This window comes from Gossypium hirsutum, chromosome A11, assembly GCF_007990345.1.
Source record: "Gossypium hirsutum isolate 1008001.06 chromosome A11, Gossypium_hirsutum_v2.1, whole genome shotgun sequence".
In the NCBI taxonomy this organism is placed as follows: Eukaryota; Viridiplantae; Streptophyta; class Magnoliopsida; order Malvales; family Malvaceae; genus Gossypium; species Gossypium hirsutum.
This window is the reverse complement of record NC_053434.1, coordinates 123,683,608-123,746,043: the sequence shown is the minus strand read 5'-3', so window position 1 is coordinate 123,746,043 and position 62,436 is coordinate 123,683,608. Positions and strand designations below refer to the sequence as shown.

Sequence of the window (62,436 nt, the reverse complement as noted above, 5' to 3'; positions counted from 1 at the left end):
TTAAAATATTGTACGTTTTTATTCAAATGACCTTTTTTATTAATGTTCTTTATAATCATTTCGGTTTATGCTTGGCGTCTAATTCAACTGAGACGTTTGCACTTCGCGAAGTTCTTTATTAGTTATAAGGCTATTGGTATCAATAACATCATTGTTGAATCTGATTGTCTTTGGGTTATTACTGCAGTTACTAAGACTAACATAGATTTATCGAATTTTGGTTTCTTGATTATGGATTGTCAAGTTGGTTTCATAATTTGTCCTTTTGTTGGACACGTCAAGACGCTAATAAGACGATTCATAATCATCCTAAGATTACCTTATCTTATGCGGATCATACTTAGTGGGATAGCCCTCTCTCGTGTCTCAATTCTAATTTATCTCATGATGCTTTGAATTCTAGTGCTGATGTTAGTAGAAGACAATAGGACCAGGTGTATGGAATAAGCCTGTTGCCTTAGGTTTACTTTTTATCTTATTTTAATTAATGAAACGAGTTTTACACGAACCCAACAATCTAAAATAACTTAAAACTTTAATTTTTTATTATTTTAATTCGTAGTTGAATTTGAATCGCTACACTTCTAATAAAATTTAAGATTTTCACAAAACGAGTTTATAATATTATTATATATTATTTTAAAATTTTTATATAATTAAAAATAAGTAACAATTTTATAATCGATTTATATAATTTTTTGGGTAAACTACCAAAATAGTCACTTTTGTTTACTTCAGAATACATTTCAATCACTTATGTTTAAAGTGTTACGTTTTAGTCACTTATGTTAATGTGTTGTAACATTTTAGCCACTAAGTCGTTAACAGTATAACAGTAAACTGATATGGCACGTTAAATCATCTTTTCAAACAAAAATTTTAAATTAAATTATACAATGGTCCCTATATTTTTTTTGTTTTGAAAATTTTAATTTTTTCCCTTTTATGTTCTTTTAACTTTTTTTTTCTTTTTCTCCCTTTGTTTTTCTCTCTTCTCCATCTCTTTTAATGTAGTTTTTTTATGTTTTTCGTTTGTTAAAACTAATCCCTATACTTTTATTTTTTTGAACAATTTATTTTTTCTTTTTATTCTTCCCCCTTTAGTTTTAACCAATGGAAAACATAGAAAATTTACATTAAAAAAGATGGAGAAGGGAGGAAAATAGCGGAAGAAGCAGAGGAGAATGAAAAAAAAAAGAAGTTAAAATAAGATAAAAGAAAAAAATTGCTCAAAACGAAAAAATATGAGGACCAATTGTATAATTCAACCTAAAATTTTTGTTTGAAACGATGATTTAATGTACCATATTAGCTTACCGTTAACGGCTCAGTAGCCAAAACATAACGTTTCAAACATAAGTAACTAAAATATAATATAAGATAAATAAAAATAACTATTTTAACAGTTTACCCTAATTCTTTTATTCCAGTAATAAGGTATAAAATAATAACTATTTATATCGGACACATAAATGGAAATTTGGTGAGGTTTGAACAGTTTTCTTTGTTGAGGATAAGTTCAAAAGAAACAGCTTTGTTGAAAATAGTATACCAACAACCCTTATTTTATGGAATAAAATATAATTTTTTACGAGAAATTTGACTTAAATGAACCAATTTTAAAATTATAGATATTGTTATTTATATATAAATAATTATTTAATTACAAATTTTAGAAAAAAAACTTAATTAATCTTTCATTAATGACGCAAATAAGAGGATAATACGTTTCAATGCACTCGAACCCATAATTTCTTACATATTATTGTCAATCAAGTTAAAACTCATTCGATTTAATTTCAAAATTTTTTAATTTCCTAGAATATATCTATCTATCTTTTATATATATAATATAAAGCTAATGATTATTAGTAATTTATTAATTAAAAAAAGAACTGCAATTTCTACAACTTGACTTTTAATATATATATATATACACGTACTAAAAGATTTAATCTTTGAACACTAATAGGACTGTTTCAACAACCCAATCCCACTGAAAAGTAGGTATATATATATTCAACAATAATAAATATTATTTTATATATGTAAAATAAAAATTTGATTTGATTAACTCGATTTAAATTTTTTATTATAAAAATTAATAATATTTATTTGTACAACACAAAATAAAAAAATGATGCAAATAAATAATTAATTATATGAATCCGAGATTGTTTAACTTGAATTCTCGATCAATAATCATGGAATGACATGAAACCAAATTTTAAATTGTGTGAATATGAATGAAATCGTCGAATTAAACAATATAGAGGGAAAATAAGTATAAATTTTAAATATCTAGTTAAGTTTAATGTCACGGAAAAAGAGATATTCTAGTTCCTCTTAATTTTGATATTGAGCGAAGGGGTCATTTTAAAAAATTTAGAGTAATTTGGTATAATAATAAAATTAACTCTCAAACTTTACATATTTTATCAATTTAGTTTTGGTTTAGCAATTTAACTTGCAATATTCACACAAAATGTATAAATATTGAGGGCTAAAATTATCATTATACCAATCAAAATTATATATAATTGTCAAAAAAATATTAACGCCATGCTTAATTATCGAATAGTTGCTCACTTCCAAAAATTTTTTAAAAAAATTGCTTTAAAATTTTTTAAATAGACCAATTTACTCAATATCAAAATAAAAAAGGAGCGGAAATGGATTTTGACCTTTATAAATCACTCAACTTTATCTTATCCGAAAAAAAAATCTGTTTTTTTTTTCTCTTATCTAAAAAATTAGATATTTTATTAAAAAATATTTTATTTTTTATTTTCACTTTACATTCAGACCTTTAAAAAAATTAGTTAAAAGTCAGTACTACTAATTCCAAAAGTATTAATCCAAATATTAGCTTCTCCCAAGAAAAGTACAAAAGTCATTTTGCAGGCGGTGTTAGCTCTAACTAAACATAATCTTAGTTTATTAAATAGGGCTATTGTTTCAAGCATACCCAAACTTTCATTCAGATTTTAAATCGGTCCCTTATCTTCAAAATATTCTAATTGACTCTTCGAAATATCAATATTGTCCTCCCGTCATCCTCTTTGTCAATGTAAGCATAAAATATCAATTTGGATCTAATAACGATCATATTCAATAATTAAAACACTTACATCAAATTGTAAATACGTGTATAGTAGCAGAACCAAGGGAGGGTCGACATTGGCCTTGGCCTCACATAAAAAAGGATATAATTGCTTTAAAATCTCTTTAGAAATTTGAATTAACTTTTAACTCTAGACTAACAAATGACTTGATATTCTTATCATATTTGCTCTTTTTGATACAATGTCTACAATTATCCACATAGCCTTTCCCCAATCTTTAAATAGGAGGATAATGTACTTCAACATACTGGAACTCACATTCTCCTAAACTAGCAACAATACAGATGTCAGTTGAGTTAAGACTCAACTTGAAAAAAATACATCTTTATTTTATTATTCATATATATATATGATACTTATTTGGAATGAAATCTAACTTGAAACAAAAATCTACCTAAAAATTTCAATTTGTAGTTTGATAGTAAATTTAGTCGGCGGAATTAGTGAAGATATTTCTGGGATAAACATGGAAAAGTCATTAATGAATTTTCATATTTGGCAAAAAAATTTAAAAATATATTTTTCATTAAAAATATAAAAATAATAAAAATAATTAATGCAACGTTAACCTGCTACTCAAAAAAACATGCATGGAAACGTTTCCTCCTCAAGTCTCACCAACCACAAATCCATCGCTTTCACCCTCTTTTTTTTTTTGTTATTCATTTAATATTTATTTACGTTTTTGCAAGTATTATTTTAATTTTTGAAATTTGTTCGAGGGTAGAGTTATTCGTTTTAAATTAATAGATATTTTTGTTCAAGTTATGATTTTGATATTTAAATATTGATAATGTTAATTACATTTATGTTTATGATCGTACATTAAATCTTAAATCAGAATTAAATATCAACTAGGCTTACTAATTGGACTGGCTTGGACTAGCTATCAAGATTGGGTAAATTCGAGTTTTGAAATTTTTGAATCATTTTAAATTTGAGTCAATTTTGGTTTTATTTTTAGTCAGACTATTTCGAGTCTGGTCAATTTGGACTGAGTCCGTTTTTTAAAAGTTTCTAATCAATATCGATTTCGATTCAGTTTTAGTAAAATCATCTCAAGTCAAGTTGTTTTGGGTATGATCAATCTAGATCAAGTTAATTCAAGTTTTAAAAATTCAAGTCTTTTCAAATTTGAGTTAATTGCAATTTTGATTTGATTTTCAGTATTATTTTGGGTTTTGTCATTTGTAATCTTGTGAATCTGGATTGAGTCGACTTGAGTTTTAAAAACTTCTAATTTGACTTGGTTTCAATTTTGATTCATTTCTAGTTATACCATTTTGAATGCGGCTCATTTTGGATTCGATTCATTCGAATTCGAGGACTCGAAAAACTTTAAGTTCCATATCATTTCATGTTACTTTTTCGATAATTTCGAGCTTAATTCATTTCAAATACGAGTCATATTAAAACTTGTATCATTTGAAATTCAGATCAATTCATATTTAAGTTAAAACGAGTTTAAATTGTTAATTTTTTTCCAATAATTAAATCTAATCAAACTGAATTCAAACTCGATTAACTCGAATTAAAATAAATTTGAATTTTTAATTTAATTTAATTTGTTTTGTTTTTCCTACTCTACCATCTACATACAACGCCCTTATGCTTACCTACCAACTCCACTAGCCCCCTTTTCCCTTTATCTCTTCTCTATTTAAACCATATTTTTCTGTTCTTTTCTCTCCAAGAAGGAAACCAAAGGAAATTTTTAAAAAAAAAAATCCTTTGATTTTTCCTTCGATTTGATCTCATTTTCCTCTCTCGACATCCATAGATTCGTGAATCAAACATAAAAAAAAGCCTTTCATTTCGATCAATAATTCCTGTCATAAAATGGCGGCAATCACTCAAAACGGTTCTTTTGACAGTTTTTGCACCACCACCGCCAACGGTTCCACCGCCTTCGCAGCCGATCCATTGAACTGGGGCATTGTGGCCGAATCATTGAAAGGAAGCCATTTGGACGAAGTGAAACGGATGGTGATGGAGTATCGGAAGCCATTGGTGAAACTCGGCGGAGAGACATTAACGATCTCTCAAGTAGCGGCGATTGCAGCGCACGATTCTGGTGTCAAAGTTGAACTCTCTGACGATGCGAGGGCTGCCGTTAAAGCTAGTGCCGATTGGGTGCTTGATGGGATGAATAAAGGCACTGATAGCTATGGCGTTACTACTGGTTTTGGCGCTACTTCTCATCGGAGAACCAAACAAGGCGCTGCGCTTCAAAAAGAGCTTATTAGGTAAGTTTTAAAAGAAAAATATAAATAAATTTACGTACTTAAAAACCAGCATTGCAACTGGCTTTCGTACTGAGTTGAATCGTCCTATTTGACTCAGTTCTGAACTAGGTGGATTAGTTTTTTGTATAACTTATAATTTGGCGGTGAAGGGGTGAACAACGGTTAACACGGTCAAATTAACAACGGTTAATACGGTCAGATTAATTTTTTTAAGTGCTGAAATTGAATTATAAAATTATAAAATTTTGAGGATTGAAAAATAATTTTATCATAATTTGAATTATAAAATTATAAAATTTTGAGGATTGAAAAATAATTTTATCATAATTAATACAGTATTTTAGAAAGGACCTAACAAAAATTTTACCAAAATGCAATTTAACCTGCATAGCAATTTTTCCATTTTTGGGGCGCCAAGCCCTTAAATTTCCCTTGCTTTTATGATCTCCAGTTGATCTAACAATGTCGATTTTATTGGAACCCACCCATTGTTTGAAAAGTCAAAAAGGGTGGGCACCGAAAGTAGAAAGTAAAATTGGTTGGCAAGTTGGGTTAAAAGTTGGCATGGGATAATTGCAATTTTGGTCCCTAATTGTATAGGGACATTGCAAGTTGATCCTTGAACCTCAACTATAAATAGGCCTAACCATTTCTTACTTTCTTCATCCCACACTTGTCATTCTCTACTTAAGGCAATTGTTCTCTCTCCCTATTTGTAAACTTTCACTTGTATTTTTGGAGTGAAATATATTTGGTAGTGCCCGAGGACGTAGGCAAAATTTGCTGAACCTCGTTAAAATTCTAGTGTTCTTTATTTTTGTTCTGCATATTTTGCAAGTGTCATTGTAGTGATTTATTGTGCTATTAAATTACGATAGAGGGATATTCTGGCTAGGAAAGATCTGGTATGTAAGCGATCCTCGTGATCCACCTCTCTTTCCTGGGAATTGAACTTAGTGTGATTTTTCAGTACAATAATTTTACTCTTTCACACGCTTCCGCGCAACAATTGGTACCAGAGCCAGGTTCGTACTTGGGGAATACGACCGTTTACGGCACTATTCACGTATACGGCACTATTCACGTATACAGTACTATTCAAGTATACGGCACTATTCACGTATACAGTACTGTTCACGTATACAGTAGTTGGGATTGAGGAGAAAAATGGCAGTAGCATCGTCATCAGCAAGGACTACTGTGACAAATGCAAAATTTGAAGTAGAGAAATTTGACGGTACCAATAATTTTGGTATGTGGCAGTGTGAGATCCTGGATGTCTTATGTCAGCAAGAGCTGGATATAGCCCTTGAAGAAAAACCTGACAAGATGGATGACAAGGAGTGGGCCAAGATCAATAGACAGGCGTGTGGTACAATCCGCCTATGTTTGGCCAAAGAGCAGAAGTACTCCGTCATGAGGGAGACATCAGCGAAGAAGCTGTGGGATACATTGGAAGAAAAGTTTCTAACGAAAAGTCTTGAAAATAGGCTTTATATGAAAAAGAAACTTTTTCGGTTCACGTATGCACCCGGTATGTCGATGAATGACCATGTGAACTCATTCAATAAAATTTTAGCAGACTTGCTAAATTTGGATGAGAAATTTGAAGATGAAGACAAGGCATTATTGTTGTTGAATTCCCTTCCTGATGAATATGATCATCTTACCACCACATTGCTTCATGGGAAAGATTCAATCACATTTGATGCAGTCTGTAGTGCGTTGTATAGATCTGAGACTCGAAAGAAAGATAAAAGAGATCACAGAGATACAACTGCAGAAGTCTTAACAGTAAGAGGCCGTTCACACAGCAGCAAACCTGGTAGAAGGGGTAAGTCCAAAGGGAGACCCGCCAAAGATGAATGTGCCTTTTGTCGTGAGAAAGGGCATTGGAAAAAGAATTGTCCTAAGTTACAAAAGGGCAAGTCTATTTCTAATGCATGTGTAGCGGAGCATGATGAGGAGTCAGACTTTAGCTTGGTTGGCATGGCAATGGCATGTCAAACGGATGAGTGGATATTGGATTCGGGATGTACTTACCATATGTGTCCTAATAAGGACTGGTTTTCTAGTCTTGAAGAACTAGAAGGTGGAGTTGTTTTTATGGGCAATGATAGTGCCTGTAAGACAATGGGTGTAGGTACAATCAAATTGAAGAACCATGACGGCTCAATCCAAGTTCTGACAGATGTTCGCTATGTACCCAGTTTGAAGAAAAATCTCATCTCATTAGGGGCCCTAGAATCTAAAGGGCTCACAATCACTTTGAGAGATGGATTACTAAAGGTAGTAGCTGGGGTATTGACGGTGATGAAAGGCACTAGAAGAAATAACTTGTACTATTTAAATGGAAGTACAGTTATTGGATCAACATCAACAGCTTCTGCGAAAGATGCAGATTCAGAGGCTACCAGGTTATGGCATAGGCGATTGGGACATGCTGGTGAAAAAGCTTTGCAGACTTTGGCGAAGCAAGGCTTGTTGAAAGGTGCAAATTCTTGCAAATTGGAATTCTGTGAACATTGTGTTCTGGGCAAGCAGACGAGGGTAAAATTTGGTTCAGCAATTCACAATACGAAAGGAATTCTGGACTATGTTCACAGTGATGTGTGGGGACCTACCAAAGTGGCTTCTTTGGGAGGTATGCACTATTTTGTCATTTTTCTTGATGATTATTCAAGAAAAGTATGGGTGTATCTAATGAAAAGAAAAAATGAAGTTTTGGATGCATTTCTGAAGTGGAAGAAGATGGTGGAGACTCAGACAGGTCGAAAGGTCAAACGACTTCGATCAGATAATGGTACTGAGTACAAAAATGATCCATTTCTACAAGTATGTCAAGATGAGGGCATTGTGCGACACTTCACTGTTCGAGATACACCACAGCAGAATGGGGTGGCAGAACGCATGAATCGGACTATACTGGAGAAAGTTCGATGTATGTTGTCCAATGCTGGATTGGGCAAGGAATTTTGGGCTGAGGCAGTTACATACGCGTGCCATCTAATTAACCGATTGCCATCAGCTGCAATAAATGGAAAAACTCCTATGGAGATGTGGACTGGTAAACCTGCTACTGATTATGATTCTTTACATGTTTTTTGGTTCCACTGCATATTATCATGTAAAAGAATCTAAGTTAGACCCAAGAGCAAAGAAAGCATTATTCATGGGTATAACTGGTGGTGTAAAAGGATACCGTCTCTGGTGTCCTGATACAAGGAAGATTGTTTTCAGTAGAGATGTAACTTTTGATGAATCAACCATGATGAAGAACGAGGATTCACAAAAGGATGACAAAACCAGTAGTACTTTGCAGCAGGTGGAGTTTGAAAAGGTTAATGATGATCCAGCTAATATTGAAAGAACAAATGATGAAGAAGTTTCGACCCAAGAACTTCTACAGCAACAAGATTCAATTGCATATAGGAGGCCAAGAAGAGAGATTCGTAAGCCTGCTCGCTTTGACGATATGGTGGCCTATGCACTTCCAATTGCAGATGATGATGTTCCTTCCACTTACACAGAAGCAATAAGTAACTCTGATGGTGTAAAGTGGAAGCAAGCTATGAATGAAGAAATGCAGTCTCTTCATAAAAATAGGACTTGGGAGTTGGTGAGACTGCCCAAGGGAAAGAAGACAATTGGATGCAAATGGGTATATGCAAAGAAGGAAGGATTTCCTGGTAAAAATGAAATTCGATACAAGGCTAGATTGGTAGCAAAGGGTTACGCTCAGAAAGAAGGAATAGACTACAATGAAGTGTTTTCTCCAGTTGTGAAGCATTCGTCTATTCGGATTTTGCTAGCCTTGGTTGCGCAATATGATCTTGAACTAGTTCAGCTTGATGTGAAGACCGCGTTTTTACACGGTGATTTGGAAGAGGAAATCTATATGACTCAGCCAGATGGATTCAAGGTTGCTGGAAAAGAAAATTGGGTTTGCAAACTGACAAAGTCGCTTTATGGATTGAAGCAATCTCCGAGGCAGTGGTACAAGCGATTTGATCAGTTCATGAAAGGGCAAAGGTACACAAGAAGTAAATTTGATCATTGCGTGTATTTTCAGAAGCTACAAGAAGGAACTTTCATATACTTGCTCTTATATGTTGATGATATGCTAATAGCATCTAAGAGCAAAGTTGAGATTGAAAGATTGAAGACTCAACTCAATCTCGAGTTTGAGATGAAAGATCTAGGAGAAGCTAAAAAGATTCTCGGCATGGAAATATGTAGAGATAGAGCTCATGGCAGAGTTAGCTTGTCTCAGAAGCAGTATTTGAAGAAAGTACTACAGCAGTTTGGCATGAACGAGCAGACCAAACCTGTAAGTACCCCGTTGGCTTCTCATTTCAAGCTTTCTGCACAACTATCTCCTTCGACGAATACGGAACGAGAATACATGTTGCAAGTTCCGTATTCTAATGCAGTGGGTAGCTTGATGTATGCAATGGTGTGTACAAGACCCGACATTTCACAGGCAGTTAGTATAGTGAGCAGGTATATGCATAATCCTGGAAAAGGACATTGGCAAGCTGTGAAATGGATTCTACGGTATATTCAGAAGACCGTGGATGTTGGATTACTGTTCAAGCAGGATAATACACTTGGTAAAGGTGTTATTGGGTACGTTGATTCTGACTATGCCGGTGATTTGGACAAGCGAAGATCAACCACCGGTTATGTGTTTACACTTGCTGGAGGACCAATAAGTTGGAAGTCTACACTACAGTCTACAGTTGCATTGTCAACCACAGAAGCCGAGTACATGGCTGTAACAGAGGCTGTAAAGGAGGCTATTTGGTTACAAGGTATGGCTAAAACCTTGGGGTTGGTTCAGGAGCATATTAACGTGTATTGTGATAGTCAAAGTGCTATTCATTTAGCAAAGAATCAAGTCTATCATGCACGTACAAAACATATCGACGTACGATTCCATTTTGTGCGGGAAATTATTGAAGAGGGGAAAATTTGTCTTCAGAAGATCAAGACTGCAGATAATCCCGCAGATATGATGACCAAGGTGGTAACATCAACCAAGTTCGAACATTGTTTGAACTTGATTAATATCCTGCAAGTTTAACAGTTGAAGAAGGCACTATCAAGTATTGTTGTCAAAGGCAGAAAGAATTGTGTGAAGATAAGATTATCCTAATCAAATCTTCAAGGTGGAGATTATTGGAACCCACCCATTGTTTGAAAAGTCAAAAAGGGTGGGCACCGAAAGTAGAAAGTAAAATTGGTTGGCAAGTTGGGTTAAAAGTTGGCATGGGATAATTGCAATTTTGGTCCCTAATTGTATAGGGACATTGCAAGTTGATCCTTGAACCTCAACTATAAATAGGCCTAACCATTTCTTACTTTCTTCATCCCACACTTGTCATTCTCTACTTAAGGCAATTGTTCTCTCTCCCTATTTGTAAACTTTCACTTGTATTTTTGGAGTGAAATATATTTGGTAGTGCCCGAGGACGTAGGCAAAATTTGCTGAACCTCGTTAAAATTCTAGTGTTCTTTATTTTTGTTCTGCATATTTTGCAAGTGTCATTGTAGTGATTTATTGTGCTATTAAATTACGATAGAGGGATATTCTGGCTAGGAAAGATCTGGTATGTAAGCGATCCTCGTGATCCACCTCTCTTTCCTGGGAATTGAACTTAGTGTGATTTTTCAGTACAATAATTTTACTCTTTCACACGCTTCCGCGCAACAGATTTAACATCTCAGTTCGGTCGGTTTAACCTTTTTTTTTAAATATAATTATTTTATATTATATATTTAATATAAATATTAAAATATACATAAAATTTTGATTATATTAAATATTCTGAGTTAATCAAGTCTGTTTATTTAGTTACAGGCGTGGAAGCTTGTTGGGATCTTCGCCTCTCAAAAATTTTGAAAAATTTTCATTATATCCTTTGTAATTTTTGAAAAATTTCAATTAAGCCTCTCAAAAGTTTTAAGAATTTTAGTTGAGTCTTCAAAAGTTTCAAAATTTTGAAAAATTTTCATCATGCCTTTTAATTTTTTTAAAGTTTTAATTATGCCTCTTAAAATTTTTAAAAAATTCTAATTAAGTCTCTAAAGTTTTAAAAATTCTAATTAGATCTTTTAAGATTTTTGAAAATTCTCATTCATCCATTAACAATTTCAAAATTTTCAATTAAATCACCCCCAAAAAATTAAATTTTGAATTAGATCCGTGAAATTTTTGGAAAATTTAAATCAACCCCAAAATTTAGTAGCATGTTTCACCAATGGGTTCAATTATAAATTTTAAACAATCAATAACCGACCAACAAAAACATCTTAACTGAAACCTAAATTGAGATTTAATTGAAAAAAAAGTTAAATTAACCAAAATTGATTTGATTTTGTGTCGAATTGAGTTATAAATAATTGAACCGAATTTTACCGATTAGTATCGGCTTGGTTCGGTTCTTTTGTTTCTTAATAAATTTAATTAATTGTTAAAATATTTAATTATTTATATTCGTTATTAAGAATTTTCAGTTTTTCACTGTTTAGAAATAAAATCCTAGTTTTTATATTAATACAGAATTAAACATTAATTAGAATTTAATTTGAACAATTACGATTTTTAACTTAAAAATAACAAATTAAGTCAATGAAAAATCGAAGCAAAATATCTTAAATCTATTTGTTGTCTGCCTGTCCAGGTTCTTGAATGCTGGGATTTTTGGCAATGGAACCGAATCATGCAACACGCTTCCTCACTCAGCAACGCGGGCAGCCATGCTCGTTAGAATCAATACTCTGTTACAAGGATATTCTGGTATCCGATTTGAGATTTTAGAAGCCATTACTAAGCTTCTAAACCACAACATTACCCCATGTTTGCCCCTCCGCGGCACTATTACGGCCTCGGGTGATCTCGTTCCGCTTTCCTACATTGCTGGATTACTCACTGGCAGGCCGAATTCCAAGGCTGTTGGACCAGATGGAAAATCCCTCAATGCCGAGGAAGCCTTTCGTGTAGCTGGTATCGATTCTGGATTCTTCATGTTGCAGCCTAAAGAAGGGTTGGCTCTGGTCAATGGTACCGCGGTTGGTTCAGGTTTGGCTTCCATGGTTCTTTTTGAAGCTAATGTACTTGCTGTTTTGTCCGAGATTTTGTCTGCGGTTTTTGCTGAAGTGATGAACGGTAAACCCGAGTTTACGGATCATTTGACACATAAATTGAAGCATCATCCGGGACAAATTGAGGCCGCTGCGATAATGGAACATATACTCGAAGAGAGTTCATATGTTAAAGCAGCTAAGAAATTACATGAAATGGATCCATTGCAAAAACCAAAACAAGATCGGTACGCGTTACGGACTTCTCCACAATGGCTTGGTCCTCAGGTTGAAGTGATCCGATTTGCAACCAAATCAATTGAAAGAGAGATTAACTCTGTCAACGACAACCCTTTGATCGATGTCTCAAGAAATAAGGCCTTACATGGTGGCAATTTCCAAGGTACCCCGATCGGTGTCTCGATGGATAACGTTCGCTTGGCTATTGCTGCTATAGGGAAACTTATGTTTGCTCAATTCTCAGAACTTGTTAACGATTTCTACAACAACGGTCTCCCATCTAACCTCTCCGGTGGTCCAAACCCAAGTCTTGATTATGGTTTCAAGGGAGCCGAAATTGCAATGGCTTCCTATTGTTCTGAGCTCCAATACTTGGCTAATCCAGTCACGAACCATGTTCAAAGTGCCGAGCAGCACAACCAAGATGTCAACTCATTGGGGTTAATCTCATCTCGGAAAACCGCCGAGGCCGTCGATATCTTAAAGCTTATGTCCTCCACATACTTGGTGGCGCTTTGCCAAGCTATCGATTTAAGACATTTAGAAGAAAACTTAAAGAACACGGTAAAGAACATTGTGAGCCAAGTTGCTAAGAAGACCCTCACGACCGGTCCCAACGGCGAGCTTCACCCTTCTCGGTTCTGCGAAAAGGACTTACTCAAAGCCGTGGACCATGAATATGTTTTCTCATACATTGAAGACCCTTGCAGCGCTACGTATCCATTGATGCAAAAGCTAAGGCAAGTCCTCGTTGAGCACGCGTTGAGCAACGGCAACAACGAGAACAACGCTAGCACTTCAATCTTCCAAAAGATCGCAGCTTTCGAAGAAGAATTGAAGACCCTATTGCCGAAAGAGGTCGAGAACTCAAGGGTTTCGGTTGAGAACGGGAACGCAGCAATCCCAAACAAGATCATGGAATGCCGGTCTTACCCGTTATACAAATTCGTGAGGGAAGAGCTTGGGACTGGGTTGCTAACCGGGGAAAAAGTGAAGTCCCCTGGTGAGGAATTTGACAAGGTGTTCATTGCTATTTGCCAAGGGAAGGTAATTGATCCAATGCTTGAATGTCTTAAAGAATGGAACGGTGCCCCACTGCCAATTTGCTAGTTTTTTTCTTTTTCAATTTGGTCCTTGGAAATTTGTTTTGCAATCTGTTTCTTTGTTTGTAATTTGCTAAATAAGTTATAACTATATATATTGTGCTCAAAGTTGGGATTTAAGTATAGTAATTGTTTTTCTAATTGCTACTGCTCAAAGGCCAAATTACAGTTTTGGTGCCTATATACTATGATCAGATATGAGATTTAGTCGGCAAAATCATCTTTCCAATTGCTGCTACTAAAAAGGTCAAATTACAATTTTAGTGCCCGTGCTCTCAAATTTGAAATTTAATATCACTTCTCTCAATATAGTCAATGGCGTACCATGAACATAACGTCAATAATTTTTATTTTCACATATATATTTTTTTTTGGGTCAAGTTATTGTTTAATTTTTAATTTCTTAATAAATTATAAATTATATATTTTATACAAGTAAATATATCTCAATTACGTAAATATATTTATCCCCAAATATATCTTAAGATTAAAAAAATAAAAATTATGTTTCTAATATCAAAATTTTGTATCAATCGATATGAACCAAAACACGTCAAAATAGTTGAAACACAACAATATTTTAACCAAAACGTAATCTAAATTACTTGGTACGGATTGAGGATGGAAATGATGTGTACCATCGTCAATACAATACTGACTACTATGATCTCTTTAATTACTACCGATAAAAGATCTTTTTGGTGCCCATGCTCAAATTTGGGATCATAGTAATCGTTTTCCTAATTGCTGCCACTACAACGTCAAATTACCATTTTGATGCCTATATTTTTCTGTAATTTTTTTAAGATTTAGTCCTTGGAATCATCTCTCGAATTGTTATTGCTGAAAGGTATAATATTGGTTTCGGTCCGTATACTATACTCAAATGCAAGATTTAGTAATTATATTTTAATTTGACATGATTTTATTCATTATACTTAAATGTCTAAATAGCTAACGTTGTTAATTATTCCAAATAATTGCTAGGCAGACAAAAGAACCTCGTTAATATAATGCAAATACTTCAAACACCCAATCATAATGCTTTGAAATTTAGAGTTTAATTTTGAACGTGGATGATAATTTGAGTGTAAATAAGACACTAGTGCTCACAAGCTACTTGAGTTCAACTAAAAAAATTCAAACTCGATTTAGTAATTATCAAGCCAAGCTTGATTGATCGATCCAAATTCGAGCTTAGTAATACTTGACTCGAATGACTCACAAGCCTTATTGAGTTTTTCATATTTTTATATTATTAAATTATGTCATAACACTTAATATATATTATTAACCCTATGCTTAATTATTGAGCCGAGCTTGAGATTGAGTACTCGATTATATCTCGATTCGAGCTCAAACTTAAAAACAGATGTTCGATTGAACTCGAGCCGAGCATCAAGCTCTGAATCTCGAGCTTGGCTCGATTACACCCCTAGTGGTCAGGTTTGAGCACTAGAACTTAAGTTTGAGTTCAAGATAGGTATCAAGTCAGGAGTGACCTGTAAATTCATACAATCCCGACCCCTTGCCATCTCTAGTTAGTCAAGAATGATAGAAAACTATTATAATTGTAAACCTTGGTTTTTCACTTTTGCAGCATTTACCAGATTAATTTCCTAATGATCTAAAGAGCATTAATATGTGCAGGTCAGTGTTAAAGGGACTATTACAAGCTAAACTTGAATTAACACAAAATGCTTTCTTCAAACTACGCTTACTTCCTACGTAAGTTTCATGCACTGTAGTAAACTGGAGTACCTTTAGTTGTCGGTTGTTCGGATGAAGGAACATAATTGACAGATGAAACTTTCGGGTATGGATGAATGGCTGCCAGTTCACAGATGCGACGTACCACGGGCTTTGGTAAGGGACGTACGGCATGCTTCGGATGAGTCTCAACCTGCAATGAACATTTGGATTAAGCTGAAAAAGCAAATGAAAGTAAAAATGGAGAAAAACCCGAAAGCTAACCTCTCTACGATTGTTTTCCTGTGCAGAACTGGATCGTAGTAGATTTCGCCACTTGTCCTGTAGGAAAACATACGTATTTAAAAAAGTATTCGAGTTTTTCAAAAAACAAGAGGAAACTGTAGCAGGAGGTACCCTGAGATCAACAGGTGTCCGATAAGCGGATGATGCAAACAGAAGCTTTTTTATATCGGTCCATCTTCCGACACCGTACTTGGCAATTCCATCAACAAGCTTAATCACCTCCGCAAGGGTCCACATCTTTTGGTGCTTCCTCCGATCACAAGCCGTTTTGGATCGTTTAGTTCTCTTACGCCCATCTTCCGATTCTGATGCGGAGAGCTCATAATCCGATTCAAGCTCCTGAATGGAAAATGAGAAACATGTAGTTAAAATTTTTTAAGCTATCACACTTGTAACCAGTTAGGCAAAGGAACATCTCCTACCGATTTAAGCACAATTTTCTTCGGACGTCCTCTCCAAGGCTGGGATTCAGATGGCACTTGAGGAAACTCTTCTTGCGGTTGGATTTTATGGCTCTTACTCTCTTCCATATTGGAATTTCTAGAAAATTCCTCAATGTACCTCCGAGTCGGTTTTCGTAGTCTCTTCTGTCTGAGAAGAGTGTCACCTTTTGTTACTTTAACAGAGCTTTTTACTTTCTGATTCGACAATATAAGACTTACTAAAGGTTTTTCATCATCATCGGATTTGTCAAGATCTTGCATGTGTTCTATACTTGATCGACCGACATCCATAACGGGACCCTGACACCCGTGTTTTCTCCTAAAGTTATGATGTAAATCGCAACCAACCCTCTTCCCTAGCCCACCATTCTCGCTGTTGGATTCTCGAACAGTTGCTGTAGATGATTCTGATATGCCCCCGACACTATTACTCCTTCCACTAAATCCGGGCGAATGACTTTCCGAACTTGAGTTGCACAAAGTTGATCCTTCACGAGGACCGCAATCCAACTCGGATAACTTTTCGGGAAATTCAATATCTGTAATCCAAAGGAAAAAAAGTGAGCCTCAGGTGTTATAGCACACAACTGGTAGTAAACTACTATAATTACAGACAAGACTCACCCAAAAGAAAATCTTCACAAGCACCAGAGAGATCGTGGGCTGCATCGATATCATCCACTTCATCAACCTCATCGAGCAATCCGTCAAGAACCTACTAAAGCAGTATCATATCAGATGCAAGCATGTGGCCTAATCCAAGTACACATACTGTAAATATGATATTTAACACAAAAGTTCTAAAAATACAAATGAGCAATACATACTTCGAGCTTCAAATCATCTCCTCCTCGACCACGGATAGAATCCAGCCCACCTTATAACGAATCATAAAAAGGTATAAGCAGCATGAAAATATATATAGAGAAATTTCAAATGCAAATGTAATCGAAAGCGTTCGTGCATGTTCGATGAAAGAATCGTAAATTTTGTGGATCAGTTTCTACTATGATCATGTTGTGTAATCATTGGTGCAACAAATAAGCGTCAAATCTTTCAAGAAGGTCCCATCTCCCAGTTGGATACATAATTTTCATGTCTTAAAATGATTATGCTTCCCACATCCAAGCGTGACTCATAGTTTTAAGGACTTTCGAAAAATTACAAACTAATAGGAAAATGATTGACCATAAAGCAAGTTAGAGACTAAAAGCTAAATACTCATATATGATACTTACACCAAGAAATAGCTATGTACTTGAAGAAAGAACCTATGCGTTTGTTTTTAAAGGGATAGACCGACCCATCATTCCACAGGCCAGTATCCGTAGATTACAAGCACTTAAAAGATCACCGGCGAAATAATAAAAACAACTGTTAAAGTACTACCGGCACTGATTTTCCAGCCATAATCGAAGGCACACGAGAAGTCCTCCATTTTCAAGTGCTTCTCTATATTCTCATTCCCAAAACATAGGATTCCATCTACTGAAACATGTTCAATTTTAGGTTCTGCAAGTAAATGCTCAACCTCAGTCACTTCATCGTCCAGGCCAGGAACTACGGGTTGATCAACCTATATCCGGAAAACAAATGCAGGGGAATGAGTGTGGGGGAGCAATGTAGGATTTATAGAATTTATAAGCTTGTTTTATGTTTAAAGAGGATACCACAAGCAAAAGACTCAGAGGGGCAGCTCGAGAGTGTAAAGGTAGGTATACATCAAGGATTAAAGGCAGGTATCAATGAATATATCGATAACTAACAAGATTAAAGAAAGCTTTTCTTACCCTTTGACATTTCACGTCATCGAGCTTCTTCATCGAATGTGATTTCCGATCTGTTTCCATTTCATAACCTTAGCTTGTTCCAAACCTGCAATCATCTGTCCGAAATTTTCCCTGCAATCAAATGGAACAAAATGCATAAAAAATGATCACCTACTCGGAAAATGGCTGGCTTAATACACCCAAGGAAACAAACATCAGTACTTCCATTAACTACACTGGACAACGAATTCAAAATAAAGAAACAAACACCTTTCGGCATGACTGTAAACATAGAAAAATCGCTAAAATCGAACTTCTTTTCCTCACCGTCATCCAAATTCATAACATTTCTAGAAGGCTAACATAAAGCATCAACAAACCAACACTGCAACATAGATACTTGCCATCTTACAACTAATTAACTCAATTCAAAAATAAAAGAATCAAAAGTTGCTCTTCGTGTTCTCCATTTTACTTCACATGCAAGCTACACGACACGGCCTGTTACACTTTCATCAACTCAAGATAATAGCAATTTACAGTACTTCATGCACAATTTGAGAGGATGAAATACATAAAATATGTATAAATTAGTTAGGATTCGATATGATTATATACAGGGGCAAAGCCGGATCCCTAATATGGGAAATTGTTGCTTTAGACCTCCAATCATAAAATCTTAATATATAGTAAGATTATAGTTTGCCTCCCCCCCCCTCAAGCAATAGAATTTTAATCCAATCCTTTTCAAAACCATAAAGAAATAAGTCAATACAAGAGTGAAATTGCATTTTAGCTCTCCTAAAAAATATATAACTTAATTTTGGGCCCCCTAAAATATTTTCCAGCTCCAGCCCTAATTATATATTTAAAAAGTATAAAAACATGAAATCCAAGTTTACAAATATCTACCAGAATTTCAAATTCAGTACTAAATTAGCATCCAATAAATTGGTGGATTCAAGAAATAATCATAGACATTTATAAGTGTTTTATCACACAACTTGCACTATTTTTGAAATCCGAGTTCAAAAAAATTGTTCTTAATTTTTGAAGAGCTCACACATGCAATAATTAAAAGGTCTTTCATTTTAATGCAAAAAAAAATTGAAAAATTAAAATTAAGTCCACGAAAGTTCAACTAGGATCTAACATTAAAAGAAGAGTTACTGTTTTATTCACGTTAGAAGTAAAATTTCGTTAAAAAAAAGCATTAATTTTGCAATTTTATACCCTTTTAGAGAACAAAATAAAAATATATGTATTTTCATAAAATTTTCCTCATTTTCCTAGTTTCCTTTTTCCCAGTTATTTTCTGAGTAACCAAACAGACACTGAAAAGCACAGATCCATCAACTCATAAAAACTAAACATAAAGAAACAAACGTTACATCATTCATTCGTGAATTAAACGCTAAACAATTACCACTCTCCGATCTACTTAATTTCCAGCTCAAATTTTTTTTAAAATAAATCTAACAAAATTCATACAATCATACATATATAATCTAAATTATAAAAAAAAAGTAAGTAAATAAGGATCTTACCTTTGAGAAAGATAGTGAGAGTGTTAAGCAAAAAAAGAAAGAAAAAGGAATCGAATGTTCGAACGATAAAAGCTGAAACCGCCAAAAAGCGACACGAGATGAAGAGCAACAGAGAGAAAATGTGGAGGCTTTTATTATATATAAGACGGAATCGAAACGTATTTTATAATTACGATAAATTTTTATTTACAGAATTCCTTTTTTAAAGATTGTTTTATTTTGTTCGTTAAAAAGTGGTAATAATATATGGCTGTCATGTCCTGGCCACCATGCCTGTAACCTTAGATAAATTAAGTTTATCTTTTCCTGTGATTTAATTTTAAAAATTTTAAAATAATTATTTAATTATTTAAAAAAATTTATTTAAGTCGTTAAGCTGATAAAATCTTTTTTTTTAAGTTCGAATAATAAGCTCTAAGTAATAATTTAATTATTGATACGGTGGATTAGTATCTATCAATGAGTAGAATAATACATCTTAAATTCAAGTTAATCTGACAATCAGTGCCGGAGATTAAAAAAGAAAGCTGTTTGGATTTTTGTTTATATATTCATGATATTCAAAATTGTTTTCATGAAAAAAAACTAAACTGTAGAAGAGAAGAGAAAGGAAAGCTTTCGATTGGTGTAAGCGGTACAAACAAAAAAAGCTATGCAACAACGAAATTAACAGACCGTTGATTTACATGAAAATTCTTTGAATAGTTCATTGACTTTTTTGAAAATTTAAATTAAGTGACCAATACGTAAACTTACTAATAGTTTAGTTACATTGGATGTAATTTATCCAATAATATAAAAGCAATATTTAGTTTTTAAGATTAATAATTTTTTCACTTTGGTCCTTGAATTTTTTTCCACCTTAATCTCGAGACTTCTCATGTATTCCTTTTTGGTCTCTAAACTTAAATTCCAAAGACTAAATCTTTTTATTTGAAGAAAATACAAAATAATCTAACCATGATTCTAGTATCACTATTTTACTAAATTTGAAATTTAATCTCTTTAAGTTGGCATTATTTTACTAAATTTAAAATTTTTTAAAATTTTTGAGAGTTTAATTAAAATTTTCAAAAAAAGTTAAAAGGTATAATGACAATTCTAGAAAAATAAAAATTTCTCTAAATTTTGAGGTGCCAAAGCCCCCTGGGCCCACAATAAAAAGAGAGTTTAATTTTCATTAATTTTTTAAAATTCTTGTTAGATCCAATGTTTAAAAAAAAATCTCATTAAACTCTAAAAAGAATTTAATTTTACTAAGCCCCCACAATACTTAGTATAGGATCCGCCATTAATAGTGTTATTAATATGTATAAATTGATAATGCAGATAATTATTGTTATTAAAGTGACAGTGTATTTATTTTCTTATGTAATATCACAATTAAGATTTTATGAAATTTAGCTAATTATACTTAATCAAAAATAAATTACACTTGAATGTTAAAATTTTTAAAACCCGCAATATTATGAATTTTAAAAAATTCAAATTATGTGAAATTAAAGATGAGGATTAAATCTTTTGCTACAATTTTTTTACAGATGTTTTATTTTGTTCGTTAAAAGGTAGCAATATAACGTGGCTGTCATGTCCGGGCCAGCTTGTCTGTGACACAGGATAAATAAATAAATAAATAAAGGTTTAATTCTGATTTTAGCATCTCTTATATGCTAAAATTTATAATTTAATCCCTTTAAATTTGGCATAATTTGATCTCTTTATTTTTTTAAATGTTATTAGTATATCCAAATTAATAATATGATAGCTGCCATTGTTAAAATGATTATGTGAATTTTTTATTTAATTAAAAATTAAAATTACATGAAAATATGATTAATCATATTTAATCAAAAAATAAATTATGTGTGAACAATATGGTTAATTTTTTTTAATTATGCCATTAGTAAGTTATTCGAATTTAACTTAAAAAAATTCAAACTCAAGCTATTAATTAATCCGAATTTGAGCTCTATAATACTCAATTCAAATTATTGCGAGACTGATCTAGTTTTTTTGTTTGAATATATTTTAAAAAAAGCTCAAGTACGAAAAAATTAGAGTTTGAATATGAATGAACTTAATCGAGTTCAAATATAAAAATTAATAAATGAGCTTATTTGAGCTCGAGCTAAAGCAGCTCGATTAAGTATCAAGTCAAGTTCGAGCTTAAAAATTAATGTCTGATCAAAATCAAGTTGAGCATCAAGCCTTGAATTTTGAGTCGAGCTCAATCTTGCCATTATTTATGTTCATCTCAACTCAATCACACCCCTACTTCCACGTATCATATAAACTATATATTTTTGTTTGTAATGTATATTTGAATTTGGCATTGTTTGATCAATTATGCCACAAGTAACTGCCTGATTATTCTGTCAGTCATGTTAGTTTTTAATAGTATAAATTGATATTTTTTTAATAGAAATGACTAGTTTGCTCTTTGATCTAACGTACAATAACTAATATGCCTATTTTTTTTTATAAAAGAGGCAAAATGCAATATAACTCCTAATACAACATAGCGGTGTAATCGAGCCAAGCCAAGTCAAGTCGAACCAAACTCGAATATTGTGAAGCTCAAGCTCAAGCTTGATTGAAAATCTATTTTAAAGCTTGAGCTCGAGCTTGTTTACAAATTTTTGTACTCAAGCTCAACTCAATAATTAAGCTTACTGTTAATAATATATATTAATGGCAATAACGTAATTTAATAATATAAAAATATGAAAAACTCAATAAGGCTCATGAGCCGTTCGCATGGGTGAAACTAGGAGGGCTGGTAGGGGCCCTGGTCCCCTAAAATTGAAAATTTTCTATTTAGGCCCTTCAAAAATTTTAAATTAATAAAAATAAAATTACACTTTGGCCCCTTAAATATAAATTTTTTATTTAATCCTTTAAAAATTATAAAGATATAGGATATTAAAATAGTGAAATTGTATTTTTATCATCGTAAAAATTACCCATCCTAAACTTTTTTTTTAATTTCGCCTTTAGCCGTTCGAACCAAATATTACTAAGCTCGAATTTAGCTTGACCGATTGTTCAAACTACTTGTGCTCAAGCTCGACTCGATAATTATAAAATCAAATTCAATTTATTCTTAAATCAAACTTAAGTAGCTTGTAAACACCGATATCTCATTTATTCTCCTAAATTACAACGTACCAGCTGCTCGATGATAGTTTTGCCGGTCACCTTTTAAGTAGCTACATGATTATATTTAAATTATTATATATTTAAAAATAATATATCTAAAGTTTATATTATATAAAATTTTAATGGGATGTGACAATAACAGTTACTCATCATAATAATTGACCACCGACATTAACAATTATTAGCAAAAATATCAGTTTCATGCATTGATTTTTTTTTCTTTGAATATATATATTTCTTTAAAAATCGTAAAAGAAAATTTTCATTTACAATTTTGTATCAGACTTATAAAATTATAATCTTTTACTAAAAAAATTGATAACCAGGGGGCAGACAGTTTTGAAATTTTTTATTTCTTCCTTGAAATTTTTTAAAAATTTTAATTAGACCTCTAAATTTTTAAAAATTTTCATTATATCTTTTAATTTTTTAAAATTTTAATTAAACTCTCTTAAAATTTTTAAAATTCACAAATTCTTTTTGAAAATTTTAATTAGCTCCCCCCTAATTTAATCCCAAGATCTGCCATTAGTGATAACTTGACACAATTTCAAATAGCCACATTATTAAAGAGACTATAATTAGGAAAAGTTGTCAATTTGAAGTGCTACTGTGAACCCAAAAAGAAGTTCAATGATCAAGTTGAGAAAATGTACCAAGTTCAAGGGTTAAAATAAAATAAAACCAACTCCTAAAGATTTTTTAAGTAAACAGGGGCATGATAGTCTTTTTAATTTTATTATTAAATTGAACTTTTATATTTTTATACCTATTTTGGTATAATAGTTATATAAATTTAAATTCTATAAAGATTAGTTGATTAAGTCTTTAACTGAATTGGTATCAATATTGTTGTTAATGCAATAGGACAGTAGGTCGAGTACGTTAAAGCACATTATTCTCTTATTTTAAGGGTTACAGAGGGGCTATGAGTAGTTTTCTATATCGTATAAAAAAACAAAGACTAAAAATCGTGATATTACATCTATATGAAAGAAAGCAATTAATTATTTATGAATTATTAATATGTTAAGAATAAACCCAAAGCCCAAAGATTAAGACAACCCAAATAAGCCCAATATATAAGATACATTCATCATGGGTTGAGCTGTTTATTGTTTGATCTGTTTAAAGAGTCTATTTCACTGTTAAAAATTAATAAAAAAATTAAAAATTTTATATACTTTTATAATTAAATTAAATTTTAAAATATTTTTTTATTATTTAAATTGAATTCAAGTCAAGTTGAGACATAAAATTTTATCCAAGTCTGACTTTTGAATAGATTTAATCATAGCCCTTCACGTGGTGTTGATGGAACAAGTCATATTAATCAGTTGGTTGACACTTTTTAGTTTTTTTTGTGCAAATAGGTAAGAGTTCTTGTAAAACACGTTGTGTGATTTAATTGAGTCGTAGAAACTTAAAAAGATGCTAAGTAGAAGACATGCCATTAAGAGAAATTGAGATAATTACACTAGGCATCCTTAAATTATGGACTTTAATTTAAATTGATCTCCTAAATTTTAAGATATTTTAATTATATATTTAAATTATTGATATTATATTAATTAGGTTCTTTCATTATTGAAACCGTTAATTCAACCATTAATTGACACACAAAATTTTATGTGTTATAATTTAAAATGAAAATTTTAAAAAAAAAGTAAAAATATTGTTACATATATTTTAAAATTAAAGAGTAAAAATAAAGTAAAACTGAAAGAGAGAGAGAGTGAATGATAGTTTCTGTAAACGCTTTGGAAACATCAAAATCGAGATTTTTACAATATTCATTTTTCTTTAAATTTTTACTCGTGTGGTCTAAAGTCTCACTTAACGGTTAAATTAACAATTTTAATAATGAATCGCTAGTTTGAAGGTGTAATTAGAATATTTTAAAGTTTAAGGGCCAATTTAGAATGAGGGTCACATCTTGGGGATGTTTGGTGCAATTAACTCAACAAAATTATAGAATATCACTACTTTATTTTATTGCATAATATTAGGTTTAATTAGGACAAAATTGTAGAGATTCATTTTGATCGCACTAGCTTATAAAATTAAAGATCAGTTAAAGTACTTGGAAGGTCTTTGTAATATAAGGACTAGATCAAATGAGTCCCTTTATTATAAAATGGATCAATTTAACCGCTATACTATTAAAAAAATCAAATAAGTCCAAATTTTATCTATTTCAATGTATCCATTTAATAGTATAGGGACTAATTTGATAAGGATCCCGTAATATAAGGGCCTCTCAAGAGCATTCATCTTAAAGATCTAACAACCATAAAATTTTTTGAACAATCTCATTATAGGTTATGATCATATATATTCTTTTTGACACAATGCCTAGAACTACTCATAGGCCATAGCCCTTCCCCAACCCATAAATAGGAAAATAATGTGCTCCAGTGTATTCGAACCCACGTCCTCCTGTGTTGGCAACAATATCCATGCCAATCAAGCTAAGATTTAATCAACATCTAACAATTATAATTAAGATTGGTATTTGAATTTTATATATAGCATCGAACAAGTTTATAGGTCGGACCGAACAAAAATATTTAAAAAAAAATCAAGCAATAAACTAGACCTATAGATAGATTTAATCATAATAAAAAATTAATTATAAATGTGGTACAACAATTTTATTTATAATTTAATCAAGAGGAATCTTGAAAATAAAGAGAATTGATTGAAATGAAAAGAAATTTCATAACCTATATGATCATAAATTATTAGACCATTGATTGAATCAAGTGGTAAAAGTAAAAAGTAAAAGAAAAAAGTCTTGTGTCAATGATTGAGCCAACAAAGGGGAGATTTTATTCCTTTCTTTTTTTCACCATTTGATGCTTGGAATTTTTTTACTGTGCCCATGAATGTAATCAAAAGTACTTCTCTTTTAAGATTTGTTTTTTTTTAAATTGAACTTGTTTTTTTAATTAAATAATTCGTATTTTATGTTTTGTTCTATTTTTTTTTAATTTTGTTCAAAATTTTTTTATGAAAAAGTTAAAATATCTGTCTTGACAGAATATCTAGAACTACTCATAATTCATTCTCAACCCATAAATAGAAAAATAATACGCTTTAGTACACTCAAACTCACGTTCTTTTGCATTGGTGATAATGCCCATACCTATTAAACTAAGACTCAATACATGTTGAGTTAGTATATAGTACACTATAATTAAAAATATTCAAAATAAAAATAATGGGAAAAGAACATAAGATATTTTAATAGAAAAGTAAAAAATAAAAATAAAAGATAAAATTACTATATATACGAAGGGTGAAAATAGAGGTGTATGCGGGTAGAAATCATGTATTTTTATTGGTTGTATTAAAAGTATAGAAAGACAACTTTGTTTATAATAATATGATTGATTTAAGAGGTATTTTCATAATTTTTTTATTGAGTTAATCAGTTGATTCGTGACACCAACTCAATTAAAGACTTAAATAAAATTATAGATGAAAATGGTCAAATTACTAATATAGGCTTATGAAAGAATATACGATTTATTTTGTAGTTTGGTTTCTTTGTACTTTCCTATTGAGTTAGTGTCGTTGCGTCAAGTGACAAAGAATCCAATCACGAATTTTATAATAGTATAGAAGATGCAATTATATATGTTGGTTCTAGCATGAAACCGAAAACCTAATTCATTCAACTTGAATCTAAACTAAATCAAACCCAATTTGCTTATTAAAAAACCAACAACTTAAAATTGTCCAACCCAAACTTGAAAAAAAAATCAAGCTCAAAACGATTTATATTCGAAACAAAGTAATCAAAACCTAAAATGGTCCAAGGCTCTCCCCAACACCACCAATTTTTGGAAAATTTTGTTTTTTTTTCTTGAAATTTGTTGAAAATTTTCATTATATATATTTTTTAATATTCTCATTAATCTCACGAAATCTTTTAGAAAATTAATTAGACCCCTAATTTTTTTTTTGAAAAGAAAAATCATTTAACTCTAAATTTTTCGAAAATTTTAGTTAATTCTCATAAAACTTAATTTCAAAATTCGTCACTATACCAAATTTATAATAACCTAAATTGAAAACTCGAATAATCAAAATTCTCCTAAATCCAAAATTAACCGAATTTCGAGTTAACTTAATCCAAAGTCGAATATAATGATCTAAATGCAATGATGATGAAAACAGTTAAAAGTGGTAAAATGATTTGAAGATGGTGACCCCATGAATTTTAAGATTTAACCTAAGACCCCCAAAGGAAAGACTAAAAATTGAAGCTGGCTTAGCACATGGGCAAGGTCCCATTGAAACTGGATGTTTGACCATTGACTTTTTGCTTCTTTTCATGTAACAAAATACTCACCTAATATTCGGGATAGCAATAAGGCGGGATGGTATCAAAACGGATCAAATATAATTATTTTATTCATTTTAGTCTCCATGTTTATAATGATGTTTTATAGATTTCGGTTATATTCATAATTGCTACTTCATCATTTTATCGATGATTTTTAATATAGTGTTGTAAAAAGCATGTTATATGTGATAATTATATATATTATTTTAATTAACTGGATTGAGTTTCACGAGTCAAATAGAAGATTTTTAAATTTTAATAAATTTATTAAAAACATAAAAAAAAGAAAGTGTGTAACTGGTACTACCAATAATGATACAAACTTGAACATTGACCCGATTAACTCGAATTCAACCTTGGTTTGAATAACTATAAAAATTGAACTACCTAAATCTATTAAACCAAAACTCAAAAATGATCTGTCGATCTTGAAACCGGATCAAGTCTGTTGAAACTGGATCAGAAACTGGTTGATACAATGGTCCGGAACAAGGGAAAGAACGATTGACTCACAAGTCGATACGATCTGGGATTAGAAAATCCTGTTGAGCCAATGGTTGAATCCAAATTTTATTATTTATTAATATATTTTTAAATTTTGTATGAATTTTTAATAAATTATTTAATTAAAATCGAATTGATTGATCGAATTGAAAACTAACTGCCTGACTAGTTCAACCACCATTCTAGTTTTGAAAAAAGGAGTATTTACTATAAAAGAAAAGCGTCTAGAGTGGGTTATTTGTATAATAATTACCTTATTCGTAAAGTTCCATTTAAACTGAAGTTAAGGTACATCTCGATGTAACCATCTTCGAAGTTGGTAAACTTAGGAAGTAAAAAACATTAACGAGATTAAATTTGGCTCGGCGGTTGTCCTCGATGGCATTATGACAATACTCTCCATGGCACGGGGTGCTCAAACGTAAGAATATGATAAACTCGAAAACGAAAAATGAGTTTAGCAAAAAACCCTCGAATCTAAAATTACTTAAATAACTCAAATAGCTCAAAATGTTCTAACCCAAAAAACCCATTCTTGAAACAACATAATACACACCAATACCGATACGTATCAGCACCAACACTACCTTGCTATTAAGTCACTCTCCAATTTTTCTATATAAATAATAAACGCTTAAAACCCTTATCGATTCACCCCTTTACCCTTTTTCATATTTACTGCTTTTGTTTTATCAGTAGGGAAAGCAAAAAAAAAAGGAAAAGGCAACGAAGCAATGGCCGGCAGCAGAGAAACGGCGACGAGACATAATATTAGCGAAGACGACGACGGCAGCGACAAGCACACGTGTGAGCCTTGTAGATCCGTCGGTGCAAAGTGTGGCCATTTGGTTAAGAAACAGCGAACCAAATTCTACATCCTCCGCCGCTGTATAGCAATGCTTCTCTGTTCGCGGGAAAACGGCGGCGAATCTTGATTTTTTTTTTTAAATTGGAAATGCAATATTATTTTTTTTGATGTGCAATTAAATGAAGTATTTTTCATTACTGAATTTAATGGTAGGAGGAGGGAAAAAATTAATTATACACTCTTTTTTGTATGAATTTTTCTTTTTTTATTTAAAATCTCGAGGTAAAAAAAAGTTTTTATTAAAATGTAAAATTTCACTTTTGGCCCTTTAAGTTTTACATAATTTTAATTTAATAAATGATAAAATTACATTTTAACCTTAAAAAATTGTAAGATTTTGATTTAATCTTTTAAAAATTATAAAATATAAATTATTAAATTTGTGAAATTACATTTTAACTCTTATAAGACTATAAAATTTAATTCTAGGTCCGAAATTTTTTTTTTAGATACTCCCCTTAATTGAGTTTTGTATAGCATTTTGCTTGATATTCGAACCTTGTTTCGTCTTTGTTTTTATTGTTTATGACAACATTATAATAAACAATCTCATTATCAAAATTATTTTTAATTTAATCGAAATTAATATTTTAAAATAATAATTGAATTGGGCAAATATACTAAAAAAAACCCTTAAATTATTATATATTATTTAAACAAACTTTTATATTATTTTTGTAGTTAAATAGATCTCTAATATATATATTTTTATCCATGGAAGCCCTTGATCTGCTCTTTTTGATACAATACTTAGAATTACCTATAATCACTTCCTAACTCTTAAATAAGAGGATAATGCGCTACAGTGCACTCAAACTCACATCCTCCTATAGTGACAATAATACCGATGTCAATCAAGTTAAGACTCAATCGGTAAAAAAGAACTATTTTTTATTTTATTTTTACTCATGGAAGCCCTTGATTTTGTTATTAAAGTAAAATATTTTGAATAAAATAATATTTTTTAACATCAATTTCAATATAAATTCATCTATGGGGCGTAGGCCTCCCAAAAGGTAACGGAGGCGTGCAAAAGTTTCCTCGGGCCGGACGAAAATTGGCCCTCGAGTGCAAAGGCAGAAGGGAGCTTGACTGCAAGACCCACCAGTCGAGCAGGGACGAAAGTCGGCCTTAGTGATCCGACGGTGCCGAGTGGAAGGGTCGTCACTCAACGGATAAAAGTTATATCATATTTGCTCTTTTTGCTAAAATGCATAGAACTACCCATAGCCCCTTCATAATCTTTAAATAGGAGGATAATGCGTTTTAACGTACTCGTACTTATATCCTCTTGTACTGGTAACAACATCAACGCGAATCAAATAAAAATTCAATCGACAATAATATTTTTTTAAAAAAATATTTTTTAAAGTTTTTATATACATTTTCGAAAATTTTTAATTAGTTTCTATTTTAGTTTTATGATAGTGTTGAAGTGTATAAAATTTCTAGTCTTCAGACAATATGTAATCAAGTGGAATCATGTTACTTTTGGACTTTCAAACACTCATTTAAAGAAGAAAAAACTTTACTTTTCCAGTTTTAGAAATTAATTAATATTTTTTCAATTATTGTTATGACTAAAACATGAGAAATGATATAAATATGTTTTATATTTTGTAAGCTTCGAAATGATCACATCACATGTCAAATGACTGTTGTTGTCACAATAAATTATGGGTTATTTACACCTAAAGTCACTAAACTATTAGTAAATTTATGTTTTTATCACTCAACTTTAAAAAATTATAAAATGGTCATTAAACTATTTAGAAGTTTTCATTCAAGAACTCAAAGTTTTTATCTAATTGGGTGGTCCACAATAAAGTTTTTATCTAACAGTCAGTGTTGGAGATCGGATAAGAAAGTTGTTTGAATTTTGGTTCATAGATTTGTGATATTCAAAATTGTTTCATGCAAAAAAAACTAACCTGTAGAAGAAAAGGAGAGGGAGAGCTATCGATTGGTACAGATGATACGCACAAAGAAGGCCCTAAAACATCAATTTTAATAATCCAATAACTTAAATAAAAACTTTTAAATAATTTAGTAACTATTATAAATTTTTAAAATTGAGTGACTAAAATATAAATTTACTAAATTAAAATGCAATGTAAAGACTAGATATTGAAAAATCTAAAAAAGAAAAGAAAAGGGAATACAATGATTTGACATTAATTAGCCAAGCTTAAGTCTATAAAATTAATAATTACAATTTGAAAAAGGAAAAGAAGAAACTCTAAATAGAATTAAAATAAGCAAGTCACGTTAAAGTCATTTCAGACCCCTTTTATGGATAAGGTATATAATTTATTAATTTTGGTCTAATTTGAGTTTTGGACCCTCAATTTAGTTGCTGCATCAATTATTTGGTTACACTAAGGTGGTGGAGCCTGAAAATTTTATTTTTGAGGCTTAAAATTAAATTATATACTTTTACGATAATAAAAATATAAATTTATCATTTTAACATCCCGTATTTTTATAATTTTTGTAAGATTAAACCAATTTTTTCTATTTTTAGAGACTATTATCATTATTAATTTAAAATTTTTATAAATTATAAATAATCTAAATTAAAATTTTATTATTTTAAAACCTAATAAATTTGAGTTTCAATAAAATGTTTTAAAATTGTTATACAAATTTATACACAGCTATCAATTTTAGATAAGAAACACCAAAAATCATGAGTAAATTATAAATATTCTTTTATGAAAAATAAAATGTTTTATATAATATAAACAATAAAAGAATACTTTTAAAGATATGGAATAAAAATAGAAGTGAACTAAATAATTTGATATATATATATTAATATCAAAAAACAATTATTTCCCTTTCAAATTTATAATTTTGATCAAACCCTAAATTTTGAGCCCTAGAAATAAATATTTAATAATTTGTAAAAAATAATTTCCATGACATGGCAGTCCTAAAACAATATAAGAAATTATAGAAAAAAATATGTTAATGCAACAATTTTAACATGTTTACGATTTTAAATTGATTTAAAAATAGACAATTGTAAAATTCTCAGTTCCAAAAACAACAAAAACTGTTATTTTGGACTCCGATGCCTAAGCCACAAGCAAAGGCTCCTTTAGTTCAATAATTGTTACCATAATGGATTAAATTAAAATTCTTTTAAAAAAGAAACCCTCAAATGAAAGCAATTTTAACTGTAAAGATCATCTTCATCAGCTCCACCTGCTGTAGTTGCAAAAGGATCAGATGTTGCAGCCCTGGAACCGGTTTCTGCAAACTTGAATTCGCTTCCAAACCCCCTCGATTGCTGCAACGTTTGTGCGAATGCTTGGTACTTTCGGATATCAGCATCACTCACACTCCTCCGAGCAAACTTCATCGATTCCTCGAAATGCGCCGGCTTGATCTCTGCCACTTCGTCATCAACATCTTCTTCCATAGCTTCGGGGTTCTCCCTTCTTCTCCGTTCTCTCTCAATGTCCTGTAAAACAAACATAAAGTTAGGGTCTCGTCGAATTTAGAACCGAGTCAATAGTTAAACCAGTCTAGCCACCAATTTGACTGGTCATTCATTCAGTTTGATTAAATGGATCATTAAAACTTCACAAAAAAAAAATCTAATTCAACTGTCCGGTTCAATGCCCCCTCCGGACTGGCACCCCAACCAGTTCACGATCCAATCAGTCTGGTTAGGTTCAAACAACCTTGGATCTAGCTCATCATTGACTAATGCAGAGGGAACATGGAAAGTCGTTTTACCTTCTCAATGTTTTCTCTGATGGCATATTTACATGCACGTTGGCAAATTTCGGTAATATCAGCACCGCTAAAGCCTTGAGTATATTTGGCAAGAGCACGGAGGTCGACTTCTTTTGCAAGTGGTGACTTCCTCAAGCAAGCCTTAAAGATTTGATGACGAGATTCCTCGTCGGGGAGGGGAATATAGATTAACTGATCGAGACGACCTGGCCGCAAAAGTGCGGGATCTATAATGTCTGGTCGGTTGGTGGCTCCGATGATGAAAACAGTTTTCTTGGCAGACATGCCATCCATCTCGGTAAGAAGTTGGTTCAGAACCCTATCGGCGGCACCACCTGCATCTCCGACACTGCTTCCTCTCTGCAATATATAGCAGGAATCACTGTTACATAAAAAACCTGAACCATGTACACAAAGTCAAACTGACATGCTTTGTTGCTAAAAGTTAATCCGACATACCTGAGTAGCAATTGAGTCAAGTTCATCAAAGAAAAGGACACAAGGAGCAGACTGGCGAGCCTTATCGAAAATTTCACGAACATTGGCCTCACTTTCTCCGAACCACATTGTGAGCAATTCCGGACCCTTGACGCTAATGAAGTTTGCCTGACATTCGTTTGCGATAGCTTTGGCCAGAAGGGTTTTCCCACATCCAGGAGGGCCGTAGAATAGCACTCCCTTCGACGGTGACATCCCAAACTTCTCAAACTTCTCGGGATGCTCCACTGGATATTGAACCGTCTACGTAACAAAGCAACAAATTAATCCCAATTTTTCTGAAGAAATTTAAAAAGATTAAAAGAAAAGAAAATCGAGTAGTAACCAAAACCGGTATTACCTCTTGAAGCTCTCTCTTAACATTCTCAAGACCTCCAATATCTTCCCAACTGATATTGGGCACTTCAACAACCTGATCGAGAGCAAGAAAAATAAAATATTAGAAACCAAACTGACATCAAAAGAACATGATCGGCAATGAATCTGAATATCAAGCATCTTGCTTAAACTCACAGTTTCACGCAGAGCTGATGGATTGCTTGTTCCAAGAGCAGTCGTGAAGTGTTCGTTTGTGACTGCCATAGAGTTTAATATCTCAGCGTCTATTGAATCATCTTCCAGGTCAATCACATCCATCTTTTCTCGGATGCATTGTAATGCTGCCTCAGTACAAAGAGCTGCAAGATCTGCACCAACATAGCCGTGGGTTTCCTTCGAAATTTTTTCTAAATCAACCTGCATTAAATCAGGAAATACATTAGATTCGGTACTTGTTTAGAGAGAAAATATAATAAGTTTTGGTTTTTGACATTACATCTTCAGCCAGCTTCATGTTCTTTGTGTGGATACGAAGCACCTCAAGGCGACCAACTTCATCGGGGACACCAATATCAATCTCCCGATCAAATCTTCCGAACCTTCTAAGAGCTGGATCGATGCTATTAGGACGGTTTGTGGCCCCAATAACAATAACATGAGCCCGGGATTTAAGCCCATCCATTAGTGTCAAAAGCTGAGAAACAATCCTCCTCTCGACTTCACCATTCGTTTTTTCTCGCTTGGGAGCAATCGAATCGATTTCATCTATAAATATAATGGACGGAGCATTCTTCTCTGCTTCTTCAAATGCTTTTCGGAGATTACTTTCACTCTCTCCGGCCAACTTTGACATGATTTCCGGACCGTTGATGCAGAAAAAGAAAGCACCGGTTTCATTTGCAACAGCACGGGCGATCAAAGTCTTTCCTGATCCAGGAGGTCCGTAAAGCAGAATTCCTTTAGGTGGCTTCACACCAATTGATTTAAAGAGTTGTGGATGCCTCAACGGAAGCTCCACTAATTCCCGAATTTGAGCCATCTGTTTTCGTACTCCACCAACATCATCATAACCGACCTCGTCTAATCTATTTTCATCTTCCCTCTTTACAGGCTCTCCCTCGCAGAATATCTCGGTGTCAGGTGCAACCACACAGTACTCGGGAGGGTCGGTCTCAATAACCTTGAATTCTACGCTTCTCATTCCACCTCTAGCAAGGAAGAAATCACCCTTCCTCACTGGGCGGTATGCTTCAAGAAAGTAAGCTGTAAATGTGAAGCTTCCATGTCAGTATTTAAGGTCAACATTATCGATAATTGAACATTAAACTGAACCCTCAATTAGGTTATCAAGCATTTAGTATCATCATGAGACAAGTCCATGCATATTATCAAGTCACCAAGGCATGAGTCCATTATAATGATACAAAGACAACGAAAGAAAGAAACAACAAAGGCGGCATATAAAAGCATTTTAAATATTGGTTAAAAGACCTCTTTGATCCCTCTTAATTTCAATATTGAGTAATTTTGGCAACATTTACATAGAATATATAAACATTGAAGGCTAAGTTAAATTGCTCAAAATTTTTATCCTTAGTTTGCTCACTTTCAAAATTGACGAAAATTAAATTGCTTAAAATTTTTTAAGAGGGACCTATTTGTTTAATATAAAAATTGAGAGGGACTACAAAGGTGTTTTTACCTTTTAATATCACAAATGCATGTACAAGAAAGAAAGACAAACTCGATGAATGCTTAAGCCTGTGAGAATAAATGCCTTTAAAATTATAAGTGCACTCTATGAATTGAAAAGTAATGTAATCAACCAATCTATTATCGTCTAATTTATATTATTTAATCAAAATTATGAGAATAAACTCACGTTTAAGGTAGGCGTCAAAAAGATTTCCAGTAACCCCTTCGATAGTGTCATCCACGGGCAAGATGTGCACACGTTTTCCGTACTTAACATCAGAACACTGGTGCACAGAGACAACATCACCGAGCCTAACCCTCAAGTTCGACCTGACAACTTTATTCATCCTGATCTTCGGTTCATCACATGTGTCGTCTGCGAGAGCAATGCAGATAGTATCTTTCCTCTTCTTTCCCTACAGACCAAAAGAACAAATGTAAAAAGACAGTAGAAATTTATAATAAGAATCGGAATTCCAGTAACCATTCATGCCATATAAAAAACAAGCTTCGATTCAACAATGCAGTCTAAACTAATATTACTTGTTCCTCGGTAAAGATATTGACCCTCTTGGCAACAAAATCATGTAAACAGCCTACAATAACGTCCATCACACATTCAAACCTAACAAAAGAGAGACCAGAACTGAATATGATTTGAATCATTCATCGAACAAAACAAACAGCTAAACATAAACAAATCTTCATTAACCAGAAAGGACAATAATAAAAGAATCCAATAAGAAGGGGGCCTTAAATAAAAGCTATAATAATCACGTAAACAGCCTACAATAACTCCCATCACATCCAACCAACAGGGGCGGCCTTGGTTTTTTTTTTTTGGTTTGGGGGGGGGAGCTCCCTAGAATGGAAATTTATGGTTTGGGTCCCTTCAAAAGTTGTAACTTTACATGTTAATAGATAGTAAAATTGCATAATGGCCCCTTCAAAATAATAAAATTTTGATTTAGTCCAAAATTGATTACCAAACTCAAAACAGCATAGAAAGAGCCAATGAGACTCATCATTCATCCAATGATGCCCCAAATCTAAACACAACGAACAGCTAACGTAAACAAATCATCATTAATAAAGAATCCAACAATAAGGGCATAAAAAAGCCATATTCCAAAGAAGAAACCTTGATGAGGATAGTGTCACCGCGAAACAACTGGAGCTTTTCCATGGTGTCAGGATGCATGGAAACAACGGAGTTATCATCGTTGATCGCCTCATCAACAACGAGCCGATTGGGAGCCTTCTTTCTTTCCAAGATCGCCGTACTAAAATCCCTCTTAGTCCCTTTCCTGAAACACCCAAAAACAAAAAATCGGCATTAGATTATCAAAATATAAAACGAGCCCATTGATGTAAAAGGGAAAACAAGATCTGGGAACTTACGAATCAGAAGATTCAGCTTGGTTCGACATAGTTTTTGGTCGATTAAATAACCAAAAATAAGAAACAATGAAGAGCTTGCCTTTCGGTGTTGGCTTTGTTTAAAATTGATTGCTGAATGTGTGGGATCTGAAGAATTGAGCGAAGAAAAGGGGCGTTGGGGGGTATTAATATAAGGGGAGAGTTATTATCAATGAAGGGAACCTCCGTTTCTTGTTGGGAAAGAAAATAATTTGGTTTTCTCAAGAAAAAAAGAAATAAAGTTTATTCCCAACCTATAAGTTAAAAAGTGGTCAAATAATGATATTAGTCCCTATATTAGGCATAACTTATTAATTTAGTTCTTATAACTTAATTTGGACACAATTTTAAGTGATGTTTGATAAAATTAAAAATTAAAATTTTCTAAAACAAAATTATAAAAGTGCTGAACTTATATTATATATTTGTTTGTTACGTTAGTGAAAAATAAGTATATAATATAATTATGTATTTTGATAATAAAAAATTCTTTAAATTTTTTAAATTATTTATTTCATAAAATAATATTTTTATATTGTTTTGAATTGTTTTACATAATAATTTGGATGCTTGATTTATTCAAAAAAGTAAAGAGAGAATTTATTTTGAATATAAACTTTTAAAAAAATAAAAGTATAATGATTTATTTGACCTCCAACATTATCCAAAAAAATCATTTATCATCTATTTAATTTTATCTTTTTAACACATAAATTTACATTATTTGTCAAATCATTTCAAAATAAATAGAACAATTAACATTTGTTAACTTTGTTAATATAACATACACATGAATTGCCGCATAATCAAGTAATTAATTTTTAAATTTTAAAAAACTTTAAAAAATTAAAAGTTACTTAAATTTTTTAAAAAAATTTAAAATTATTTTAAATATATAAAAATTAAAAACACTTATATTTTTAATTTTTAAAAAAATTAAGTAATTGTTAACATATCGTAGATGTTAACTTTTTCATTCGTTTTAGAATAATTTCACAAACGATACAAATTCAAAGGCTAAAAAACACAAAAAAATAAATGAATAGGTAAAATATTTTTTTATAAAGTTAAAGGGCAAATAAATGATTATGCAAAAAATAAAATCAAATTTACCTTCCATAGTTGAGTGATAAGTAACCATCCAAACACTTTTTTTTTAAAAAAATCAGCTTAAATCTTGAATTAATTATACTAAACATCCTGAAATTATGACTCCCATTTTAAATTGGTCACTAAATTTTAATACATTTTAATTACATTTTTAAACTATCGATATTATATCAATCAAATTCTTTCATTATCAAAACTGTTTAATTTTTTAATTTAACTATAAAATGACACTTAAATTAATATGTGATATAATTTAAAATGAAAATTTTAAAAAAATAAAATGTTAGTTGCATGACTTTTAAAAGTAAAAATAATAATAATAATAAAACAAAAAAAGACAGCGAAGAATAAAATTTCTACAAAAGCTTTGAAAACTTCAAAACCGAGACAACCATTAAAATTAATCCTTTAATTTACAAAAACGTAAGAAATTAGACCTTTAATTTTAATTTATAAAAATTTGATCCTCACCCCTTGTGAAAATTGAGAACTTGACCAATAAACACAAACTTAAACCCGCTAATTTATAAAACAAACAATGAAAGCTTATCAATACAACTATCAAGTTTCTATAATTTGTAGCAGAACAAGAATGGGGCTTCAATCAAGAGGGTGCTGTTAAAAGTACCATGAAAATCCTTATGTTAGAAAAAACATTGCATTTTGCTTCCTCTACTAAAAAAAAAAAAACAAATCAGTCATTGTACATTAGATCAAAAAATAAACTGTTCATTCATTTCTACCGTTAAAACTAGTCTTGTAAGTTAGCATAAAGTACACATGACGTGTCATTATCTAATTTTTCCGTTAGCCACGGTAGTTTTTAACATTACAACTGAATGAAATTTTTATAGAAAGAACCAATTTGCTCTTTGATCTAATGTACAAGAACTAATTTGTCTAGTTTTTTAGTAGAACGAACAAAATATAATCCGACTCCTAGTACAAAGGCCTCCATGATACTTTTACCAAAGGGTGCTCTAGCCATCAAAAGCATTTCAAGTCATGGATTCATATCGCTACTCGTAAAGACATTGATTTTCAAGTTCTAAACATTCTTTTCTAGAGGGTGTTACTGCGGTATAGCAACGTGCTTCATTCATTCAAGTTCACAGTATGCAGCAGAACATGAATATGGCTTCAATCAAAAGGAGTTGCACCATACATAAAAAACATTTCATTATAAAAGCATAAAAGTCATGAATTCACACAGCTACTTGTAAAGATATTGGTTTCCAAATTCTAAACATTCCTTTCTACAGGGTGTTACGTTGGTTAAACGATGTGCTTCATTCATTCAAGTTCATAATATAAAGCAGGGTGCTTTAGACATTGAAAAACATTTCAGTAAAAAAGCATGAGTCACAAATTCACATAGCTACTCAAAAAGAAATTGGGTTCCAGGTTCTAAACATTCTTTTCTAGACGGTGTTACGTCAGCATACAACGTTTTTCATTCATTCAAGTTCATAATATGCAGCAAAACTTGAATATGACTGCAATCAAAAGGGTGAACTAGACACTGAAAACATTTCATTATAAAAGCATATGCGTCACGTATTCACATACCTACTCGTAAAGACATCATTTTCCAGGTTCTAAACATTCTTTTATATAGGGTGTTACGCCGTTATACAATGTGTTTCATTCATTCAAATTCATAATATGCAGCAGAACATGAATATGGCTTCAATCAAAAGGGGTGCTCTAGACATCGAAAACATTTCATTATAAATGCATGTAAGTCGCAGATTCACTCTCTGCTCGTAAAGACATTGATTTCTCGGTTCTAAACATTCTTTTCTAGAGGGTGTTACGTCTGTATAGCAACATGCTTCATTCATTCAAGTTCATAATATGCAGCTGAACATGAATATGGTTTCGATCAAAAGGATGCTCTAGACATTGGAAACATGCATTATAAAAGCATACAAGTCATGAATTCACACTGCTACTCGTAAAGACATCAGTGTCTAGGTTCTAAACATTCTTTTCTAGAGAGTGTTATGTTGGTATAGCGATGTGCTTGGCTCATTTGTAATAAATCAAACAACAAAACTAACGCAATCCTTCCTTTTTGACAATAGCCTATAAGTACATGCAAAGGCATTTGTTTTTACGAAACTTCGACAGACATAATCAGGGATTAGAGCAATGCTCAAGTAATTACTTTGCTGCAACCTAAAATCGAGTGATGAGTCGGAAGCTTCTTTAATTAACATCCACAGCATAAGCTATTTCCCTATGGCTATTTTACATTATTATGTTGTTTAAATGAGTCTAGGGAAACAAGTAATCCTTCCTTTTCAACAATAGCCTATAAGTACATGCAAAGGCATTCATTTTTTCAAAACTTGAATAGACATCAGGGATTCGAGCAAAGCTTAAACAATTACTTTGCTGCAGCCTAAAATCAAGTGATGAGTCAGAACTTCATTAATCAGCATCCACTACATAAGCTATTTCCCCTCAAAAGGAGCTTACGAAGAGCATAAATTGGCTTAACTTGAAACGGTATTGTAAACAAATACAATTCACATGTTGGTTAAAAAAAATACAGTGCATGAAACCAATGTAAAAAGTAAGTGTATCAGTATTCAGTACAACGCAAATGGTGAAGAAATAGGAACCTCATTACCAAAGAATTAATTGAAACTAGTTCTCATACCTCGAAAATCTGTTAGAGTGAGTCTCCCAACGGTGTGATTATAATCCATGCAAGAACAATAGTTAGCATGATCCAAGGATAAAGCATCGACATCCCGTTAAATCAATCAGTTACCAAAAAATACGAGATTTCTATAAAGAACTACCTAACATACATTTTTTAAGACTGGTTGAGTTCCATCGGATATTCCGTAGTTTGTCTAAGGATGAACTCGGCTCTCCTCTTCTTATCATCCCGCTCCTCATCACGTAAAAAGAATGTCGAGCTCCTCTCACCCTTCTTCTGCAAGTTCAAATCTAGCAACTCACCCAAGACTTTCTTGCCGGTTTTGAATTTGAATTGAACAGCAGGCCTTTTCTCAGGCAGGAACATCTTTTCGCTATCTAATCCATTAGATGGGCCGGTTTCCATTGCTTCAATGGCGGGGGCAAATGCCTCTAGTAAAGAAACATGATCATCCTTGATTGGTTCATTGGAAAGCTTAGCTGGCAAAACAACCTCTGAAACATCTTTCTCCCCAGGTTGCAGTGGGACAGCAAGAAAAGGGTTACGTCTAGGTTCTTGTATATTTTCCGTTTTAGCATCCAAAACCGTGGAAGATGAAGTTTCGGTAGAACCATTACACACCAGTCTCTGTTGCAACCTCAGCAAAGCCCTCTCAGCCTTTCTCCGCTGCCTTGCTTGCTCAATCTTATCAGCACAAGGATCCGATCCCCTCTCATTCCACATAGGTGTATGATTATAAGTGTGGGGATCAGGGAAAGCCGGCAACCAACTCGGGATATGCTTCCCAGAAGGGGTTTCTTTCATATGCTCGAAACTCGGAATCAGTTTCCGGTTCCTAACAACCGGAAACTTAGGCACCGGCTGAGCAAATGGGATTTCCTCTTTTGTATCCACAAACTGAACTATTTCCCTAACCGTACCAGAGCCTACAAGACAATTCCCAACCTCTGAAGCACCTGGAAACCCATGTGAATCCCCCAAATCTTCTAAAGCTCGAGTTATATCAAACACATTGCATTCAGTCCTACCAGCTACATTAGCATGAAAACTAGCATTTTTCCCTAAGTCACAGAGATATCGAATCGAGATATCGGCAAGAGCCTCCAAAGCGGACTCTTTACATCCCTGATAACCAACGCTCTCGCAAATCTGTGCCACCGCAATCTTCGAAACCGACCTCCCGAAATCATCAGCTTTTGGTCTTCCCGAAAATGAGCTACGCCTTTCTTCGCCCTTTTTCGTATCTCTTGTACTCTCCACACCTCCATGGCTCATATTCAAAAACTCATATCAAATTTCAAAGCTTTCTTTTTTTTCTTTCTCCACTCAAAATTCTCACATTATCTCATTTTTTCTTTCTTTCATTCCATTAATCCCAAACTAAATTACTCATTTTCTTCAATTTTCTTAATTCTAAAGTTTCGTTTTCTTACAATCTATAATTTTCTCAAGAAACAAGCAAAATTTAACAGAGTATAACAGCTGATTCCAAGAAACCCTAGAAATGGTCTAAATTTCTACTTTTTTTTTCTACATACAAAAAAAAATAAAGAATCAAAATTGTATACAAAGAACAGAATTTGAAACCTTACCAGTCATCCAAGAATTCCAAAGGGTAAAAAAAACAACAAATTTTCGGCTGAAACCCAAAGAAACAAAGCCAGAATCTGAAGCGCAAGCAACACAAAAACGAAAACCCCAACAATGAATTTAACTTTCCTAGAGGTTTTTAATAGTTTCCAAGAAAAAGGGTCAACGGAAATGGAGGGAAAATTAGGGAAATTTGAGAAATTGAAAATTTATATATAAAACGGATCGAGCGAAATATAAGTTCGAAAGAGGTGAGAGTGAACGGTAGATGCAGTGAAAAAGTACTTTGTGGTTTTATTTATAGAGATTTTACTTAACGGTATATTTTAAGGGTAAACTACAATGGTAGTCATCTAATTATTAGTAAATTTTTTTCTTTATCACCTAACTATAAAAAGTTACAAAATGATCACTCTACTATTCAGTTGTCTTTTTTAGTCGCCCAAACTATCTTGGATATTTGGGTGTTTTCACTTTTATGTTACCTTGCTAGAGATTAAAAAAAAAAAGAGAGACAAAATTGAAGAGTTTGGTGACCAAAAAAGAAATTTATCGATAGTTGGGTGACTATTAATGTAATTAACTCTAAAAAGTAAGAGTTAATATACTATTTAGTACCTAAATTTGGTTTTAATGGTCAATTTGGTACTAAGTATTTGTTTTGGGTCTCAATTTGGTACTTAAGTTTGGCTTTGGTACCTAAGTTTTTTTTTCAATTTGATACTTAGTTTTCTTTTTTTCTCAATCAAGTTCCTAAATTTATTTGCTACTAGAGTTTTTTGTACCCAATTAAGTGCCTATTTTTTTAAACTATAACATACGTGTCAAACATTCATTGGGCTACAGGATGTCGTTTGGTTTGGTACTAGACTAAACATTAAAGCCAAACTTGGGTACCAAGTGGGAAAAAAACTTAGGTACCAAAATGAAAATAAAAACCAAAATAAGGAACCAAATGACATATTAAACCAAAAATAAAAGATCCTATATACCATGCTCTCGAGTACTATTTACTAACTACTCGCTTTCTAATTGCACCTTTAAGCCCAACAAAAAAAGTTAAATTCTGCTATTAGTACATGTACTATATGTTAGTTATGAATTTAGTCCCTATATTTTAATTTTTTTCAATTTTAGTTTTATACTTTTTGAAATTTAAAATTCGATGTTGACCAAATGGTAGTTGTTAAACACAAAGTTAATTTCTATTAATTCCAAAACTTCATCTAGCAAACATGTTATCACATGTTTAATGTTACGTCAACTTTTTATTTCCTCATATTACTAAAAAAAAACACTAATTATTTGATTTAACGATTGTTGTCTAACCGAAATTTCAAATTTTGGTAAGCATAGGAACTTAGAATGATCATATTAGAAAACACATACTAAATCTACAACTTTACTCATAATACATAACTAATAATAGAAATTAACCCGAATGATTTAATCGCTACTATTTTGGGTTACGACTAAATTTTAGATTTCAAAAAGTAAATAGACTAAAAATAATATTTCAAAATGTACATGATCAAAATTTACATGGACTAAATCCACAACTTACACATAATACAATGACTAATAACATAATTTAACTAATCCAAAACTATAAAAAAAAATGGGCAAACTACACTGGTAGTCATCCAACTATTACTAAATTTATTTTTTGGTCACCCAACTATTCGACATTTTTATTTTTTGGTCACTAGCAGTTAAATTACTAACAAAAAGATAACTTGATAACTTTTAAAATTGACATAATCACAACTTTAACCCTAATATTTATACATTATGTCAAACTAGTCTTGATTCTAAAAAAATTAAACTTCAACATTCACAGATTATATAATTTCATTTTTTTTTTGTAGTTTTACTTCTGTTTGTGACATTGAGGAATAAATCTAAAAGAATGAAAAAGATGAAAATTATTATCTTAGTTCTTTCAGTGTTTCCATTTTTTGTATTTTATCAAATTTAGTTGATAAATTTATTTATTTTTAAAGCTTTTCAGGTGAGAGGGTCGCAAAAGAAAAGAAAAGAAAAGGCCAAGTTACACAATGTGTAAATGTTGAGGGTTAAAATTGCTATTCTTCCTATCTTAAAAAGCTGTCACATTATCTTCTGGTTAGCTATTTAACAATTGATGACCAAAAAAGATAAAATTAAATAGTAGGTGATCATTTTGTAACTTTCTATAATTAGGTAGCTGAAAAGAAATTTACTAATAATTGAGTGACTAACGGTGTATTTTACACAGAAATTTACCCATATTTTAAAAGGCTAATATATTATTTGACATCTAAGTTTGGTTTCAATGTTTAATTTTGTACCTAAGTTTTTTTCTCACTTTCGCAATTGGGTTTGACTCCAATGTTAATTTTGGTACCTAAATTTTTTTTTTATTTTGATACTTGAGGTTTATTTTTTTCTAATTTGGTACCTAAGTTTGACTTTAACGTTTAATTTAGTACTGATTTTTTATTTGTCACAATTAAACACCTATACTTTTTTAATACAGAATACACGTAAAATCATCATTGGGCCACATGATGTCGTTTGAATTGAGTATCAAATTGAACTTTAAAGTCAAAATAGGTACTCAATCGAAAAAAAAACTCGGATACCAAATTAATCTTTGAAGCCAAATTTAGATACAGAATGGTACATTAACCCTATTTTAAATTGGTACCTAAATTTCAACTCGAGAGCTCGAGTAAGCTCCCTGGCTTATAATAAACTGGGGACTGAGGAGAAAAAAAAACATGCACGGGGTTCCCCTGGATCCACGTTAGAATGTAGTCGGTGCGGGTCAGATCCGTCTTTCCGCCATTGTTATCGAGCTTTGACAAGCTTAAACCCAAGCATTCCACATCTGCTATTTTTCATCTCATCTCGTCCCTCCTTTTTTTTTTGGTTCTTAGCCAAATCTGTTCTAAATAACGCTCAAGATTACCGTACAAATCCATTTATAAAAAGCAGTGGATAACATGTTTTTGAACACCGGGAAAAAAGATAAAGCAATGGAAGATCCAAGCCACCGAAAGGAGCGGAGAATCATCAATACAATTCGTCTTTTATAATTTCCTATAAATTAATCTAATTTCCACCCCCTAAAATTCAATCTCGATTCTCAACTCTGTTTACTTTCTTAATCATCTCAGCAAAAAGGTAACTACGATTCTTGATTTTTCTCTCGGATTTGAATTTGAATTTGTTCTACATTTTGTCTTTAGATCTGATTTGTTCTTATATTACTAAAGACCAAATTAAAGATCATATTACTAATCAATCCAGAAATTGCTTGATTTAATTTCTTAGGTGATGTTTGTTTTGCTGCATTTTGTTTAAAATCGGTATGATTACGTGGTGTAACGATGATGAAAAGTATTAAATCGAAAAAGTACGAGGATTTAAATTTTTTTCATGTAATTGTGTTGATAGTTTCTTTGAACTATTAATCTGTTTAAGATTATTATGACTTTATGTTGTGTTAATTTTATTGATGTCCATCAAAAATTTTCATTCGAGTGGAATTTTATCGAATCTGATATGAATGCGATGAAGTGCAGATATGGATACTTTCTTATTCACTTCCGAATCCGTCAACGAAGGTCATCCCGACAAGATATGCGACCAGGTTTCTGATGCCATCCTCGATGCTTGCTTAGAACAGGACCCGGAAAGCAAAGTAGCTTGCGAGACTTGCACAAAGACGAACATGGTTCTGGTGTTCGGTGAGATCACGACCAAGGCCAAAGTTAACTACGAGAAAATCATTCGGGATACTTGTAGAGGTATCGGGTTCACATCCGCAGATGTTGGCCTTGATGCTGATAAATGCAATGTTCTAGTTAATATCGAGCAACAGAGCCCCGATATCGCTCAAGGAGTTCACGGTCATCTCACGAAGAAACCCGAGGAAATTGGTGCCGGTGACCAAGGTCACATGTTCGGTTATGCCACTGATGAAACTCCTGAGTTGATGCCTCTAACACATGTGCTTGCAACTAAGCTTGGTGCTAAGCTCACGGAAGTAAGAAAGAACAAGACGTGTCCGTGGTTGAGGCCCGACGGTAAGACCCAAGTGACTGTCGAGTATCAAAATGATGATGGAGCCACGGTCCCTGTTCGTGTTCATACAGTTCTCATTTCGACTCAACACGATGAGACTGTCACCAATGAGAAGATTGCCGCGGACTTGAAAGAGCATGTCATTAAGCCTGTTATTCCGGCAAAGTACCTTGATGACAAAACCATTTTCCACCTCAACCCTTCCGGTAGGTTCGTTATTGGTGGACCTCATGGAGATGCAGGTCTCACTGGCCGGAAAATTATAATTGATACCTATGGTGGTTGGGGCGCTCATGGTGGAGGTGCCTTCTCGGGAAAGGATCCTACGAAGGTAGACCGAAGTGGTGCATACATTGTTAGGCAAGCGGCAAAGAGTGTTGTGGCTTCAGGGCTTGCACGTCGTTGTATCGTGCAAGTATCTTACGCAATTGGTGTTCCCGAACCATTGTCGGTTTTTGTCGACACGTATAAGACTGGCAAGATCTCGGATAAGGAAATTTTGGAACTAATCAAGAAGAATTTCGATTTTAGGCCAGGAATGATCTCAATCAATCTAGACTTGAAGAGAGGAGGCAGGTTTAGGTACCAAAAGACCGCCGCTTATGGTCATTTCGGACGTGATGACCCCGATTTCACTTGGGAGATCGTTAAGCCTCTTAAGCCCAATGCATAAAACATGGTTTAGCTCGATAAGTTTTCGGGAAATAGTTGCTATCGTAGCTGTGATTCCGGTATACTCGACGAGGAATAAAGATACTTTGGATGCATACATACATACGCGTGTTCATAAATACGTACACACATATACGTACATTGTAATAAAGATATTTTGGATGCATACATACGCGTGTTCATAAATACGTACACACATACGTACATTGTAATTTGTTTTCATTTTAGGGCATAATTTGTTTTACCAATGGTTCATGCTTCTTGCAAAGGATTTTATAGTGTGTATTGTTCAATATATATGTATATATATCTTTTAATTCAAATACAATATATATTACGAAGTGTAAGTGTCGGATATAAGAATAAGGTTTCTTTTCAATTTCAGGTATGTTTATTTTCTTTTAAGAGTTTGTAATATATATTTAGAACATCCTAGAAGAATTAAATATTCATTAGATCTGTTCATGGATTGGATTAAGTCGTGATATAAAATATTTTTCTTTGAATTGGATTAAATTTACTATTCATTTGAAATTGGAAAATATAAACCAAAACCGATCTTCTCGACCATAAACTATTATTTTAGAACTAAATTGGATTGATCGGGCGCACCATGAATCAGTCGAGGTGCTAATCTAGAATAAATGATTAGACTGGTTGATGTGAGAACCTTGGATTGATTGAATTAATTTTTTTAACAAATTATTCAATTGAATTAGATAAATTTATTGAACCGATGAAACCAAAAATTATAATTTAACCTATTAAAAGCTTTACCGTAAACATATTACTTGAATCTCATTTTAAAAAGAAAAAAAAAACGACACAGAGTTTGGATTTTATATAAGACATGAAATTATAGCATGCTCCATACTCGAGTTGGTACTCATCGGATTGACTCATCAGACACAAAAAGGAATTCTGTTAGAAAATAAAAAGATTTGGTAAAAGTGTTATAAGAGATAAAATTACATTTGATCTAATTTATTTAAAAAATAAGTAAATTAGTTCTTATTTGTTTGATCAAATAGTAAATTAGTATTTTCTATTAAAAATTTCATTTATTTTTACTGTTAAAAATTGGTGTAGCTGACAGAATAACCAAGAACTACATGCAAGGTGCTCGTATACTTCATGCAAATGTACATAAAATAATTTTTAACAGTTAAAATAAATAAAAATTTTAACAGAATAATCAGTTTATTCTTTGATTAGACATATAAAAATTAATTTATATATCTTTTAAAATATATACAATATTACTTTTAGTACAAAAATTCCCATAGAAATTATTAAGTCGGTATATAGTAATTCTAGATTTATATATGTGTATATTAACTAGCATGAATTTTTCCCTTTTTTTGGAAAATAAAAATACCAAATTTTCATGGCCAAGAGATAGATTTGGTCGGTGAAAAGATGTGAGAGAGTGTGGGATGCGAATTTTTCTTTTTAAAAAATATATATTTATTTATTTTTAGTTATAAAATATTTTTAAATATAAATTATTATTTTTAGTCTTAATATTTTCAACCATTTAATATTTTCTGCATTATATGTTTTGATTATATCTGTTCTTTTTGATACTATGTCTCTCAACTCATAAATAGGAGGATAATGTGTTTCAGTGCACTCAAGATAAGACTCAATTGACACATTCATTAGTTTTTTTAAACAATTTCTAGTCATGATTTCTAGGATGGTCGAAAGTATTAAAATTTTAAAAAATATATATTTTGTATTTTTAAAAATATTTTTAATTAAAATTAATATATATAAATAAATAAATAAAAATACACTCCAAGGCAACCAGCCTATTACCGACAGAATAGTGGCACTATGTATTGTTCAATGTCCCCAATTTGCCCTTTAAATTTCAACATTCAATTTTTTTATTGTTTAATATTCAATAATATATATTTATATATTACTTATTATAACTCGCCACTATGCACATTGTGCATCAAGATGGTACCGATAGATGTATCGTTTTTATTTTAGTATTGATATATATCAGTAACGACATGTTTTGATATACCGTTTTAAGTTTATTAATATTTTATATATATATAAATTTTAATTTTAATTTGTATAATAAATTATATATAATATATACCTACAAATATATCTTAATTATTTCTGTGTAAATATATTTTTATATAAATATAAATTTTAAAATTATTAATTAGGGTAAGCTATAACAGTAATTTCGTATCAATAATCAATCATAATAATTAGGGTAAATTACAGTCAAAGTTATTAAACTATTAGTAAGTTTACGTTTTGGTGACTCAACTTCAAAAAGCTGCAAAATGATTATTGAACTATTCAAAAAGTTACATTTAAATCACTGGGCTGTTAAAAACTTTTTCCATTTAAAATGTTATAATCAAGCCTTCTTTATTTGCGGTATCTGCTCCAATCGAAAGCTTTCATTCCTCTTTTCCTTTACAGTTCAATTTTTTCCTATGAAATAACTTTGAACATTACGAATCTGTGAACCAAAATATAAACAACTTTCTTTTTTGATCTCCGATACTAATTGTCAAATAGATTTGGATTGAAAGTATGTTATTTTACTCGTTAATGGGTACTGATCCATTATTATGATTGTCGAATCATGGCTTGGAGGTTGCTAGTTGGGCTTTTTATAGAAAGAAAAACCTTAATAGCAAGTAACTCAAATAAAAACTTTCAAAGAGTTCAGTAACATTTTATAACTTTTAAAATTTAAGTGATCAAAACGTAAACTTATTAATAATTTAGTGGCATTGGATGTAGTTTACCCTTAACTACACAAAAAATCAATTATTACTATAATGATCTTTTAACATAATACTAATTACTGTAAGGCTTAATTCATAATTTGGTACCTGAGTTTGGAGTTTTTTTTTTCTAATGTGGTATTTTTGTTATTTTCTTGTTCAATACAGTACCCGTTTTTGACAAAAGTTATATATTTTGGTAAAAAAATAACAATATTAAATTTTTAGTATTTAATTCAGATTTTATTGTTGAATTGATGAAAATTTATAATTAATTAATAATATTAACAATTAATTTTCATCATATCAACTCTAAAATATGAATTAAATCACATCCATTGGATTGCATTTGACAAATTAAGTAAATTCGCAATTAATACTAATTTTTTTCTATTAACAAAATCATGAAAAATTAAAACATGTTAATATTAACAATTAATTTTCATCAAATCTACCCTAAAACCCGAATTAAACACTAAAAATATAATATTGTTACTTTTGAGTACCAAAATATATAAATCTTGTTAGATACAAATACCAAATTGGACTAAGAAAATACATATACCACATTAGAAAAAGCGTCAAACTCGAGTACCAAATGGTATATCAAGTCTTATCGTAATGATTTAAAAAATAATATTCAATGATTAGTTTTTTTTTTCTTTAAATATTTTGGTATAGGATAAGACAATATTAAATTCTAATTAAATCTAAAATTGAGTCAAATCAAATATCTAAATGATATTCAATGATTGTTTTTTGATACAGTGTTTAGAATTATCCATAGCTCCTCCTCAACTCTTAAATAAAAAGATAATGCATTTCAGCACACTTAAACTCACGTTCTCTTACACTAACAATAATACCGATACTAACCGAAATAAGACTCAATCGAAATAAATATTGAATTTTTATCCACTCCATCTCGGTTATGATTCTTACTATATTGTTTTCTTGTAATACAAATTGCTTTAGGTGGATCTAAGACCATACATTTGAACAAACAAAAAAGACAAATCAATTTAAATGACTTTGATCCGTACCCAAGCTGGGCCGATGTGGAAAATCTCAAATTTTCATGATGCGATCTTATGTGGGCACAAAGTACATAAAGATTTAATTATATAAAAATAATTAAAATACAAAATAAAATTGCTATATAAATGCACGAATGGCTTTTATGTCATTTCTTAATCATATTAGTGTTGGATTGACTCGTAACCTCAATTTAAATAATGATATATATGATCTAATTTTAGTTTTAATCCCTCTATTATCTTAAAATTTAAGATAAAAGCATTTGGCCAATCATGGTTGAATAGTTTTCTTGTGACTCTAAACGTAATTAAGTCAAGTTGAGCTTGAATTGTAGCAAATGGGAGGCTCAATACTCTATTCGAGCTTGATTGAATATCAATTTTTAAGTTTGAGCTCGACTCAATGCATAATTGAGCTATTCAAATTTGAGCCTTTTTTTTAGTCGAACTCGAATAGCTTGCGAGCATCAATATCTTCTTTTTTAACCCCAAGTCTTGGGACCTTAAAAGCCTAAATTTGAGTCTCATCTTATGTAAACCGTATGTGGAATCACACGTTGATCTTGTCCAAATATATTCATTTATTGTAAAAATTTACTAACTTCACTATATATAAATATATTTAACCAAAGTTTATAAGAAAAAACCGATCTAGAAATTATATATATTTCTATCTGACACTCATATTTAAATCCGAGTAAACCAAAATCAAAATTAAACACAATTCCCCATGCAAGATACATGATGACCTACACTATTTAACAAGCTTCCTATGTTCAAAACACAAAAAGACTCCATAACTCTCATTTCCATTCACAAAATTTTTACTGAAAAAGAAAAATCACAATGTGACCCACTAAGATCTTGTAGTTGAAGGAGGAAAAATAAGGGTAAATTACACTCAAGGTCATTAAACTATTAGTAAATTTATATTTTTGTTACTCAACTTCAAAAAATTACAAAATAATCATTAAACTATTCAAAAGCTTTATTTTAGTTCCAAACAATCATTTGATAAATGGTACGACGGTTGGATCAATACCCATCAATGAGTAAAAGAGCATATTCTAAATCTAAGTTTATATGACAGTTAGTGTCGAGAATCGAAGAAGAAAGTTGTTTGGATTTTGGTTCGTAAATTCGTAATGTTCAAAGCTATTTAATAAAAAGTAACTGAACTATAGAAGAGAAAGAGAAAAAAAAGCTTTCGACTGGTGTAGGAGGTGCAATCAGAGAAGGTTACACAAACAACGATTTTAACAGTCCAATGACTTAAAAAAATTCAATGACCATTTCATAATTTTTTTTTAAAATTAAGTGACTAAAACGTAAACTATAGTTTTGCAAAAAAGAAAAATATACCCGAAATTTGCCGGTGCATTTGTCACAGCCCACCTTAGCATTTATATATACACTTAAAATCAATCAGAATTTTCCTTCAACACATTGAGTTTTCTGTTTTGCTCTGATCTTAAGCTTTTTTTTAATGGCTGCCATTCTCTTAATATTTCTTCTTATGCTATCGTTTCCTTCAATGAATGCCGGTTCGCCGCCATCGCCGGGATACTGGCCTAGCACTAAATTCCGGCCGATGAGCTTTCATTATGCGTTTAAAAGCCTTTGGGGTTTTAGCCATCAAAGTTTAGATCAAAACGCATTAACAATCTGGCTCGATAGAACTTCAGGTGGTTGTTGTTTGCTTGTTTTTGCTTTTTTCAAGTAAATTCAATGCTGCTCCAGCATGAAACTTTCTGGTTAAATTCTAGTTTCAAATCCCTCTATTATACTTAAAATCGAGATTTTTTTACTATATTTTAATTTAGTATAGTTTGATTGATCTATTTTTGTAATCTCTTTTAGTTAGTCCAAATAATTAAATGCAGTCAAAGGGTAGATGGTAACGAGGCCCTTAAGTTTTTTTTTTTAATTTAGTTATGTCCCCAAAAAAATTTAAAATCTCCTATTAAGTCTTTTAAATATTTTAAATTTTTTAATTAAATCCCTTCAAAATTTTTGTCAATTCTTATTAAGTCTTTAAAATTTTTGAAAGTTTTAATTAGACCTACCAAAATTTTTAAACATTCTCATTAAATCCTCCAATATCCTTTGAAAATTTTAGTGGAACTCTTCTCCCAAATCTTAACACCATGATTCACCACTAAATACTGTTAACTATTATCGATTGAAATGTTGACGTCGATTAATCTTAAAATTGCTATAAAGAAATCTATATCAACATGATTAGTGACGGAATGTGTCATTAAGTTTTGGGAGCTTAATCAAAATTTTCAAAAATTTTAGGATTTAATTAATTTTTTTTAAAATGAGATGTTTAATGAGAATTTTCAAAAACATTTAAGGGTCTAATTAATATTTTCAAGACTTTCGGATAGCTTAATTAGAATTTTCAAAAAAAATTACAGACTTAAATAAAATTTTCAAAAATTCTGAATGGCATAATAAAAATTTTTAACTCAGGGCCAAGTCCTTATTCTCATTATAAAAAAAATCAAATTACATCAAATTAAAGTATAAAAATTAAATCCTAAATTTAAACATAATAAAAGGACCAAAACCAGAATTTTACCATCATGATCATCCAAATCTGATATTTTTCTTTGTTTTATTACTGGTTTTTTTTTCAGGAAGCGGGTTCAAGTCGGATCGCCCATTTCGTTCGGGTTATTTTGGTGCGTCTATTAAAGTTCATCCTGGTTACACTGCAGGGGTCATCACAGCTTTCTATGTGAGAATTCAATTCTTCTTTATTGAAAAAAAAATAAAAAATCTTTCATTTTTTTTATTGAATTAGAATTGAATCGAATTATATTTTTATTTTATTTAAGAACTCAATATTTCTTATATTCTCGATTTTAGATCTTGTAAATAGAAAAATAATCACTAAGAGAGCTTCTCTCTTTTTTCCGGTCTAACTTGACTTGATCTAAGAATAATCTGAACCCAACTTGCTACAATATTAACAGGGACAAAGCCTTAGAGAATTTTTCTTTTGAAAATTTTAGTTATACCTATGTGTTGCTGATCTCTAATAGACAAATGATCGAACACATGGCAGCTATCAAACAGTGAAGTTCATCCGGGATTCCATGACGAAGTGGACATTGAATTCCTCGGAACCACATTCGGGAAACCTTATACTTTGCAGACAAATGTGTATATCAGAGGGAGTGGAGATGGCGAAATAATCGGAAGGGAAATGAAATTTCATCTTTGGTTTGATCCTACGCAAGATTTTCATCACTACGCCATTTTTTGGAGTCCTAAGGAAATCATGTAAGTAATTAGAAAGGGATAAACTATCATTTAGTCCTTAAATTTAGTAACTTCTTTTGCACTTTAGTTCTTGAATTTTTTTTCCTACATTAATCCCAAAATCTGACGAATTTTTTTTCCCAATTTGGTCCTTGAACTTACAATCTCTTCTCCTATCCTTAAATCTAGACCTCTTTTATATAAAAAGGACACATTGAAAAGAAAACTCCAATAGTAAAAAAAAAAGCAGTTTAGCCTAGTTGATTCATGTAATCACATCTTTGAAATGATATTCATTCAATCTAGGGCTCAATTCCAATCAGGGGTGAATTTAAGGAAGGTAGGCAAGGGCTTTCGCCCCCTTCAAATGAAAAAAAAATGATTTTTTTAATCCCCTAATAAATGATAGAATTAAAAGTTACTATATAGTAAAATTACACTTTAACCCCCTAAAATGAAAATATTTTTATTTAGTAATTTCAAAAGTAATTATATCATAATTTAATACAAGATAAAATAGCACATTAACCTCACAAAAAAATATAGTTCAATTCGGCCCCTAAAAATGTTTCTGAATTCGTCCCTAATTCCAACATTTGCAATCCTTTTCCCTACCTCGGCCCGAAGTCCCTACTAATTTCTTTTTATTTTTAAAGGCATTCTATCTATTGACTTATATGATATTTTATGAACTAGATTCCTAGTAGATGATGTGCCTATAAGAAGGTACCAAAGGAAAAGTGATGCAACATTCCCTTTAAGGCCAATGTGGTTATATGGTTCAATATGGGATGCTTCATCATGGGCAACTGAAGATGGCAAATATAAAGCTGATTACAATTACCAACCCTTTGTTGCAAAGTTCACCAATTTCAAAGCTGGCGGTTGCTCGGCTTACTCGTCACCTCGGTGCCGCCCGGTCTCTGCCTCGCCTCATCGATCCGGCAGGTTAACCATGCAACAATATAAAGCAATGAAATGGGTTCAAAGGTACCATTTGGTCTATGATTATTGCAAGGACCCCAAAAGGAACCATGCATTAACCCCAGAGTGTTGGAATTAACTTTTGAAATGAACTTAAATGGTAGCTTTGTGGGAAGAAAATATAGAAAAAAAATATAAAAATAAAAGATAAAAAGGAGATTAGAAATGGGAATCATTTGGTTTTTGTGTGTTGTTCTAATTTTCATTTTTCTTAATAAATGTAAAAGTTTTTTTTTGGGGCTTTTAAAAAATTTCTTTGTATTATAATAAAATTATGGTAAATTTATTTGGTAGGTCCGTTTATTTTAAGGACTAGATTAAATTAATCTATGTACTTTATAAGAATCAAATAAGCTTAAATTTTAAATGAGTTAACATTTATTGTTTTTTTTAAAATTGTGAGTTATTATTTAATAGAGTTAATATTTTTAAAATTTTAAAAATTTTGCTAATAAGATTTTGTTTGTAGTAGAATTACAATTAAAAAAAATTCATGTCATTTTTTAAAAATAGTAAATGGTAGCTGATTGTGCTATTAAGATTAAATTGATGGATTTAATAATAGAAGGATTAATTTGATTTGATTCCTAAAATAGAGGGACCTTAAGGTGGTTTTACCTTTTTATTGTTCATTCTTTTTTCACACGTGGCATGTCCATCGTGGGCTCAGGATTTTGTCGACTCTTAGCTTTTTGCCACGTGTATGAAAACATTGTCAAAACAAAATTAAATGAAGTTAAATTAAAACTATCCACTTTGTTAGAAGATTAAGAGAAAAATCACAATGGACTAATTTCACTAAGAATCCTTAAACTATCACACAAATTTTAAATTGTTCTTTTAACTTTAAAATATTTTAATTAAATACTCAATTTATTGGTATTATATTAGTCATCCTAATGTTAATTCTGATATGATGTAAAGTATACTTAAAACACGCAGATTTATGTTTGTTCTTATAATAGTTACACGTGTTTACTGTTTGATTCAATCATGTTTGAGCTAGTGTGTAACACTCAAGCTAGTTGATGGACAGACAGAAGGATTTGATTAATACAATATTAATATTTTGAGGACTCAATTAGAATACCTTGAAGTTTGGAGACCAATTTATAAATGAAACCCATAGTTTGAGGATGCCTGATGAAATTAACCTATTCTAATATTAAATTATTATTTTTATTTCGTCACTCTCCTGTCCTCTCTTTCACTTTCTTGTTTTTTTTTTTTTCAAAATGTTAAACTGGTCGCCGGACCACCATCGCCGTTAGATTTGTTACCAGAATTTTCCGACAAATTAACGGTGACGAAATTCTATAATTTATGGAAAAAGAGACAGATTTAATGGAAATTTAAGCTCCTTAAAAACGATTTTTTTTATTAGTTATTTATGGGGAATTGATTCGATGCACGCCGTTCCATTGCCTTAATCTCTATCTCGATTTGTAAATCTAATCCTCAATTAGTTTCGATCCAAAATGTTCAAGAATTTTAAGAAAGGAGGGCAACGGAAGCCTTCCAAATCATCGGACTCATCAGCGGATGCATCTTCAAAGGGAATCGGTGCACCCGGGCCGGGTCCGACATCAAAATCTGGTGTTGGTGCACCAGTCCAGAACACCGTCGAACCTGTCTTTCCACCGCCGATGACCCACGTGGAACCCTTGCCTTTACTCGGAAAATCCCCCGCCGCGGAGAGACAGAACCTGTTCATGAGGAAATTACAGATTTGTTGCTTCCAATTCGATTTCACGGACACCTTGAAATCAGCCCGAGAAAAAGAAATCAAGCGGCAAACGCTGCTAGAACTCGTCGATTTCATCCAATCCGGTACAGGCAAAGTCGCGGAGGCTTGCCTCGGAGAGATGATCAAGATGGTCGGAGTCAACATCTTCCGATGCCTCCCGCCGGCGTCTCACGAGAGCTCGGGGACGGAAGTCGTGGATCCTGACGAAGAGGAAAACTATTCCGAACCCTCGTGGCAACATTTACAGATCGTTTACGAGCTTCTCTTGAGGTACGTCGTTTCATCTGATACGGACACTAACGTTGCCAAGCGATACATTGATCATACCTTTGTTTTAAAGCTGCTTGATTTGTTTGATACTGAAGATTTCAGGGAAAGAGAGTACATAAAAATGGTTCTTCATAGGATTTATGGTAAATTCATGGTGCATCGTCCTTTAATTAGGAAATCCATAAGCAACATATTCTATAGGTTTATCTATGAAACCGAGAGACATAGCGGTATGGGCGAGCTTTTAGAGATTCTAGGAAGTATTATCAATGGCTTCTCAATGCCTATGAGAGAAGAACATAAATTGTTCCTTATGAGAGCATTGATCCCTTTGCATAAGACTAAGCAGGTCGGTAATTATCATCAGCAATTGTCTTATTGTATAGTTCAGTTTGTTGACAAAGATTATAAGCTGGCTGATATGGTTATTAGAGGGCTGTTGAAGTATTGGCCATTGGTTAATTGTCAAAAGGAAGTTCTCTTCCTCGGGGAACTCGAGGAAGTGCTCGAAGAAACACAGTCCACAGAGTTCCAACGATGTATTGTTCCTCTTTTCCGAAAGATTGCACGTTGCCTTAATAGCCCTCATTTTCAGGTAACTCATTTTATGGCTTTTGTCTTTTGAATATTTCAACATGATTTTGCGAAATTGGCAATGGTTTGGGAACTTGAATGACCTTTAGGAATCGTTGGTATTCAGAATTGTGGAATTGTTTCTAGGATGTGAACATTGTTACTTCTTGTGGTTGTTGAAGCATAACCATTGGCTCATGCTGCAATGTGCTGCATACATTGTGTTTTATCATTTCTGATTTTTTTCGGAAAGTTGAACATTATACAATTTGCATTCGGTTTCACTCTTTCTGCATCCATTAAAAAAATAACCGTAGAGTAGCTCGGCCTCCAATAGAATCAGTTTTCTCCCATGGTGCCGTGTCTATACTCATTTGAATGCATTCCTCGGTCATGGTTTTGTTTTAGCTGATTTTCAATCATAAGAATTACAATACTAAAACTACCATGGAGGCCCCTATACTAAGAGTCAGATTGCATTTTGCCCCCTTTGCTCAAAAAATGGGCAAACTAGTCCCTGTATATTAGATCAAAGGGCAAACTGGTCCTTTTTGTTAAAACTTTCATCAATTTCTACTAATAAAAACTGGCATGGCTAAGGGATAACCAGACAATTACACCTAGCATGCCACTTGTACCACATTTTGACGTACAATGACCAGTTTTTAACAGTAGAAATGTATGAAATTTTTAATAGAAGGATCAATTTTCTCTTTGACTAATTTATTGAGATTAATTTGCCCATTTTTTGAGTAAAAGGGTAAAATGCAATTTGACTCCTAGTACAAAGGCCTTCATAGTATTTTTATAAAATACAATCAATTTCCTTTGCTTCATGTAATATCTTGCATAGTTGATTTTCAGTTGTCTTCTTCATTGTCTGTAGATACTGTTTGATTGTCGTGCAATCGGTTGTTTTTAGAATTTACGAGTAGATATATGGTTCTCAACAAATGATCGTTTTATTTACCATATGGTTCGATTGTGCTTAACTGATTCTTATTGAGCTAAGTTTCACACGCAATGGATTACTTTTATTAAAAAGTGTTTGATTCCAATGGTCACGGTTTATATTTGTTGGACCCGAGCAGGTTGCTATGGAGTTCTTGGTAAAAACTTGGTTTATTTAAAACTTGGTTTCGATCTTAGTAATACGATAACAACTTTCTTCACGGTTCTCCCTTAGACCATTTTGTATTACAGGTTGCAGAAAGAGCCCTCTTCTTCTGGAATAGCGAGCACATTGTGAGCTTAATCGCTGAGAACCGACAGGTAATATTACCAATCATCTTTGAGGCATTGGAGAAGAATATCCAAAGTCATTGGAACACTGAAGTTCATGGATTGACCGTGAACGTACGGAAAATGTTCTCGGAAATGGATGCTGAGTTAGTTAATGAGTGCCAGAAACAGCTTGCAGAGAAACAAGCCAAAGCCAGAGAGGTAGCAGAGCAACGAGAAATGACATGGAAGAAACTCGAAGATGCGGCAAGCAAGTAGTGGGAATGATTATGGGCTAACTGATTAATCTGAGCCAGAGGAAGGCTCGATGGATGTTCTGCTATTCCCTTCTCAATTTTGATGGTATTCTTCTTTTTCTTTTTCTTTTCTTTCCACGTATTTATATTTTGTTCGAATTTAATCATCCAAAACAGAACAGTGACGGATGTAATTAAAAAATGTATCGAATCTTGTTAGTAACATGCTGCTGATTAAATGATTTGTTAGGAACAACTTGTATTTTTTGGTTGTTCTTACAAAGAAGGATCAACTTTTATATTTTAGTTTGTATTTGCTAGAACTTGAAATATTTATTCATTCTTTAAGATAAAATGAGGATCAAATTATTGAAATTCAGGCATGCTGGATGTAAGACCAAATTTTGCCCGGGACCCAATAAAACCAAACCCAAATTAAACCTAGCCCATTACCCAGTTACAAGCCCAAACCCAATTTTGGCCCAACCTAATCCCATTACACTAGCCCAACCCGAACACACAAAAAAAAAAAACTTTAGCCACCTAGTGCCACCCCTATTGTCTGCCACCAGCACACCTGCTCCACTTACACCTGCAAAAGCCAAAAGAAGAAAAAAAATAAAAAGGGGCAGAAAAGAAGCAAGAAAACAAGGAAATAGGCAATAGCAAATTCATTGTATTTCGGTTATAAAGCCTGAAATCCCGAATTTTTTGAAAAAAAAACACGAATATGGAAATAAAAGAGAGGGAAGAGATTGTACTAAAAAAAAAGAAAAAAGAGGGAGGAGATCCAAAAATTATATCACACGCAAATTTTTCAAGGAATCAAATAGAAAAAAACACACCGAAGGTTGATCTCCGATTTTATTCTCTTTATTTTCGTTTTTCGTTTTCTTGCTTCTTTAATGTTTCTTTTATTTTTTATACAAATCTAATTAAACAAAGATACAAAAAAATGCAAATAAAATGAAAGAGGAGGGATTCTCACCAGATCCGGCCCCGTCGCCGCGTCGTCGGAGCCCTCCCCTCCGTTCGGCGTGGTTGAGTCAAAAAGGGGGGATCGATTGTATTTTGAAAAAAAATGTTTGTAAATAGGGGGCATTTTCTTTTGAAAAAAAGAAAAAAAAACAAAGAGAAAAAAAAAGCTTCAAAGTTTTCGACTTTTGTTTTAAGTTCTTGTTCATTTTGCTTTTTTTTTACTCTTATTTTATATTTATATACATATGCGACGAAGGAAAAGAAAGAAAAAGACTCACTGGAGTCGTTTGGCCTTCTCGTTGTCGGAAGAGCTCCTCCCCGATGTTACAACCGTTCTAATGAGAGGACAAAGTTTTTTTTAAAACATTTTTGGGCTAGGAGGGCTTGATCCTCAAATCCATCTGAAAAGGGGTAAAAAATGGGCCTTTTGCATTATCCGGCCACCGTGGATGGCGACGCTGTACCGACGACCGACGGCCTCTACGGTGGTCTGGTGACCGGACCTTGGCCGGATGTTTAGAGGGTGAGAGAGTTGAGAGCTTTCTCTCTATTTTGAAAAATGAATGTAGGATGGTAGGGTGGTGTTTTAACTTTTTTTTCTAATTCTTTAGTATATGTTCTTATTTGATACATTGTAGTCAGTTACATTGGCGAATTAGGTGAAGGTGCGGAAAGAGAGGGATTCGAACCCTCGGTAAACAAGAGTCTACATAGCAGTTCCAATGCTACGCCTTGAACCACTCGGCCATCTTTCCTACATAATTATTATGGCCGATACCCCGAGCGAATAGCGAGTTACTCAAAAAAATGATTTTTTTTATTATAAAAGAGAAATAAAATATGGTTTTAATTAATAATAAAACAAAGTAGCATGGGGGAGTGGGATCAGCTTTTTTGCTTGGGACCATGCACATGTTACCTTTAATTGGGTAATTTGCGCAATTGGTCCCCTCATTTGTGCTAGCCTTCAAGTGGGCCATATTTAAGTTTTTTATATTATTTTAAATTGGCCCTGCAGTCTGTGTGCTATTGCAATTTGCCCCCTTTGCGCGGTATTTTAAGATTTGGGGCATTTTCAATTTTAGACCTCGGACATTTATACGCAATTAATTTTAGCCCAAAATTCTGTTTCAATAATTTGTTTTACTTGTAAGATATCTCTTGGATTTTGTTACTTCTCTCAATTAAGTTTCAGTTATTCTTTTTAGAATAAATATGTTTCTACATATTATTTTGATTTTATACTTTTGTGATTATTATTTTTTTCTTTTCTTTTTTCACGTGCATATTTGTTTATATGAAATACCTTTATATTATTATTACTATTATATGTATATATTTATATAATATTACTAATAGTTTATTTTTTAGATTATTATGTATATACCATGTAAATATTTTAATATTATATTATGTATACATTTTATATATATATATATATATATATCTTTTAATATTGTATTTTTATTGTTTTGTATATGCCCTAATACTATATCGTTTATATATTTTTTATTTCCCATATTATCTTACGTTTATATATTTTTTAACTATATCATGTATATAATACTATTATATATCTATTTATGTAGTATTATTAATAGTTGTTTTTAATATTATGATTATTTTTAACATGTATGTATTATGTATTTAACTTCAATATTATATATCGTATATTTCTAATACTATTACGTTATTACTACTATTATATTATTATTATATTTTTACCCATTACTCTTTAAATACACTTATTTTACCTTTTACTCTTCACTCACTATATATATTGTTTACTTATCTATACGTTCACATACATATATATAATTTCACACATTATTCCAAAATTATTACTTGTATTATTACTATTAATAATATTATTATCTTCACTGTACTATCATTCTTTAGTCTTACATAATGATTGTTTATTTATTACTAGTTCTTTTTAATCTCGAATATTTCTTAGCTTATTCGTTATTGTCTTTTTATTCGTTTTATTCATTTATTTGTTACCTCGAAATAAGATATTTCGCAAATACAGGCAATATTAGGTGTTTGGTAATTCGGGGAATCGTGCCCTATCGTGCTGGGTTGCAATTTCCCGTTTGTTCGAAACAATTGAATATTCATTCGGTGTTCCACTCATGTCTTTTAAAAAATTTCATTAAAACGAAAGAGATGTTCGATATTTAGCAATTCATGGAATCGTGCCCTAACGTGTTGGGTTGCAATTTCTCGTTTGCTCAAAATAATCGAATGTCTCTTTAGAATTTCATTCATGTTTTCTAAAAAAAAACTTATAAAGGAAATGTTCGGTATTTAGCAGTTCGGGGAATAGTACCCTATCGTGTTGGGTTGCAATTTCCTATTTGCTTAAAATAATCGAATATCTCTTCGGAATTTCACTCGTATCTTCCAAGGTGAGGCAATGGTCAATGTTTGGAAATTCGAGGAATCGTGCCCTACTGTGCTGGGTATCGATTTTTCGTTGGACCAAATAGTTGGGCATCCTTTTGTTATTTTCGAATTACAAATTTTCGAACGTCGAAACAAGAAGATTTTTGGCAATGGACTCAGGTTATTCAAATGTTATTAACAAGAACCACATTTTAAAAACATTTTTAATTTTAGACAAAAGGATAGTATTTAATCGATTTGTAACCAATTTTGGGCGTAAGGAGGGTGCTAATCCTTCCTCGTACGTAACCGACTCCCGAGCCTATTTTTTCATATTTTCGTAGACCAAAATCATTGTTTTAGTAAACCAAAATATTTTATTAAAACAACCCAAATTTCTAGGTGATCCGATCACACCTAAACAAGAAAAGATTGGTGGCGACTCCATTTTCGCTTTCTAAAAAGTCGATCCATCATTTTTAAATCGAAGAGAAAAAAATGGTTTCGACAGCTTGGCGACTCCACTGGGGACAATAAGAGAGTCAAGCCGCAAAATAGATTATTTTTTGTCCTTTTGTTGAAAATTTAAAATTTGGTTTTTAATAGACGATCCTTTTACTTCATTCGTTTCGCTTCAAGTCCCATAGAATAATATTGCATGGCATTGCATGACCACTGTGGTCACACCTTCTAAGTTGGGAGTAAGAAAC

At 32.1% G+C, this 62,436-nt stretch overlaps 7 protein-coding genes, 1 long non-coding RNA gene and 1 other non-coding gene across 10 annotated transcripts; 4 read left to right on the top strand and 5 right to left on the bottom strand.

Moving 5' to 3' along the window:
- The first annotated feature begins 4,795 nt into the window (after nucleotides 1-4,795).
- On the top strand, nucleotides 4,796-13,920 carry LOC107898808 (phenylalanine ammonia-lyase). The gene is made up of 2 exons (XM_016824354.2): nucleotides 4,796-5,371; nucleotides 12,058-13,920. The coding sequence occupies exons 1-2, from the start codon at nucleotides 4,965-4,967 to the stop codon at nucleotides 13,805-13,807; spliced, it is 2,157 nt and encodes a 718-aa protein (XP_016679843.2). The 5' UTR covers nucleotides 4,796-4,964; the 3' UTR covers nucleotides 13,808-13,920.
- A 1,448-nt stretch (nucleotides 13,921-15,368) lies between these two features.
- On the bottom strand, nucleotides 15,369-19,725 carry LOC107898807 (uncharacterized). The gene is made up of 9 exons (XM_016824353.2): nucleotides 19,555-19,725; nucleotides 18,029-18,139; nucleotides 17,628-17,814; nucleotides 17,066-17,115; nucleotides 16,863-16,953; nucleotides 16,218-16,777; nucleotides 15,907-16,134; nucleotides 15,775-15,831; nucleotides 15,369-15,703 (listed from the first exon to the last, which is right to left on the bottom strand). Exons 2-9 carry the CDS (start codon nucleotides 18,086-18,088, stop codon nucleotides 15,536-15,538), a joined length of 1,401 nt encoding a protein of 466 aa, XP_016679842.2. The 5' UTR covers nucleotides 18,089-18,139; nucleotides 19,555-19,725; the 3' UTR covers nucleotides 15,369-15,535.
- An 11,684-nt stretch (nucleotides 19,726-31,409) lies between these two features.
- On the bottom strand, nucleotides 31,410-36,933 carry LOC107944187 (cell division cycle protein 48 homolog). Its single transcript, XM_016878016.2, has 9 exons — nucleotides 36,099-36,933; nucleotides 35,839-36,004; nucleotides 34,885-35,113; nucleotides 33,499-34,265; nucleotides 33,198-33,419; nucleotides 33,025-33,096; nucleotides 32,646-32,927; nucleotides 32,187-32,546; nucleotides 31,410-31,908 (listed from the first exon to the last, which is right to left on the bottom strand). Exons 1-9 carry the CDS (start codon nucleotides 36,125-36,127, stop codon nucleotides 31,618-31,620), a joined length of 2,418 nt encoding a protein of 805 aa, XP_016733505.1. The 5' UTR covers nucleotides 36,128-36,933; the 3' UTR covers nucleotides 31,410-31,617.
- Nucleotides 36,934-39,743: 2,810 nt separating this feature from the next.
- On the bottom strand, nucleotides 39,744-41,774 carry LOC107944186 (transcription initiation factor TFIID subunit 8). The gene is made up of 2 exons (XM_016878015.2): nucleotides 41,493-41,774; nucleotides 39,744-41,162 (listed from the first exon to the last, which is right to left on the bottom strand). Exons 1-2 carry the CDS (start codon nucleotides 41,497-41,499, stop codon nucleotides 40,054-40,056), a joined length of 1,116 nt encoding a protein of 371 aa, XP_016733504.1. The 5' UTR covers nucleotides 41,500-41,774; the 3' UTR covers nucleotides 39,744-40,053.
- Nucleotides 41,775-43,514: 1,740 nt separating this feature from the next.
- Nucleotides 43,515-46,573, top strand: LOC121209542 (S-adenosylmethionine synthase 1). The gene is made up of 2 exons (XM_041080340.1): nucleotides 43,515-44,658; nucleotides 45,060-46,573. The coding sequence occupies exon 2, from the start codon at nucleotides 45,062-45,064 to the stop codon at nucleotides 46,232-46,234; it is 1,173 nt and encodes a 390-aa protein (XP_040936274.1). The 5' UTR covers nucleotides 43,515-44,658; nucleotides 45,060-45,061; the 3' UTR covers nucleotides 46,235-46,573.
- Nucleotides 46,574-51,418: 4,845 nt separating this feature from the next.
- Nucleotides 51,419-55,375, top strand: LOC121209540 (probable xyloglucan endotransglucosylase/hydrolase protein 32). The gene is made up of 4 exons (XM_041080338.1): nucleotides 51,419-51,720; nucleotides 52,681-52,781; nucleotides 53,112-53,329; nucleotides 54,005-55,375. The coding sequence occupies exons 1-4, from the start codon at nucleotides 51,522-51,524 to the stop codon at nucleotides 54,369-54,371; spliced, it is 885 nt and encodes a 294-aa protein (XP_040936272.1). The 5' UTR covers nucleotides 51,419-51,521; the 3' UTR covers nucleotides 54,372-55,375.
- Nucleotides 55,376-55,486: 111 nt separating this feature from the next.
- On the top strand, nucleotides 55,487-58,661 carry LOC121209539 (serine/threonine protein phosphatase 2A 57 kDa regulatory subunit B' beta isoform). 2 transcript variants are annotated; one of them, XM_041080337.1, is made up of 3 exons: nucleotides 55,502-56,309; nucleotides 56,742-56,904; nucleotides 58,086-58,661. In XM_041080337.1, exons 1-3 carry the CDS (start codon nucleotides 55,771-55,773, stop codon nucleotides 58,380-58,382), a joined length of 999 nt encoding a protein of 332 aa, XP_040936271.1. In that variant the 5' UTR covers nucleotides 55,502-55,770; the 3' UTR covers nucleotides 58,383-58,661. The 2 variants fall into 2 exon arrangements, with proteins under 2 accessions (XP_040936270.1, XP_040936271.1); XM_041080336.1 differs by having other exon boundaries at nucleotides 55,487-56,904.
- Nucleotides 58,662-58,867: 206 nt separating this feature from the next.
- LOC121209541 (uncharacterized) lies at nucleotides 58,868-59,895 on the bottom strand. Its single transcript, XR_005904648.1, has 2 exons — nucleotides 59,617-59,895; nucleotides 58,868-58,952 (listed from the first exon to the last, which is right to left on the bottom strand). It is a non-coding gene; the product is annotated as an uncharacterized lncRNA (long non-coding RNA).
- Nucleotides 59,896-60,006: 111 nt separating this feature from the next.
- TRNAS-GGA (transfer RNA serine (anticodon GGA)) lies at nucleotides 60,007-60,093 on the bottom strand. Its single transcript has one exon. It is a non-coding gene; the product is annotated as a tRNA-Ser (tRNA).
- Nucleotides 60,094-62,436: the final 2,343 nt, after the last annotated feature.

Coding starts and splice junctions, on each gene's coding strand:
- LOC107944187 (XM_016878016.2), bottom strand. CDS start 36,127: ATGTCGAACCAAGCTGAATCTTCTGATTC. Junction 32,547..32,645: donor TTGACTCAATTGCTACTCAG/GTATGTCGGATT, acceptor TATATATTGCAG/AGAGGAAGCAGTGTCGGAGA. Junction 31,909..32,186: donor TCAGAGAAAACATTGAGAAG/GTAAAACGACTT, acceptor TTTGTTTTACAG/GACATTGAGAGAGAACGGAG.
- LOC107898807 (XM_016824353.2), bottom strand. CDS start 18,088: ATGGAAACAGATCGGAAATCACATTCGATGAAGAAGCTCGATGACGTG. Junction 15,832..15,906: donor GGACACCTGTTGATCTCAGG/GTACCTCCTGCT, acceptor GTTTTCCTACAG/GACAAGTGGCGAAATCTACT. Junction 15,704..15,774: donor AGGAAAACAATCGTAGAGAG/GTTAGCTTTCGG, acceptor TGTTCATTGCAG/GTTGAGACTCATCCGAAGCA.
- LOC121209540 (XM_041080338.1), top strand. CDS start 51,522: ATGGCTGCCATTCTCTTAATATTTCTTCTTATGCTATCGTTTCCTTCA. Junction 52,782..53,111: donor GGGTCATCACAGCTTTCTAT/GTGAGAATTCAA, acceptor AACACATGGCAG/CTATCAAACAGTGAAGTTCA. Junction 53,330..54,004: donor TGGAGTCCTAAGGAAATCAT/GTAAGTAATTAG, acceptor TTTATGAACTAG/ATTCCTAGTAGATGATGTGC.
- LOC121209539 (XM_041080336.1), top strand. CDS start 55,771: ATGTTCAAGAATTTTAAGAAAGGAGGGCAACGGAAGCCTTCCAAATCA. Junction 56,905..58,085: donor TTAATAGCCCTCATTTTCAG/GTAACTCATTTT, acceptor TTTGTATTACAG/GTTGCAGAAAGAGCCCTCTT.
- LOC121209542 (XM_041080340.1), top strand. CDS start 45,062: ATGGATACTTTCTTATTCACTTCCGAATCCGTCAACGAAGGTCATCCC.
- LOC107898808 (XM_016824354.2), top strand. CDS start 4,965: ATGGCGGCAATCACTCAAAACGGTTCTTTTGACAGTTTTTGCACCACC. Junction 5,372..12,057: donor CTTCAAAAAGAGCTTATTAG/GTAAGTTTTAAA, acceptor CTGCCTGTCCAG/GTTCTTGAATGCTGGGATTT.